The sequence below is a fragment of the Schistocerca piceifrons genome, chromosome 4 (genome assembly GCF_021461385.2).
Source record: "Schistocerca piceifrons isolate TAMUIC-IGC-003096 chromosome 4, iqSchPice1.1, whole genome shotgun sequence".
Taxonomy (NCBI): Eukaryota; Metazoa; Arthropoda; class Insecta; order Orthoptera; family Acrididae; genus Schistocerca; species Schistocerca piceifrons.
In genome coordinates, this window is record NC_060141.1 from 478,558,172 (window position 1) to 478,630,260 (window position 72,089).

A 72,089-nucleotide genomic window follows, 5' to 3' on the forward strand; every position below is an offset into this window, starting at 1 on the left:
CTGTGAGGATTATAACTGGATGTATATACTAGCTCCCAAAACACAGCCTTATAGCACTACCTTTCTTGCAGAGACAGGAAACTTTGATGACCGAACATACGAAAGTAATGGATAATACTCTCTATCCCCGAAGATACCCTAACTTTGGAAACAACTCGATTTCGCTCTACGAAATCCCCTCTGAGAGTCGCGCAACAACTGATAGCTACCAATTTCAGCAGGGATACTAAACAGCTCGAGAGCTGGAATGATGGGGCCTCAACCAAGAACCGCGACCGTATGAATCCAGTAGAAAAACCTAAGGGCTTTGAACATCCACGAAGGATATGGGAAAACCTAACAGACTCTGAACAGCGCATGGAATATGTGCACACAATCTCCGTACGTGGGTAAAGCTACCCAGCCCTAGCTGTGACAATCAAATTGCCCAAACTGTACAAAGAGCCCATCATCCTGCCTCTAATGGGGCGCCATTCTGGACGCCACAATATGAAGATACAAATTAATTTATCTGCTGCGATGTTCTGTTTTGTTAATCATCTTATTATATTCTATATCCTAACTCATTTTATTCTGTCTTATTCTGTATCCTTTACTGATGTATTTTGTGTTGTATTTTATTATAGATCATATAACCAGCGGAAACCATGTATGCAGACCCTTATGCTAAGTAAATAGATAGATAAATGTGTATGATATCTTACATGGAACACAACACCAAGGTCACTCTGAGACAGAATTTCAAAAGCTCGCTCTCTAATTAAGTGAAAAATTATCTTATTGAGATTGTACATACTTAGAGTATCCATGACGTATATTTTGAAGTGTACAACCACTGAAACAAAGCTTTTTTTTCTGTACAGTTTTTCGTGATCATGAATAAAATTTGCAAACAAGAAGCAGTGACTAAGTGAAATGTAGTATAAATGTGTGGTGCTTCACTTCATTTACCTCCATTTGTATCATATCCTAACACAGATTTGCTGTAAATGAGGCTGTATTAAGGGCGTGGTGAAATAGGACCCCGTTATGGGTGTAGACGTAGAGGGGGTGCAAAACTGACCGATAAAAAAATAGAAAGAGAAAGATAAAAAGAATTATCTGGAGAGGTGAGTGCTCTTACCCCTAGGCGAAGAAGCCTTTCCCTCAGACCGCACGCTTTAGGCACAATGTAATTTCTATTGTGTCCTAGATATGTAATTTACTTTCTCCTCCGGCCAGTACTTTTCCTGCTTCCAAATTTCGACTGGTACGATCTGCTGTGTAAATAAGAAAGAACTCACTTGTAACCCTTCTGCGACAGGTTAAAAATATTACGGGAATTGTTAGTTGTTGAGCTTGTACAGTAGAGAGCTATACTCTGTTCATCTCACTATAAGTCGAATCCTCATGTAAACAAACGTATGTTCTGCCACTGGTTTTCGGCCACACTGCCCAAGCTTCTGGTGTCATGGAACCAATGGGAGTACACTTTACTTACGTGTTACGTTGATCTAACGCGAAGAGAACTCTGACATTCCGCTAAACCAATGAGAGTCTTAAGTGTCTTTGCTACAGTTGTGCTAAAAGATAAAACAACGTAGTTCTCGTATCAAATCTCACAGAACAGTCGTTTCCGCTGTGTCTGCCAGTCGTGCCCACATAGACGTATTGTTAGTATGCGTGCTCCGGGCGTAGGAAAAAAAAAAAAATCGCAGAAAGTTAGCATTACACTAGGCGGGTACAGCGTGGGAGTAGTTTTGAATTTGCTATCAGAGGTGTTGCTCTATGTCATGTGTATGGTCCAGTCACATATACGTGACTACCGCTTGTGTTCGACGCCAACGTGCAATAATCACTCGCAGACGGCAGGACTAGAGGTGGAGGCTATATAAAGAATATCGGGGGACGCGGAAAGCAGTGCATTGTCGTAATGCGAGACAGAGCGATGTATCAGGCATTGAAAACGGCGTGATTACTGGCTTTCGGGCCAAGAGTGCAAGCATTTCCCAAACGGCTAAATTTGCAAACTGTTTGCCTGCCGCCGTGGTTCATTTATACCGTATGTGGCAAAATGACGGTACCCAAAACCGGAACTGGTGCAACTGCGGTACACCACGCGCCATAGATGACGAGGGTGAAAGTCGGCTGCGGAGATGTGTACGGGAGAATAGACGCGCAACTGTCGAACAACTGACCATACAGATGAACCAAGGGCTACCAACAAAGGCTCCTGATTGACCGTTCAGCGAACGTTGCTGCTCATCGGCGACGAAAGCTGAAATTTGCACACCGCTGGACATCCACTGAGTCGCGACAGGTGGCCTTTTCAGATTAATCACGTTTTATGCTCCATCGGATGGATAACCGGTGAAACGTCTGAAAGCAAACACCCTGCAAGGGTGAATGGGGTCAGGCGGGAGGGGGGAGCGTTATGGTCTGTGGAATGATTCCGTGACATTTTCTGAGTGATTTCGTCACAACGGATCATCACAAGTATGCATCTGTCCGTGAGTACCACTTTTACCCCTAGACGCAATTGGTTTTTCCTAGAGCGCGATATCTACCAGCAAGACAATGGAACATGCCACGTAGCTCGCAGTGTACGTGCATGGTTCGAAGAGCACAAGAACGAGTTAACCGTACTCCCCTGGCCGCCAGGCTCCCCGGATTCAAACCTAATCGAGGGTCTGTCGGACGACCTCTACTGCGTACTTCGCGCCATCAACACTCAGCAAAGAAACCTAGCACAGCTGGCCACAGCACTGGAGTCGCCATGGCTCCACAACCCTGCTGGTACCTTCCAGAACTTCACTGACTCCTTCCCTGCACGTCTCGAAGCGGTCCGTGCTTCAAAAGGTGGTTATTCAGGCATTTTACAGGTTGTCAAAGCAGTGTGACTCAAAGCAGTGTGACTGGGCAATATAGTTGTAGCACAACTTACGTAGGTTGCAAATCAAGGCTTGCTGTTAAGAATCATTTTTTAGGTTTTAGAAGTTGAGCAATTTCGCAGAGAGCTATATTTTCTTTTTGCGCATGGAAGTCGTTTACTGTAATTATGTGTTACAGCCTGTAGGAAAGAAGGCCAGCATCTAATTCCTTTCGCCCGTTTGCATCATTAAAAACTACTCGCTTGGTTTGGACTAGTAACGAAGGGGTGATGGGGGTGGGGGTGCGGCTGCGGGAAGAGTGGGGGTATGAAAACATACGCCTGTTGCGCTGCTGAAGCAGCCATCTCAGAATTTCCTTAAAACTATGTAGGGAATCAATGGGATACCCAAACATGGACGAATTGCGGTTGCACCCATTGCCTCTGAGGCGCCAGTACGCCCACCACCGTGCCATCTGATTCTGTAGTGACGTTGACAGTCGTAATACGAATACACCTGCAGAAGTCTTACAGAAGAAGTACTCCAAATAAAATTTAATAAATTTGGTAGAGGAAAGTTACTGATGTGCTTTCTTTGTGTCCGTGTTGGTAGACAAATCATTTCATCTAATAACTGGTCTGAGTCACAAGCTCACAACCGGTGTACAGTCGGAAATGACAAGTTACAAAACGCAGTGGTTACATTTTACTATCTGTTAGCGAAACAAATGAAAGTTGCTAAGCCAGGCGCTGTGGCCGAGCGGTTCTATGCACTTCAGTCCGGAACCGCGCTGCTGCAACGGTCGCAGGTTCGAATCCTGCCTCGGGCATGGTTGTGTGTGATGTCCTTAGGTTACTTAGGTGTAAGTAGTTCTAAGTCAAGGGGACTGATGACCTCAGATGTTAAGTCCCATAGTGCTCAGAGCCACTTGAACCATTTGAAAGTTGGTAAGCAATGAAGATAGGCAGAAAATACTGGTTTACAATTCGGCTTCTGCAGCGACTCGAAAACGGTATTTTTTATATTATAATATTAGACTGGGAGATTGCATATGACCAAAGCTACTCTTAGCAGTCGCAGAGGATGTTTTTTATGCTGAGAAAACGGAGAAAGAGTATGCATTATCCTTTCACTACCAGTTTTATCCAAAGACTTTAATGTATGGCTATTTTAATTAAGTTCGTAGTCATAAATAACGATATCGAAGAAATATTCCCAGCCGTTTCGTTTTTCAACACGGGGAACTGTGGCATATACATGGTGACAATTATTGAACTATATTTTGTAAAAAAATGTAAATTAGTTTCAAAATATGGCTTGTACACACTTTATTCAACACTTAAACGTCACTACCGATATTCTGATATAGGTTATGATATGTTCGATATGCCTGCCATCCTTGGCGATGATGCGGCGTGTACCATTATCGAAATTGTGCATGACTCGCTGAAGTGTCGGGACATCGATGCTGTCGATGACCTCCTGAATAGCTGTTTTCAGCTCAGCAATGGTTTTAGAGCTATTGCCGTACACTTTGTCTTTAATACAGACCCACAAAAAGGAGCTCCATGTCTTTAAATACGGAGAATATGGCGGCCAACCGAGGCCCATGCTAGTGGCCTCCGGTTACCCTAGAGCCAGAATGCGGTCCCCAACGTGCTCCACCAGGACATCAAACACTCTCCTTCTTCGATGGGGTCGAGCTCCATCTTGCATGAAACACATCTTTTCGAAATCACATCTTCACGTACCATTCGGTAGTCACCGTGCCATCAATGAATACCGCACCGATTATTGCGTGACTGGACATTGCACACCATTCCCATCATGCCCCGCGGCCAACCGTGCATTTCTAACGTCCTAACACAAACCATTCAGAACTTATGATGACTTTACTTCATATAGTTCAGTAACTGTCACCCTGTACGTGGTTATTTGTAAGTACCTCCAGGGTTTCGGAAGACGATGCGCAAAAGCTACAAGACACACATAAGGGGATAGAGCAGATCTCCAAGTTTTTAACTCACACTGAAGGAATTCAGTATGGACGGACACCGTTTGTGACGCGGCAAACATTAGTATATGCGTGCCATTTATTGAGACTAATTGTCTGGACAGGCACGACAGAAGGCCGCTTTGCAAATCTGTGCACTGAGTTGCCTATTTGCGGAAATTTTGGTACAGCGATGCATCTAGCGTGTAGAGGGTTAACAATGAAATTTGAAGATAACACAACCCACAGGTGCAATATATAACTATAGGAATTCTGCATACAATTAGTAAGCTTGCCTTTACCAGTTGGACATCGATAACATAGCAATAACAAGCAGCAAATCCCCGCTTGTTCTCTGATAACCTAACATTGGACACACAAGTTCCAGTGATGAAGCGTTAATGGATCATATCTTCGTTTTGATGATAAGACTGTGCAGCTTGGTTCTAGAGCAGAAGACCTTCAACGGCGAGTTGAAGAATTTAAAGTAACAAGTTTAAAAGTAGGCTTGAAAAACAATTACAGAACGACTAGAATAAGGTAAATCAGCACACCGAATTGTACAAATTAACACATTAACAATGAAACCAACCAGTTGCTGACTTTTTGTACTCACGGCTGTTGAAAACAACTAGTTATAAGACACCAGGAATGAACGCAAGGCGTAGCCCGCGCTGTGCCATACAATTCGTTGTCATAAGGTCGCCCTACTGACGGTTCCCCGCGGGACACTCTCGTTCCTATTGGGACGATACAATACGCGATGCGACCTGCGTTACATCAAACAAGACAGGACGAATTATGTTTATGGCACAATTGCAATCATAAGCGCTTGTGAAGAGGATGTTGTTGTGGCTTATCAATGTTTAAAGCTCAAACGACTGGAAAAGGAAGTACTGGGTGCACCCGTACAATGCTGCTAATATGGAAACATGGTTCGGCTGTGGTTTCTCGTGAGTCCTCTCAACAGAAATTCCACGAATTTTTCAGAATGAGTTCAGACAGATTCCACTTTGTAGAGCATGTAGTATAAGCTACTCTGACAAAGCATAACACAAGTTTTTGACTTGCCATTTCTCTTGCTGAGAAGCTACTCATTACAATAAGATAAGTTAGTAAGAGTGTATGAATTACGTTACAAATGTCACGATGAAAAGTTTATTTTTCATGAGACCATGGAGTGTGGTTCTTCATTCAGTGAAGCACATGTATAAATAATTGATATAATTTGTAAAGCTGCAACTGTTCAGTATATTACGGTAGCAGATGAAAGCCGAGTGCGGCGCTTCGCAGCTCATCTCGGCTAAACGCCAAAATGTATTACGTATTTATTTGAGACTGGAAAGATGTACGGCTTTCCTTCCAGCATTAAAAACAATTTACATTACGCAGCAACATGTGCCGTAAAATGCACCAAACGTGAACTATCCAGTGAAAACATTTTTCATCGGCAACTTTTTAAAATATGTGCGTGCTTTACTTTGCTGCTTGGTCCCCGCAGAGGGTGGGCTTACTGGTAGTTGGGAGCTCCAACGTCAGGCGCGTAATGGGGCCCCTTAGGGAAATGGCAGCAAGAGAGGGGAAGAAAACCAATGTGCACTCCGTGTGCATACCGGGGGGAGTCATTCCAGATGTGGAAAGGGTCCTTCCGGATGCCATGAAGGGTACAGGGTGCACCCATCTGCAGGTGGTCGCTCATGTCGGCACCAATGATGTGTGTCGCTATGGATCGGAGGAAATCCTCTCTGGCTTCCGGCGGCTATCTGATTTGGTGAAGACTGCCAGTCTCGCTAGCGGGATGAAAGCAGAGCTCACCATCTGCAGCATCGTCGACAGGACTGACTGCGGACCTTTGGTACAGAGCCGAGTGGAGGGTCTGAATCAGAGGCTGAGACGGTTCTGCGACCGTGTGGGCTGCAGATTCCTCGACTTGCGCCATAGGGTGGTGGGGTTTCGGGTTCCGCTGGATAGGTCAGGAGTCCACTACACGCAACAAGCGGCTACACGGGTAGCAGGGGTTGTGTGGCGTGGGCTGGGCGGTTTTTTAGGTTAGATGGCCTTGGGCAAGTACAGAAAGGGCAACAGCCTCAACGGGTGCGGGGCAATGTCAGGACATGCGGGGACCAAGCAGCAATCGGTATTGTAATTGTCAACTGTCGAAGCTGCGTTGGTAAAGTACCGGAACTTCAAGCGCTGATAGAAAGCACCGAAGCTGAAATCGTTATAGGTACAGAAAGCTGGCTTAAGCCAGAGATAAATTCTGCCGAAATTTTTACAAAGGTACAGACGGTGTTTAGAAAGGATAGATTGCATGCAACCGGTGGTGGAGTGTTCATCGCTGTTAGTAGTAGTTTATCCTGTAGTGAAGTAGAAGTGGATAATTCCTGTGAATTATTATGGGTGGAGGTTACACTAAACAACCGAACTAGGTTAATAATTGGCTCCTTTTACCGACCTCCCGACTCAGCAGCATTAGTGGCAGAACAACTGAGAGAAAATTTGGAATACATTTCACATAAATTTTCTCAGCATGTTATAGTCTTAGGTGGAGATTTCAATTTACCAGATATAGACTGGGACACTCAGATGTTTAGGACGGGTGGTAGGGACAGAGCATCGAGTGACATTATACTGAGTGCACTATCCGAAAATTACCTCGAGCAATTAAACAGAGAACCGACTCGTGGAGATAACATATTGGACCTACTGATAACAAACAGACCCGAACTTTTCGAATCTGTATGTACAGAACAGGGAATCAGTGATCATAAGGCCGTTGCAGCATCCCTGAATATGGAAGTTAATAGGAATATAAAAAAAGGGAGGAAGGTTTATCTGTTTAGCAAGAGTAATAGAAGGCAGATTTCAGACTACCTAACAGATCAAAACGAAAATTTCTGTTCCGACACTGACAATGTTGAGTGTTTATGGAAAAAGTTCAAGGCAATCGTAAAATGCGTTTTAGACAGGTACGTGCCGAGTAAAACTGTGAGGGACGGGAAAAACCCACCGTGGTACAACAACAAAGTTAGGAAACTACTGCGAAAGCAAAGAGAGCTCCACTCCAAGTTTAAACGCAGCCAAAACCTCTCAGACAAACAGAAGCTAAACGATGTCAAAGTTAGCGTAAGGAGGGCTATGCGTGAAGCGTTCATTGAATTCGAAAGTAAAATTCTATGTACCGACTTGACAGAAAATCCTAGGAAGTTCTGGTCTTACGTTAAATCAGTAAGTGGCTCGAAACAGCATATTCAGACACTACGGGATGATGATGGCATTGAAACAGAGGATGACACGCGTAAAGCTGAAATACTAAACACCTTTTTCCAAAGCTGTTTCACAGAGGAAGACCGCACTGCAGTTCCTTCTCTAAATTCTCGCACAAACGAAAAAATGGCTGACATCGAAATAAGTGTCCAAGGAATAGAGAAGCAACTGGAATCACTCAATAGAGGAAAGTCCACTGGACCTGACGGGATACCAATTCGATTCTACACAGAGTACGCGAAAGAACTTGCCCCCCTTCTAACAGCCGTGTACCGCAAGTCTCTAGAGGAACGGAGGGTTCCAAATGATTGGAAAAGAGCACAGATAGTCCCAGTCTTCAAGAAGGGTCGTCGAGCAGATGCGCAAAACTATAGACCTATATCTCTGACGTCGATCTCTTGTAGAATTTTAGAACATGTTTTTTGCTCGCGTATCATGTCATTTCTGGAAACCCAGAATCTACTATGTAGGAATCAACATGGATTCCGGAAACAGCGATCGTGTGAGACCCAACTCGCCTTATTTGTTCATGAGACCCAGAAAATATTAGATACAGGCTCCCAGGTAGATGCTATTTTTCTTGACTTCCGGAAGGCGTTCGATACAGTTCCGCACTGTCGCCTGATAAACAAAGTAAGAGCCTACGGAATATCAGACCAGCTGTGTGGCTGGATTGAAGAGTTTTTAGCAAACAGAACACAGCATGTTGTTATCAATGGAGAGACGTCTACAGACGTTAAAGTAACCTCTGGCGTGCCACAGGGGAGTGTTATGGGACCATTGCTTTTCACAATATATATAAATGACTTAGTAGATAGTGTCGGAAGTTCCATGCGGCTTTTCGCGGATGATGCTGTAGTATACAGAGAAGTTGCTGCATTAGAAAATTGTAGCGAAATACAGGAAGATCTGCAGCGGATAGGCACTTGGTGCAGGGAGTGGCAACTGACCCTTAACATAGACAAATGTAATGTATTGCGAATACATAGAAAGAAGGATCCTTTATTGTATGATTATATGATAGCGGAACAAACACTGGTAGCAGTTACTTCTGTAAAATATCTGGGAGTATGCGTACGGAACGATTTGAAGTGGAATGATCATATAAAACTAATTGTTGGTAAGGCGGGTACCAGGTTGAGATTCATTGGGAGAGTGCTTAGAAAATGTAGTCCATCAACAAAGGAGGTGGCTTACAAAACACTCGTTCGACCTATACTTGAGTATTGCTCATCAGTGTGGGATCCGTACCAGGTCGGGTTGACGGAGGAGATAGAGAAGATCCAAAGAAGAGCGGCGCGTTTCGTCACTGGGTTATTTGGTAACCGTGATAGCGTTACGGAGATGTTTAATAAACTCAAGTGGCAGACTCTGCAAGAGAGGCGCTCTGCATCGCGGTGTAGCTTGCTCGCCAGGTTTCGAGAGGGTGCGTTTCTGGATGAGGTATCGAATATATTGCTTCCCCCTACTTATACTTCCCGAGGAGATCACGAATGTAAAATTAGAGAGATTAGAGCGCGCACGGAGGCTTTCAGACAGTCGTTCTTCCCGCGAACCATACGCGACTGGAACAGGAAAGGGAGGTAATGACAGTGGCACGTAAAGTGCCCTCCGCCACACACCGTTGGGTGGCTTGCGGAGTATCGATGTAGATGTAGAAGAAAACTAGTTCATTGTCAAACTGAGATGCGTGAAGACGCCTTTTTTTTTTTTTTTTTTTTTTTTTGCCGAATAGTTTCCTCAAAATTGAATTAGAAAGACTGTGTAACGGAGAACACCCGCGAATCCGAAAACAGCGGTTTTTATTTTATTTTATTTTTTTTGCGCGAAAGGTAAAAGCTTTACTGAGAAACTATCTACAGTGACGAATTTAGCTTTAATTCATCCACATAAATCAATCTGATTGAATTTTCTCATTATGAGAGTACTGAAGGGCGATCTGTATGATTGTTAAAAACCATTCAGAACCCTAGATCGCACAAAATACTTTTTTTTAATTCAAGGCAATCGGTTTGGACAGTCTTAGCTGTCATCATCAGGTCTGTAAGAAAATGCAATACATGGAATGTGTCTCATAATTTAAGCTGTAACGTTTGATGTAAAGATTTTAGTTTGCCATTATAAAAAAAACGTAAGTGGACCTGTACATTTACATACTTTAAACTTTTTTTTGTAGTAAAACATGTTTTTGTAGTAAAACATTTTCATATTACACTGAAGGTATGTAAATGTAAAGGTCTACTTTAGTTTTTTTTATAATACCAAACGAAAACTTTTATGTCAGATGTTACAACTTAAGTTATGAGACGTATTCCAAGTACTATATTTTCTTACACACCTGAAGATGACAGGTAAGACTGTTGAAACCGAATGTCTTGAATAAAAAATATTTTTGTGATCTTGGGTTCCGAATGGTTTTTAACAAATAAAACAATTTTTTGAGGCAAATCCGATGACTTGAAATTTCGCTCCCCGAATATCGTACTATACGAGTTGCGTGGAGCGACCTGTTGCGCCGGATGATGCGATAGAGATGTGTATCGGTTCAAATGGCTCTGAGCACTATGGGACTCAACTGCTGTGGTCATTAGTCCCCTAGAACTTAGAACTACTTAAACCTAACTAACCTAAGGACATCACAAACATCCATGCCCGAGGCAGGATTCGAACCTGCGACCGTAGCAGTCGCACGGTTCCGGACTGCGCGCCTAGAACCGCGAGACCACCGCGGCCGGCTGTGTATCGGTGTGGTATCGCTGTCGTCCCAGTACGAACCAGTTAATTCGCTTCCACTATGTTTCTGAGCGCTTCGCCGATGCGCGTTGTTTCTGCATCATATCGCGTAACGTAGAGCTTATCGTATCGTCTCAGTGTGAACCGCGCCTATTTCAGTGAGCAACCGAGAGATGCTCGTTTGGAGTAACTAGGAGAGATGGGAAAACAGACAAATGTATCGAGGAACAGATCCAAGATAAAGATAAAGATAAAAACGTACTTATGACTGCAATGAAAACAAAACATAGTCGAGCGGGACATTTAGCCGGTAAAATGATGGTAGACGCGCCAAGGAAGTTCCAAGAGGTAAAAAAAAGGTCGAGATGAAGTATTTATAGAGGAGGGGCAGATCAAATTACATAAGGCTAGCGACCTGCCCCGCCTTCGTACATGTAGCGCTAAGTATCTACGGGCGGGCGACTTGTGTGGTGTAGCGGTAATAAATTCTGTAGGGTGGTCAGAAAACAGTCTGAAACGCTTGTAAGTGTGTTGCAGGGCAGTCTGCACTGAGAAATAATTGTTAAGAAAAAAATTCGATCCGTTGCGCCATTTCTCAGTTGACTGACGTTGAAGTTAGCCAATCAGGCAGTTGCTCGCACAATTGGTGTCAGTTGTTCTCATAGCGTAGACGATAGCGCACGAGACTGCTTAACCTTCGATGCTTACTAACGTCCCGTGACCAATTTTTGTTTCGCTCTCTTGTTCCGTTCTAGGAAACCAAACGAAGAACACATTTGGCGACACCATCTCTGGCTGGCAACTTAAATATGCACGCGCAACAGCCTGATTGGCTAACTTAAAAACTAATTAACTCGGGAACGGCGCAACGTATCGCCTTTTTCTCTTAATAAATATTTTTCAGCATAACATACCCTGCAGCACACTTATCAAGTTTTCATACTGTTTCTGACCACCCTGTATACAGGTTCACGCAGCTAAGACTAGCCATCCCAAATATATCCAGAATTAATATATATATTGAGGAGCAGGTTTCGACAAGTCAGTATGGCGAATTTCCTGACGTTCATAAGTAATCTGAATCATTTGTAGTCGTCAATTACGACACCGACTTTGTTTTTCCCTAATGGAACATTACACGGTTTTCTGTGGCACTTGAAAGAAACTTCTAATTGTAAGAGAACTTCAGCGACGTAATATGTATTGGACTTGATTAAATAGTATTGAGACAACAGTGCTGCAAATCCCTGTCCCGCTGTCAGGAGAAGAGGTTACACAAACGTCTGTCCTGTAATCAAGCACGTCACTAACGTACGTTTCGTATGTTTACTATCTCGGCTGTCATACCAAGTGCTCAAAATGTTGACTTCGGCACTGCTACACGCTATAAAGTGACTGTGGAGAAACAATACTGTACAATGAATATCATTCGGAGTTAACGACAGCAAAAGTCCGTCTTAGAAAGCATTTCAGCCTTCGGGAGTCGTCGCCGTTTCCTGATAGACTTCTTGTTTTGATTTTCGCTATAGAGGTATGGAAATGTTATGTTTGGTGAATGTGCACACCTTTTGCGTTTCCTTAACGACAGTTCCGCTCTCCAAACGTTCTCTTAACAGGGTCTGTCACATGTGCGGCATGGTGAGGACATCCATCATGTTGCATTATGTCCAGTGGGATGTCCTTCAATAGCTGCGGCAGCGGCGTATCTTACGAACTCGAGGTATTTTGAGCATATTTAGATGCACATAAAAGAAAAGGGGAACAACGATGCGGGTCCTGAAAAACACGCACCGTCCGTTGATACCCATAAACCAGGAGCGTTGTTTTCATCCACTTCTTTGAGTCGTCGTGGATTTCCAGTTGACGACTAGTGTATATTCCGAAGATTGACTTACCCATGATTTGTAAACGGAGCTTCTTCCTTAAACAAATGTTTGCGTAGCTATGTCGCATCATTTCGCACTTTTTGTAGCTTATGTTTAGGGAACTGCAACCAATTTTCGAAGTTATGAAGTTGTAGATGCAGCGAAATGCGCAGAGGATAAAATGCGATGGAATGTAGTGCTCGCAGAACTCTCTTTGGATGATTCCTCTCGTACTTCCGAGATAACTCCACTGACATTTACGTTATGCATTGCTGCTGCTAGAATGTTAGCTTCAAAATGGTTCAAATGGCTCTGAGCACTATGGGACTTAAATTCTGAGGTCATCAGTCACCTAGAACTTAGAACTACTTAAACCTAACTTACCTAAGGCCATCACAGACATCCATGCCCGAGGCAGGATTCGAACCTGCGACCGTAGCGGTCGCTCGGTTCCAGACTGTAGCGCCTAGAACCGCTCGGTCACTCCGGCCGGCTGTTAGCTTCATTCCTTTCATCAGTTACTCATCTCTTTCCTTGGCATGTTTTATTCTCCACACTTACCGTTGCTAACACTCCTTTTTATAATGTCTGCAAAGGCAGATCGTCAGTGCTTGTCACGATTTGGATAGTCTTCAGCATACAGCCGCACCGCTGCTCTCATAGTTGGGCGACTCTCGCCATAAACGATATTCACTTATTCGACTTGTATATCCGACTGTTGTATACATTCTGAATGCCTCAGTAGCTTTACGAGCAAATTATGTGATTGCTACAACAGCAGAATACAGACTACCGGGCCTCAAGCGCACAGGTCAACACAAGAACCAAACATGACTTGTGTGCTTGCTTGCATTTGGTATAATAGGGCGGACGTTTGTGAAACTTCTCCTGACGGTGGAACAGTGATCTGCGGCGGTGTTTATGTTGAAACTACGTGATCAGGTCCCACAAATGTTTCGTCGTTGGAGTTCTCATTGAAGCTTCTTTCAAATGTCAAAGAACAAATGTAAAGAAAAAAGTCGGTGATGTAATTCGATGACTATAACGATAAAAATTGCTTGCGAACATCAGGAAATTCGCCATATTGTTCGCTATAACTTGGCAAAAACCGCACCTCGATATATACAGGGTGATCAACAAGTCAATATAAATTTGAAAACTTAATAAACCACGGAATAATGTAGATAGAGAGGTAAAAATTGACACACATGCTTGGAATGACATGTGGTTTCATTAGAACAAAAAAAAGTATTGCTAGACGCGTGAAAGATCACTTGCGCGCGTCGTTTGGTGACGATCGTGTCCTCAGCCGCCACTTTCGTCATGCTTAGCCTCCCAGGACCTCAGACCTCAGTCCGTGCGATTATTGGCTTTGGGATTACCTGAAGTCGCAAGTGTATCGTGATCGACCGACATCTCTAGGGATGCTGAAAGACAACATCCGACGCCAGTGCCTCACCATAACTCCGGACATGCTTTACAGTGCTGTTCACAACATTATTCCTCGACTACAGCTGTTGTTGAGGAATGATGGTGGACATATTGAGCATTTCCTGTAAAGAACATCATCTTTGCTTTGTCTTACTTTGTTATGCTAATTATTGCTATTCTGATCAGATGAAGTGCCATCTGTCGGACATTTTTCGAACGATTGTATTTTTGTGGTTCTAATAAAACCCCATGTCATTCCAAGCATGTGTGTCAATTTGTACCCCTCTATCTACATTATTCCGTGACTTATTCAGTTTTCAAATTTATACTGACTTTTTGATCACCCGGTACATTCATTCTGGATAGATTTGGGGTGACCTGTTTTAGCTGCGTTCAGCCTGTAGACAAATCGTGAATCAGTCTGTCTGTTAGTGAAAACCGTGTCAAAATCCCTACAGTAGTTTCTGAGATTAACCTTCAAATACAGACAGAAAAGTGCGGTGGGAGACTTTAACTGAGTAATATACGTAAAGGTAAGAGTAACAAGAGTGCGTATTGCTGAAGGCCATGAAGCGTGAAGAATGAATTCATCCACGAGTGGATGTCAGATGATTGATGGGCGAAGCAAGAAAGGGCGGAAGAAGATTGTCGTAGCTCAAGAAAGCTTTCTTCAGCAGAAGTGTCTTCGGAGCAAAGCTTTGCAAAGCGGGTGACCGTATTCGTCGGAAAATCCAGGGAAGAAGAAGCTGGGACCGTCTGAAATGAGGCGCTATGAAAGAATAGATAAATTATAAAACGAAAAATGAATTGCACAAATAGGTGAAGTAAAGATGGGTATGGAAAATCCTCACCTAAAGGATGGGTATATTAGAGGGGCATCTGATGCGGTATCCAGAAACAAAAAACCTTAGCACTGGTAGCAGCAGCGGAGATAAAAACGGTGGGGGCAGTCAAAAATTTCGATATAAAAAAAAGAACAGAGTGTGACGGATTGTGGGAGTAGATAAGATCGGTCAACAGCTTGGTCACAGCGCATCCGATCTTCGTCAGTTTTTTGGAGGGGTAAAGGAGATTAGATTAGGTTAGAATCTATTCTATCAGGGAAGTAAGAATCTATTTTACTTCCTTGGGCGGGATGAGTGCCCCGACATCTCTATGCTTGGAGACGAGGGCTACATTGTGATTACTGCTATTAAAAAGACACCGAATACATGCGAATGAGCTCAAAAAGAATGTGACAAAAACCTACGCTCTTTCCTCAGTCATTGGAATAACGAGATAATTTTTACGAGTACATGAGATGAAGAGAGAACCATTCTATTACGCACAGGTTATAGAGATGATTCGTGGTGACACTGAAAAGCAAGATTACAAAAAATGGCTCTGAGCACTATGCGACTTAACATCTTAGGTCATCAGTCGCCTAGAACTTAGAACTAATTAAACCTAACTAACCTAAGGACATCACACACATCCATGCCCGAGGCAGGATTCGAACCTGGGACCGTAGCGGTCGCTCGGCTCCAGACTGTAGCGCCTAGACCCGCACGGCCACTCCGGCCGGCAGCAAGATTACAGACACACTGCACAACATCAGCTACGTTCAGGAAACAGACTTTCGGGAAATATACGTATGTCAGTTAGCCTTCGATGACAGTCATTCAGCATACGTGTAAAAGACAAACATGAATGTTAGTATAAGGTAGTCTGAACACTTAAACAACTGTGAAGTGGAAACATATACGCCATATCTGTAAATCAACGCAGCTGACGGCATCATCACCCTCCTGGCATAAAAGGCTAGTAAGCAGTAATAATAAATCGTAAACATCTAACGCTCCTCTACCACAACGGGAAGAAGATCCGATACATTAGCTTTAAGCACGAAATACACCACCCTTCTCACTTGAATAAATTATTGTTTGAAGTTATAATTTATGACTGAAATATTCGATAAAGATTTGGCCTGCTTATGGTTTCCAATAAAACTGCGATTTCAGTCCATAGATTCCGAGCTATATCCGGATTACTATATTTTTCATCCTCAGAATGACACAAACTCCTTCTTTCTTGGACAAAATTTGTAATTTCTCACTGTCCATATCTCATGTACGAGAAAGTCGGCCGATTCGACTGAAGAAAACAAAAATCGGCTACATTGTGACCGCGCACCTAATAGCGTACTGATTTGAAAAATCGGCGAATATCCGGTGGAAATGACCGGGGGGGGGGGGGGGGGGGCGAGAGGGCATTCTCTGTGACATATCCGCAAGTCGAATAACAGTACCAATATTTTCTAAAGCTCAGCTGGTTTAATAGAATTAAATGTTTAGTAACTGTCGACTGGGTTTGTATTGTCCATGATGAGAAAATAAACGAATATTTGACGACGATGTTGTTGACTATTTGGTTTCATCTAGTCCGAAAGTTGAAGAGCTACCGTTCCTCAGCGAATGCGCAGCAAATCTCAAACATAGTGAATCACTAAAATTTCATTTGAAGTTTCTGAGAAACAGTCATTTTCTGCTGTTCCATTTTTTTCTTCTGCGTGTTAATTAGAACCAAACTGAGGCGTGATCAGTTTAGCAACAAATGAGAACGCACAGAGAAGTAACATTCACGATGTTTACTTAGTTCCCAACACAAACCGCGGGTAAAAGGCAGCAGGTTTTACTACTCGTAATTGAAATAATCTCGCAGAAAAAACGAACAGTGTCGGTATGTGGGCGAAAGTTTGCGTGGTGACGCTTTACGTGTGAAATAGCCACGAAGCTTCCATTGCCTCTATTTGAAATGCAAAGAAAAATAATGTGAGCGAGATTAGATAATAAAAAATTTAAATCCTCTCGCGCCGTACTGTTAAATTATTAGCGCGTGTAATTAACTTGAAAAACGACACAACAAAACACTGCCACTGTTCCACGTTTCCTGGCCGTCGTCTTGGAGAGCATCAACAATACACATACATACGTAGTGGATGCTTACAGGTACGTATTCCAATATTTACTCTACACTCTCAGAACTAACGCGCAATGTGGAAAAAATGCATTTGAGATATTATCAAAACCGTTAAATGTCCTCGTTTCGCATACGAATTCAGTATCGGAAGAACGTTATAGTTTGTACGTCGTACTAGTACACTTTCGCGAGTGTGTTGTCAGACAACTCACAGGGACAGACTCTTCGCCTTTTCTTTCCTTTCTTTTATTTAAGTTATTACAGGGTAAAAACACCTTTTCTCATGCGCCTTCAAATTTAAACTTCCCAACATTATTATAAGTCATTAGCGTGATCTTTTCTACTTTTTCTTCCCGCGGTGTATAACCATTGTCAAACAAGTCTGCCAAGATCACGCTTCCTCGGACAGTATTCGATGACAAGTTGCCTGAATTTTCGTAAGGAGGTTTAAAGGCGTATATATATAACGAAAAATATCAGTTTGTTGCTGCAAGTGCTAACCGAGTAATTATTGTAATGCAAAGATTTCATTGTGTTTGAAAATATCTACTTGTTGACATCCAGGGTGAATTATCAGTCATGTGTTCAGCACTCTAATTATCTTTCTCTGTGTTAGTTAAAAGTATTTCATTAGGAAAGCAAAGAGTAAATTTTGCGCAATTTAAATATTGTGCATAAAAGTAATTTTTATTGTGTGTTACTATGTTATGTAAAGATCATAGTTCATGCCAGTCCGAATCATATTTAATTCATTAAAAGGACTTTAATGTAATTCAAAATACCCTGTTATTAATTTACAAACATTTAATTGAAGCTAATCCTCACTGTTAAATGAAAATTAAATATGGTTAATTTACACTGTCACGCCTTGCTGTATTGCGCGGACAGTGAGCTGTGTTGTTTGGAAATATAACAAGAGTTTAATTTATGAAAGCAACTTCAAATGAAACAAGATAATGCAGCATGCCGCGCAGTATTTATTTCAGGGCCACGCAGTTCAGTATTTCATATCCCTGCAGTACGCAGTAGAGCAGAGTTATCCGTTGCGAAGGTACGAATCCGTTGTAGGGTCTAAACGAACATTTCGATAGAAAATTAGGAACAGTATTCATCTGCAAAATTTTCATATCAGTTCAGTAGATTTTTTATTCTGACAGGGCAAAGTTTCCAATACGTAATAGTTAATCTTTGTGTGTGTTTGTTTCACTTGTAAGCCGATCTGAGCACTGTTCATAGATTCATAACAATTCTTTGTGTTCAATCTCGTTCACAGATAGTCAGAAGCAGTTTACTTTAATTAGTATCACACACATCAATAAGTAACTTGCACCAATACGTTCGTGACCAAAAGTAGGCTAACTAAGGCTGTTCTAGATCAGAATACATAATCGAAATTTAAAGCACGCATTTTCAGATTGCTAGCAATGGTTTGGACGCACACAGTTTGCAATTACTGTGTTTAAGGTTTAAAAATTCCAAGGTTCGTTCGAGACGATGCACACTTTTCCAGCATCCCTACGAGGAATCAATGAAAATTATATCAATTTTTTAGCAAACATATATATATTGTAGCCCTGCTGTGCTACTGTGAGTCATTCGTTCCACAGTAGATGACCACCAAGTTGTCGTCTTTGAAACATATGACTTCCTATCTTTGTCCGCTATTGTAGTCACCTAGGCCAGTATCTAGCTGCAGGGCGAAGGGTCTATTTTCTTAAACCTGGAGCTTGTGGGTCGGTCTTTCCCAAATATGGTTTGTGGTCGGAGCATACAGGGCGGGCTTACAAGAAGCGTAATTTTCCCATGACGGCCAGTTTTTTCGGGATTCGTTTGCAGACAAGGTTTTTAAAGTCCTGTCAGGAGGCAGCACCTCACAGTAGCACTGTAAACAGGACCAGGAAAAGGCCAATGAGAATGTCTACATTCTGCTTCTGACTCTGGCTGAATCTCTGGAGTGGTCTGAAGCTGGCGAAGTCGAGAAGTCACACGAAGGCGGTCATATGGTCTACGAGTTGTGTGCCCTCTGGGATGGGGCTGGCGTTTTCGTTCTGTATATCAGAGGTCGGGAGCAGGTGAGCCTTTGTGACCAACTATATTACCTGCTGCAGTACGGAAGATTGAGAGAATCCGACGTGAATTTCCCGGTGCGAGTGTGGGTTTCTGCTGTTTTTTTTAGCTAAATCAGAAGCAATAGCTTCTTGTTTTTGCATTAATTCATTAACCATCCCTTCATTTTCTCTCTCTAATTTTCGTAATAAAAGAGTAAACAGAACTAGCTTCTAACCAGCCGCTTGGCTTGGACTTGTTATAAAAAGAGATGTTGTTGTTGGGTTGTTTTTTGGGAAGGAAACCAGACGGCGAGGTCATCGGTCTCATCGGATTACGGAAGGACGGGGAAGAAAGTCGGCCGCGCACTTTCAAAGGAAACATCCTGGCATTTGCCTGGAGCGATTTAGGGAAATCACGGAAAACCTAAATCAGGATGGCCGGACGCGGTGATTGAACCGTCGTGCTCCCGAATGCGGTCCAGTGTGCTAGCCACTGCACCACCTCGCTCGGTGGACCTCAAAATAAAGGGTGGAGCAATTAGCTAGCTGGAGGTGGTACCGGCTGAAAGTGACGGATTTGGATAGAGTTAATTCGTGCCAATAAAATTCATTTGTTTTCGTGAAAATTTGAGTGTGTTTTTGTGTGACTTTCTCTGCTGACTTAGAACCGTATTCCTGTTTTGTTGTGCTGATTGTCGGCGAGAGTTGCTATTGGCTATTTGGAGGCGCTGCACAGAACTGTCAGTGGGGTGCATACACCAGTCAAGTGATCGGATATCGGAATCTTCCCTGAAAGCACACTGCTGTACCAAACTTAAGTACATAGGTTACTTTCGAATGATGTTTCACTGACAAGGAAACTTGGACCGTGCATGGGAAGAACTGCTACACGATGGTATAGAACTGAAAAAAATAATACGCATTGAGGCGAAGAGGAATGACACTTTCATTCAAAGACAACATTTAGACCGAAGTTACCGCAGTTCATGATGATGCTCTGGACATTACAAAAGGCGGGACATGGTTCTTAATACGGTGCATAATCACCATGTTGCATGTTGTGCAATGTGCATTCGTGCTGGCGGAAAGGTTGGTGAGAGGGTACTGTTGTATTGTCGTTACTGCAGGTGGACGCGCGGCAACACGTCTCCCTAACATGTCCCACATGTGGTCGATGGGATTTAAGTCAGGGGAATGGGAACGCCAGTTCATTCAACAAATATTCTCTTGTTCCAAGAGCTCCTCGACCTACGGTGTTCCATCCGGTGGCGCATTGTCGTCCTTTAAAAAGGTCGTCAGGTGTGAGTAGGACTAGAACTTTGAGGGTTCCGCACAAACTTAATTACGTATATACGCAGTTCATCCATCCCGGGAAATGAGAACCTCGGCGGCTTTTGCCTCTTATCGACATTAATACTGGTAAGATTTGGCCCCTGGAATTCGAAGACTTCCGAGAATGTTTCAGTTTTAAGATCGAAGTGGGTTAACGAACAGCAAAAGAAATCCAGATTGAGGTTTTCACTCTGCAGCGGAATGTGCCCTGATATGAAACGTCACTGGCAGAACCCGAAGGTTCGCAGGACAGCTTCTGTAAAGTTTGGAAGGTAGGAGACGAGGTACTGGCAGAAGTAAAGCTGCGAGGACGGGCCGTGAGTCGTGCTTGGGTAGCTCAGACGGTAGAGCACCCTAAAAATGAAGTCAGAGCCGAATCCACCACTGAAAACACGCACATGAGGAAGTAGAAAAGTATCAGAGTAGCGTTGACCGGTGATTGTACCGTGTTCAAAGATCTGGAGGTCATTATGCGCATACAACATTATGCCTCCCTACACCGTAACACCTGCGCCAACAAGGAGATTGTGTTAGACCGTGTTCGTGAATGCATTACGTATTCCCATATCTCCCCATATAAGCCGATCTAATGATCCAGTAGGGTAAGAAGAAAAAAGGGGGATCGATTTTTATAGTTCTGTCGGCATTAGGTACGATACAAAAATCTTGATCAATTATCTCAAAACATACGTGCACACAGCTCGTGTTGGTTACTTACAACCTTTTGCGCACGCTGATCGTTATGCAGGATCATAATGTCATCTCGAGTGACCTTGCATTCATCGACAAACAGCATTAAACTAGGGAGTTGTGGCTGGAGTATGCAGCGCTATAAATATCATTGCGCAAACTGCTCTCGATGTGGATAGTCCTCCACTAATATTGCCTGGACTTTCTGCAGGTGGTACGGATGGAGGTCTACTTCAGAGAAACATTCCATATGTTAGCATGAGATGGACACAATGTTTGCGCCAGCTGGCGAGTGCTGGTGGACGGTTGCCCAAAGTGTGCACTTCAAAGGCTACAGTTCAACCGACCACGGGCAGCCAGCATCCGTTTATTTCATACACAGAACACATATACAGAATAGCTGATGCGATATTCCAAAGAGATCCTGTGCGTACAGTAAATTTATCAGTACGGCACAGTACTACTGTATGTAGTGGAAAATGGCGCTCTAGAAACGCACTTTACTGTATGTACAGTCGTGCTCAAAAGTATCCGAACGACCTGAATTGCATTTCGCCTGATTCGAATGCAACCCACATACCGCAGCTGTCTAGCAGGTCCTCTAATAGCTCCTTGGTACAGTCGTTTGACTATTGAAAATGGTTCCAACAAGTCACCACTAGAAAACACTGCTTTGTATCGCAATAACTCAAGATGTAAAGTAATACCACGATACTACAAATATCAGGGAACACCTTATCACAGATAAGACTGTCCTTAAGGCTTGTAAGCTCACATTTATTACAATAAATTACATACCTGAAATGTTACCACTCTCATTATTACGTCAGATAGGTAATGCACGTAGTAAGTTCGTCATATTCATGATTTCCTCTTCAAAGTAACATACCGAACTTATTATTTAACACAAAATGACATTAAAAATTTCAGTTATTCAGAAGCAGCTAGTTGAGAATATGTATGAAATTCAAATGACACGACGAACCGTCTCGTTCTGCATATGGATTCAAACCCAGGTCGTGCAGACAAAGCAAAGATTCCGTGACTGACGGAAACTGTCATTCCTGATTATGCATACAGAGACGCAGACATTTTTAACGGACGCGAATTCCAAGCTCAACACCTATTGTCCCTGTTAGCGGACTACGAGAGATGTTAAATATTGCTTCTTCACAACTAGCTTACTTGAAACGCCGTGAGGTAAAGCTTTGTGTTGTGTTGAAGTTAGCCGTTTTTCCACATGCGACTATTTTGGGTTGAGAAGTGAAGGGAGTTATGTTACAAGTTCCATTACGTTGATAACTTCAGAAGACAGAATTGCTTTTTAAAATATGTAGCAAAGAATGTACGAGGTGCATTCAAGTTCTAAGGCCTCCGATTTTTTTTCTCCAGACTGGAAAGAGGTAGAAACATGCGCATTGTTTTAAAATGAGGCCGCATTCATTGTCAACACGTCCCAGAGATGGCAGCACTGTACGGCAAATGGAACTTTATCGCCAGCGGCGAGAATGAGAACTGTTTTAAATACCTAAAATGGCGACGTTTTCCTTACTTGAACAGTGTGCAATCATTCGTTTTCTGAATTTGCGTGGTGTGAAACCAATTGAAATTCATCGACAGTTGAAGGATACATGTGGTGATGGGGTTATGGATGTGTCGAAAGTGCGTTCGTGGGTGCGACAGTTTAATGAAGGCAGAACATTGTGTGACAACAAACCGAAACAACCTCAGGCTCACACAAGCCGGTCTGACGACATGATCGACAAAGTGGAGAGAATTGTTTTGGGGGATCGTCGAATGACTGTTGAACAGATCGCCTCCAGAGTTGGCATTTCTGTGGGTTCTGTGCACACAATCCGGCATGACGACCTGAAAATGCGAAAAGTGTCATCCAGGTGGCTGCCACGAATGCTGACGGACGACCACGTGGCTGCCTGGGTGGCATGTTGCCAAGCAATGTTGACGCGCAACGACAGCATGAATGGGACTTTCTTTTCGTCGGTTGTGACAATGGATGAGACGTGGATGCCATTTTTCAATCCAGAAACAAAGCGCCAGTCAGCTCAATGGAAGCACACAGATTCACCGCCACCAAAAAAATTTCAGGTAACTGCCAGTGCTGAGAAAATGATGGTGTCCATGTTCTGGGACAGCAAGGGCGTAATCCTTACCCATTGCGTTCCAAAGGGCACTACGGTAACAGGTGCATCCTACGAAAATGTTTTGAAGAACAAATTCCTTCCTGCACTGCAACAAAAACGTCCGGGAAGGGCTGCGCGTGTGCTGTTTCACCAAGACAACGCACCCGCACATCGGGCTAACGTTACGCAACAGTTTCTTCGTGATAACAACTTTGAAGTGATTCCTCATACTCCCTACTCACCTGACCTGGCTCCTAGTGACTTTTGGCTTTTTCCAACGATGAAAGACACTCTCCGTGGCCGCACATTCACCAGCCGTGTTGCTATTGCCTCAGCGATTTTCCAGTGGTCAAAACAGACTCCTAAAGAAGCCTTCGCCGCTGCCATGGTATCATGACGTCAACGTTGTGAAAAATGTGTACGTCTGCAGGGCGATTACGTCGAGAAGTAACGCCAGTTTCATCGATTTCGGGTGAGTAGTTAATTAGAAAAAAATCGGAGACACATACCATTACGCTACTAGCTGGCACATGGCTACTACAACTCCAGAACTCAAAAACAATTCCTCCAGAACTTCTGCATTCGACAGCGCTGTGACATATTGCACATGGCCAGGTCTATAATTGTGAGAGATAAGCAGTTATACCTTTTCTTTTGCACTGCAGGACGTTTTCAACAAACAGATAGCGCAATAGAGTAGCTCAAGTGGAAATGAACACTTCCTATTTAAATTTCTGCATCCTACGCTGTTGGCAGTTCCGTGTAGGTGGCAGTTACGTGATTTTATTTCGGTGATTACAAAATAGAGTCGAATGTATGCACTGGGTAGCCGAGGCAGCTAGTTCATGGTGATTCGGTCAACCAAGTAAATGAATTTACTGAACATGCTGCAAATTACTACAGAGAGCCTGTGTGTCAGAATTCTCAACCAGTGTGACGCAACGGCGTTATGATAGAAAAATAATCGACAGAGAAAAGGATTTGGTGGTCTGTTGGACTGATGATAGGTTCATATATGGTCTGGATTCGATTCCAGCTTCTGTCAATAATTTTAGATAGGGAGATACAGATTCCATTCTCTTCTGGCTACACCAAGTGTAGAAGATATAATGGCATTGTGGTCTGAAATTCACATTAAAAATGATATTCCTTCTCTACCAAGTAGACGTTAGGTTGAACCACAATAAAGTCTGGAGTGGCGACACGTAGAAACTCTATCACCAGTAACCTTTCTTGTACTAGTTATTTATTTCTAGTGACGAAACAAACGCTATGTAGGCTCACAGGACACTTATTCCATCTTTTATCTGAGCTTCTGTATGTGGATAAAATTGATTCTGAACTGGGAATGCAACTCAACCGCCCTTAAAGCGGAATTTGATCCTTTTGTGACAATACATCTCGGCTACAATTTGTTATTTGTTCAAAACTGCAGATTCATCAACATCTCCACATATTGCGCGTGAATGGGTTCGAATCATGGCCCAGCACTAAAGATTTCATTATGTATTATCAAGCTCTAGCATGAGAACACCTATCTGATGGTGGATAATAATTTTGATTTTTAATGTATTTTCATTCGTTGTCAGCACTTTCGATATGTGACGTTTTTGGCTCCCAGTGAGACACAGAACTATTTGCGAGATCACTGGAAGTCCAAGATGTTATTCCGAGCTCCTGGTGGAGAAAAATTCGGTGGCTGACGTCTCTTTGTGTGGGGCTCTATTCCCAGACAGCACTGAACTCTTTGTCACATTATTTCTAGTTCAAACATGCTCACATGTAGCTGCTGGTGCAACAAACCCATATTTAACGTTCTTTTTCTCTAGAATATAACAGCGATAGGTGCCGGGTTGGAGTCCTGTGAAGGAAAAACTTAATGTTTCTTCTCGTCATTTCAGTTAAAAAATCTAGCTATTGCCTAGAAAATCCGATATGTCACAGTTGATTGTGCTTCTATATCAATCCGATTAGGTTCTGGGTTCGAATCCCTGTCCAACACAAAGCTTTACCTCACGGCATTTCAAGTAAGCTAGTTGTGAAGAAGCAATATTTAACATCTCTCGTAGTTCGTTAACAGGGACAATAGGTGCTGGGTAGGAATTTGCGTACGTTAAAAATGTCTGCGTTATGTAATTTAAAGTTGATATTTGCTAGCTTATACCGTCTAAAATCGAGGTATATCACTCTCTGTATGCCTAATCAGAAATGACAGTTTCCGTCAGTCACGGAATCTTTGTTTTGTCTGCATGACCTGAGTTTGAATCCATATGCAGAACGAGAGGGTTCGTCGTGTCATTTGAATTTCATACATATTCTCAACTAGCTGTTTCTGAATAACTGAAATTTTTAATGTCATTTTGTGTTAAATAATAAGTTCGGTATGTTACTTTGAAGAGGAAATCATGAATATGACGAACTTACTACGTGCATTACCTATCTGACGTAATAATGAGAGTGGTAACATTTCAGGTATGTAATTTATTGTAATAAATGTGAGCTTACAAGCCTTAAGGACAGTCTTATCTGTGATAAGGTGTTCCCTGATATTTGTAGTATCATAGTATTACTCTACATCTTGAGTTATTGCGATACAGAGCAGTGTTTTCTAGTGATGACTTGTTGGAACCATTTTCAATAGTCAAACGACTGTACCAAGGAGCTATTAGAGGACCTGCTAGACAGCTGCGGTATGTGGGTTGCATGCGAATCAGGCGAAATGCAATTCAGGTCGTTCTGATAGAGCATGACTGTACATGATACAATGTTAGAAAATTTCAGGCGGAAAATAGGATACCTGCTTGAAATAAGGCAGTATCTCATAGTCTTCTCTCGAACGCAGCTAACGTCGAATGACGTAGACTAGAGTATAGGTTGTTTCAAAAATATTCATTCGATTTCACTATACTATATCTTCTGCATGAATGAAGAGAAAGAAAAACTTGGAGTAATTTTTAACTTTATTTTCAACCATTCAATTTTTTAAGGATGTATTGTCTAAATTCATGCTTATACGCTGATGAGCCAAAAAATTATGACCATCTGCTTAATAGCTTGTTTGTTCGTCTTTGGAATGAAATACAGCACTGATTCTGCATCACGGATCCGACTGTTTGTTGGTGGCTTTGTGGAGTTATATGACTGAGCCGTGGCGGCTCATATCGATAGTGCCACTCTGGTGGTTTATCTTTCCTGCCACGGTCAGGGCGGTAAGCAGCACCCTCTGGGGCCTACGCGAGGAGTCGAGGAGTAACGAGGCGAGGTTCTTTGCGCGCGGGGGGGGGGGGGGGGTGCTCCGGGACGTCGTGGTGTTGTCGGGCTGACGCAGCGAGTGTGGGACCGGGCCTATCTCATGGAGATATACAAGTTGGCTTTGAACGGAGAGCGTCCTGTAATTTGTGTGAAGGAGTAACGATTTTTGCATTGGATGTCCCAGTGGTTCCCGAGAGTTGCAGTGGCTGCTTTCGGAGAAGAGAATTGGTAAGAGCGTGTGTCTACACTCTTTTCCGTACGATGTTGCTGCCTGCCGTTAGAAACGGGTGAAAATCAGGCGCTTGTATTGGCTATACGGGAACTGGTGATGTAAAATTACATTTGTGATTGAGTCTCACTTGTATTGTGACAATTTAGAGGCGAAAACTGTGGTGGTTTCATTAGGTCTGGTTCTTTGCTGTGCAACTAAGGGAGTCAGTTATTTGGGGTAACTGAGGGAGCACCATTATGTTGGTCTAAGTGATACGTTCTCCATGTTTTGTCTATGGCTTTGCGAATCGAAATCGTGGGGGAGTACACACGTGTGAGTAATTTGCTACGAGTATTGTATTGATGGTTATGTTGTAAAAACTGTTCTCTGGTGTGTTAAATCACGCGCTGATTTGTAGCCAATCTAAGCAGAAGTTACCATTGCTACTTGCTTATGTGCTACTGTCCTTATGATTGGCGTTGTTTGTCTTTTGATTGTGGGTGTGCTCACATTAAAAAAAATTACGGCTACTATTCATAAGGGTTGTCTAGTAAGGAAATTGCTTAAGCGTTCATATGCTGGTCTGTTTGCCTATCACATTGGCTTTGTATGCAGTAACTGAAGGAATGTGTATGGTGGTTCAAGATTGTAGGCTGACTAGTATTTGAGCTGGTGTTGAAGTTAAGGGCGAGATCAGCATCCCGCAAACCCGCACGCTGCGCGTGGTTAAATGTTCCACTATTGGGGAGCCGGATCTCTGTTCTTGGATTTTATAAGGATACGTGATGAGTGCATCGCTGTAGTTTTTCGCGTGCTAAATTGCGGGGTGTCGATGCCGTCCTAGGGCTAGACTTATGATGTATGTTATGTTGAAAGGGAATTAACTGTACCAAACTTAAGAGAGCTTTTAGTTTGTTTTAGGTCTGTACATGGAATGATGTTGATATTTTGTCGATTGCGGCAATAACTTCGTGTGTGGGGAGATCCTCTGAGGGACTTGTATTGTACTGTTGCAGTGCAGTCCATCTGAAACGTGCTGCTTAAAACTTGGGACTGCAGCTCTCTGATGTTATATATTACTGTTTAATCTTAAATGTCTTGGATGTAATATGGTTGTTGAGGATTATGTAATTAATTTTGATCGCTGGTTCCTTAAAGGAAGTATTTCGTTTTAAAATATGTGCTCGGTCAGAGCCTATTTAAATATGATCAAAATATCCACGGGTGTACTGTCGGTCTACAGTGCCCGTTGGACGCTGTAGACCGGCAGTATACCCGTGGATATTTTGACTATCAAATACGCCGGGAGAAACTCAAGAATCATATTTAAATTTGATTTTAACTCATCATTCAAATTTTCTAGTCTTGCTTTCTTAAAAGACTTTCAGTTTAGTGATTGCTATTTGCCTGATTAAATGTTTGAGTGAATTAAGGGAAAAGAATATTATTTTGTAATTTGTACTGATTGTTCCTTTTGGGTAATACCTGACTTATGTGTTCAATAAATGAGTGTCTAGTCAATGGTGATGCACTGTTCTATTGCTAGCCTACCCCTTCCACTCCACAGCCTATTGAGCTGCTTTGTGTCGAAATTGTGTTCAGAACACCGCTCTGACCTGACACCTCAGTGACATTAGATGTCTATGCACAGGTCATGTAATTCGCACAAATAACGGGCCGCTGATATGCGTACGCGGAGATGGCGCCCGATAGCAACCCAGATGGGTTCCGTAGGATTTACATCAGGCGAATCTGGTCCTCGAGACATCAACGTGAGTTCAACAAAATGCTCCTCAACCAACTGTACTATGGTTCTGGCTCCGAGACACGGACGATTATACTTCTGAAAGACGATGTCAAGCATGAAGGAATGCAGGCGGTTCGCAGCTGTCAGCGTCTCTTCGATTACTACCACAGGTCTCCTATAGACAACTACTGCTCCCACCAGCCTGCGTCCGTGATGCGCTGCACATTCCGTGCCGCTGTTCACCTCAATGACGGTGTTTATGGAGACAACCATGGACCTAGTGCGGCAAAAATGTGATTCACCCTAACAGCAGACACGTTTCCATTGATCGATGGTCGAATCCTGATAGTCCTGTGCCCATTGCAATCGGAATTGACGACGTTTTTGGGTCAACATGTGAAAACGTAGGGGTGGTCTGCTGCGGAGCTCCATGTTCATCAATGTATTCAACAATATACGACGACCGGTGTGCTCCCAAACACTTCTTCATGCACCATCGTTGTGCTCTTTCAGCACAGATGACACAGATCGTCTTAAAAGCCTCCGAACCTCACGTCCTTTGAAGTGCCGTGGACGCCCACCCATTTAGCGTGTGGTGGTGGTTTCACTATTTTTCTACCTCTTTTCGTGGATGTTAATGAAGGTGGCACGTGAAATTCGACCAGTTTCGCCGTTTTCGAGACGTTCGCAGGCTCCGCGTAATACTAACCTACCCTATGCCAAGGTCGCCTATCTCAATGGATATCCCCTTTTGCAACCCGTATCTTTGCTAAGGTCATCCCTCTTCCGCGTCTGCTCCGCTTACATGCTTTTGTTACCGCATCACGTGCCCGTAACGCCACCAGGCGGCATCCAACGTCACGGTGGGCAGTTGTCTTAATGATTGACTTAACAGTGTATAGATTGCTTATACGAGGGTCGTTCCGGAAGTAATGGCCTCCTATAGTTTTTGCAGTGACTTTGGATGTCCGCGTCAGATGTCGTTGGTGTAGTGCAAATGCTTGAACATTCCTCTTTCATTTGAAGGTGGTTCCATTGTTCTGCGGTGGTTGACGCCAGCAGGGGAGTGTTCCAAAACGGAGTGTGATATGGTCCCGCGTATAAAATAGCGATTGTGATTGAATTCCCCACTGCTGAAGAAACTGCGTCGATTGAAATCCATCGATGTTAGCTAAAAGTATACGGAGACGACACAATAGACGTGAGCAATGTGAAGCGATGGGTACGGCATTTTCAACGTGGTTAAAAAGCCACGGTCCGGTCGACCCTGCAGAGCTGTCGTCCCTCGTAATGAAGAGCGCCTTGATCAACTCATCCGAGCTGATCGACCGATAACGACCAGAGAATTGTGTGGAAAGCTGAATGTCGGCTGCAATGCCTTGGAAACAGTGCTGGAACACCTTGTTTATTGGAAAGTCTGTGTGGGATGGGTCCCACGGATGCTTACAGAAGAACAAAAATCTCAACAAATGGAAATTTGTTAGGACCTGCTGGGCCAGTATGAAGCTGAAGATGACAATTTTCTGAATACCATCGCCACCGGATATGAGACGTGGTGTCATCACTACGAGCTGCAATCCAAAGACAGTCCATGGAATGGCGACATGCGATTCTTCGTCACAGAAGAAATTCAAGACACAGTCGTCTGTAGGCAAAGTTATGTGCACAGTCTTCTAGGATAGCCAGGGTGTGGTTCTTTTGGATGCCATGGAGACTGGAGAATCTATCAATTCAGCACGTTACAAGGCGCCATTGACTAAGCTGAAAGCCCCAATTTCCAGGGTAAGGCCAGAAAAGAGGACCAACTTTCACCTGCAACATGATAACGGCAACCCCCTCACCAGTATTGCGACCACATAACTCATTTCAGAATTCGGCTGGAATCTCTTACCATATCTACCATATTGTCTCGATTCAGCGCCATCAGAATTCTATGTGGGCCTCTGATAGACATATTACGCGGCGAACGTTTTCAAGACTAGGATGCTGATGTCAAACGTGTAAGGAAGCGGTTAAACTTCAGCTGATTCTGCTTTTTACAAGTGCGGTATTCAGATCTGGTTCATCGTTTGCAAAAGTGCGTAAGGCATGGTGGTGACTGTGTCGAAACATGACTGCCCGTAGCTGAAATATTGCTCTATTTACACTATGTGATCAAAAATATCCGGACACCTGCCTGAAAATGACTTAAAAGTTCGTGGCGTCCTCCACTGGTAATGCTGGAATTCAATATGGTGTTGGCCCACCCTTAGCCTTGATGACAGCTTCCACTCTCGTATATATACGTTCGTCAAGTGCTGGAAGGTTTCTTGGGGAATGGCAGCCAGTTCTTCACGGGGTGTTGCACTGAGGAGAGGTATCGATGTCGATTGGTGAGACCACGAAGTCGGCGTTCCAAAACATCCCAGAAGTGTTCTATAGGACTCACGTCAGGACTCTGTGCAGACCAATCCATTACAGAGATGTTATTGTGTAACCACTCCGCCACAGGCCGTGCATTATGAACAGGGCTCTATCGTGTTGAAAGATGCAATCGCCATCCCCGAATTGCTCTTCAACGGGAGCGAGAAGGTGCTTAAAACATCAATGTAGGCCTGTGCTGTGATACTGCACGAAAAACAACAAGGGGTGCAAGCCCCCTCCATGAAAAACACGACCACACCATAACACCACCGCCTCCGAATTTAACTGTTGGCATTACACACGCTGGTAGATGACGTTCACCGGTCATTCGCCATATCCACACTCTGCCGTCGGATCGCCGCATTGTGTACCGTGATTCGTCACTCCACACAACTGTTCAATCGTCCAATGTTTATGCTCCTTACACCAACCGAGGCGTCGTTTGGCATTTACCGGCGTGATGCGTGGCTTATGAGCAGCTGCTCGACCATGAAATCCAAGTTTTCTCAACTCCCGCTAACTGTCATAGTACTTACAGTGGATCTTGATGCAGTTTGGAATTCCTGTGTGATGGTCTGGATAGATGTCTGCTTATTACATACTACGACTCTCTTCAACTGTCGGCGGTCGCTGTCAGTCTACAGACGACGTCGGCCTGTACGCTTTCGTGCTGTACGTGTCCCTTTATGTTTCCACTTCACTAGGAAGTGAAGTGTGTGAATCCCGCGTACAGTCGTATGAAACAAGTGACATCCAATCACGTTTGAAGTACGTGAGTTCCGGGGAGCGCCCCATTCTGCTCTCTCACGATGCCTATTGACTATTGAGGTCGCTGATATGGGGTACCTGGCAGTAGGTGGCGAACCCCCACGAAAAAAGAAGTGATAGTGACAATGAAACTTTGCAGAGACGTTTGTAAACACATTCAGAAGAGAAATAACACATAAACCATTGATACTCGATACTCGCGATGAGCAGCAGCAATAATGCTGTTATTTTGGTAAAACAACTTTCCGAGTAAAACTCTGCTCACCTTGTCCAGACCCATGTTGACTCTATGGAGCTGAGCTTTTTGCAATTAAGTCTAGGATCAAAGTTTTCATTTACGTTTCACGTAAGATCGGTGTCCCACCCGCCGAACGCACAACAGACATCCAACTCAGGCAACGGTTAAGTTTGCCCCATCCTTTTGTGAGCGTGCCTGGAGTTCAAATGGTTCTTAGTACTATGGGACTTAACAGCTATGGTCATCAGTCCCCTAGAACTTAGAACTACCTAAACCTAACTAACCTAAGGACATCACACAACACCCAGGCATCACGAGGCAGAGAAAATCTCTGACTCCGCCGGGAATCGAACCCGGGAACCCGGGCGTGGGAAGCGAGAACGCTACCGCACGACCACGAGCTGCGGCCCGTGCCTGGAGTAACTGAATTCAGTGTCGTTACTATGCAGCACCACATTTGACCCAAAGTTGGAAGAGGAGGCACACAGATGGAGTCCTTCAAAAGAACCACAAAAAGTCTCCAGTACTGTGAGTTCAGGCGACCTTGGAAACCAATGATGCTGTCTTCGAATACTTTGAGCTGTAAGAGGTACATTGATGACAACCAAGCCACACTGTCGTAATTGAATTACACCCGTTGAGTCTTGTATTTCTTCTGGGAAATCTTTCTAGATGTATTGTCTGTAGCTAGTGGCCAAGTGGTTAGCCTCGCTGCCTCTTGGTTGGTTGGCTGATTCGGAGGAGGGGCTCAAACAGCGAGGTCATCGGTCCCAACAGATTAAGGACTAGATCGCAGTTCAGAGATATTCTTAGCTCGGGGTCTATGTATGGCGCTTATCGCTGAAACAGCCCGTTTTCGGTTATCGGTTTCCTTCCGTATTTTAACCTTACTATTAAAACCGCTGAAAATAACTTCTGGAATAAGTGATTTTCGGTTTTTTATTCCTGTTATTTACGTAATTATCGTAGAAATCAAACAAAGGTCGAAAAATGTTGACTCAGTTTCATGATAGAATAAAAAATAAATAAATAACTAAATAAACTGACAAGGCAAATAAAACAAAACTTGATCCGTCTACTGTTCTCGAAAAGTGATAAGTGGTTGAATACAAAAAAAAAATCACCAATATTATCCAACTGATTCCAGTTTTTCGAAACTTTGCTCAAAGCGCACTTCGCAATCGGGGATCTTATCACTATTTGGACATTATAAATAGTCCGTGCGAAAGGGTGAAAACCGAGGTTGAAGAACTCTGTTTTGCGTGTTAATTTTTACAATTTCATGGACTACAAGCAGATAAAGGCATATTATGCAGCCGCAGGCAACGGATCAGTCTCCTTCTGTTTTTATTGTGTGCTATGATGAGTTGTCGTATTCTTAATTTATAATTGTTACCATAATTTCCTTCCTCTTTTATTATTGTGGCTAAAAAACGGGCTGTTCAAACTATATGTGGTGTAAGTTCGAGAACCTCTTGTCGACCCCTATTCAATAGTCTGGGAATTCTGCCATTGCCCTCACAGTATATATTTTCTTTTATGTCGTTTGTTGTTAGCAATATTAGCTTATTCCCAAGAGTTAGCAGCTTTCACTCAGTTAATACTAGGCAGAAATCAAATCTGCATATGGAATGCACTTCCTTGACTCTTGTGCAGAAAGGAGTGCACTATTCTGCTGCATCCATTTTCAATAAGCTACCACAAGAACTCAAAAATCTTAGCAGTAGCCCAAACGCTTTTAAGTCGAACCTGAAGAGTTTCCTCATGGCTCACTCCTTCTATTCTGTCGAGGAGCTTCTGGAAGAGCTGAAAAATTAAGCAAATTCCAGTGTTACATTGTTGATTTTCTTTATTTAAACTTACTAATTGCCGCCTGAATACGTTTCTTGTATTTCATTTTATCTGTTTCTACTATCGTGTTATAATTTCATGTATTGACTCGCTCCATGACCCTGGAAACTTCTCAGTAATTTGGTCCCATGGAACAATAAATAAATAAAATTCATAGGAATGGCAGAGAAATCTTTAACCTTTTATAGTAAGTGAAGCATTGTACTTAACTGCTATGTCACTTCGTAAAAATATTTCCAGCGTAGGGTTGGTGCCATTCTGCAGTACAACGAATTTCCGACGATGACAGCGAGAAACGGCTGTATAGACCAGATGGGGCACGCATACTTCACACACTCGGCAGCAGGGGCATTACTGGCTCACCTATGCTGTAACAATTATTATGTCATGTGTTTGTCGCTCATGTCTGTTGGCATTGTTATTGTTTAAAAAAGATTTATTTAAAAGCGGAAAGTTTTAGCACTGCTGCTGTGGCTAATTGATATTTTGGTTTTTTTACTCGGTTATTAGTAAAACATAAAAAAACACCCGTTATAACCGAGACAAAACAAATACCGAGGACTACCGATTATTCAGAACTAAAATACCGGCATCCGTCTGGGTGTTTGTGTTGTCCTAATCATTTATTTCGTATCCTCTTCGCCGAAGTGCACTTCGGCGAAGTAGCGTCAAATAGAGAGACCTGCACCAGACGGTCGAACAGCCCCAGAGACAACTACATAACTCGAAAACGACGCATCGTGTGAAAAACACATTCAATGTGAAAACTTGATATTAGTAAAGTGGACATCTGTCTATGCTAAAACTGCACACTTCCTGACCATCCCTCCTCCGTGGGTGGGTCAGTTTTGTGTTTTCACATTAGTGTTGCAAATTTTGTTGTACAGTACAATTGATTGGTTTTTCTGTATCTGGTTACCAATACGTTAAGCGCTATCAGGAACAACGACGTTGTTGTAATAGTTTTCTGTCCCCATCGAGGTGCCTGATATCGGTGAGTGCTATTGCCTGTCATCACTGGGGTGCTTGATTTCGTCGAGCCCCTTGCCTGCCAATGGCAGGCGCGCCTGTCACCATCACTTGATGGACATTTTATCTTGTTGCAATGGTTGTGGTTTGTATTCCGCCGGTAGCCTCATAGCGGCCAGCGCGTGAGTTATCGGTGGTTGGATGGAAGCACACACCGGAATCAGTCACCCTGATGGCGGGGTTTGAGGGCAACCACCGAAATCAAGTGTTCCGCCGGTTTGGGGACCCACCACAATTAACGCCGTAGGGAAGAGGAAACTACGTTACCACAAAAGTAGCTTATCTGGCAGAATTTTCAATGTGCAGAAATATTATTTATAGTGTACAATCACATTTACAACACTCAAGTAACGTTTGAACATCAATATCAATCATTAGAACACATAGGTTTACATTTACGTAGTAAATGCATCGGTTCTTAACTACAGAAACAGGCACATTCTATGTTTGTCGATTACAGCATCATTTACCACGAATGGAAAACAAGTTTCAGTAAATCGTACGTACTTTTTGGCGTAGAATCCTAATATGCAATAAAATCGGGGTTTCCGTCTGAAAATACAAAGTTGACTCCGCGCATGCGGACGAGTGCTTAGGAGGTGGCCACTTGTAGCACAGACAAATGTCCCCTTTATGCGTCGTTTACGAGATAGTTAACTGTCTCAAGTTAAAACAAACGCCCTGTATATAATGTAATGCCACATGAACATTTCATTTTATTCCTAGGTGCAATAGAGCAGAGTCCGCCACGAGAACTGAGTAGTCAGCGCGGCGGTCTGTCACGCCAAGGGGCCCGGGTTCGATTCCCGGCTGGGTAGGAGATTTTCTCCGCTCGGGGACTGGGTGTTGTGTTGTTCTCACTATCATTTCATCATCAGTGGAATGCAACGGGAAACCACCTCTGGAATCACTTCCCTAGACGTTCATGCGGTGGGCCTCTCTTACGAAGCTTCCCCCATGGCAGAACACAAAGGAAGTAAAAGTAAGTAATGGAGCAGAAACTCTTCTATAGCCATCAGCTTTACCATATGGAAGCAGCACATCAGTTGATTCATTAGTTGCGCAATGGCATGTCTCGTAATGCTGTTAACAGCGTTACTGCGCTTGTACATAACTCTTCTACGTACATATAACGAAAACAAAGGATTACGGGAACATGAAGTGCATACAGAAGAAAGCTACTAAACGCTGTCTGTGAATTCAACTTACAATGATGGTCAGTAGGTTCCTTTAGGCTAGCAGACAATCCGAAGACACATCGACACCACTGTACTCAAACTTTGAACTCCACAACGCCGAAATTAGACACTTCCAGTCAGGTGTTACCCATTCAAAAATGATCATTTTACCTCCCGGCACAGCATACTGAGTGTTGTCACAGATATTTATATATGACCTAGAAAAACTCTATGTAAAATGATCTGATGGATAGCTTTAATAAAGAACGTCTTTGTGAATTATACTTCTGTGTACAGCGTGTCCCAGGACGAATGGCAATATTCAGGGCTGTGAGAGGAACCATCATTCGAAGCAAAATAGTCGAGTAAACATGGGATCTCAAGTGCATACCTTAAGCGCAATTGCAGCTTCTTCTTTTCGATACTGTGAAACAAGTCTCTTCCACTGCAGATTTTTGCCTTCCATATTTTCGGAGCAGGAGGAATGGACTAAAGCAAGAAAAAATGTGCTGCGAATATTGGCTCTAAAGTTAACACTTTAAGAGCTATGAGCCGTTGTTCAGTAGAAGAGATGTATGCACTTCAGAGCCCATGTTTACTGGACATTGTTTTCTTGTTTTACTCCATACTACCACCTCTCAAAAATCTGGAAAGCAAAGACCTTGCAGAAGAACAGGTTTGTTTCACAATATCGAAGATGACGAGATGCTCGTAGATCTTAAGGTACGCATTTATGGCCCATGTTTATTAGGCTATTCTTCTTAGAATGATCATTCCTGTCATACCTCTTAATATTGTGTATTACCCCTGGAATACACTGTACCCGTACATCGTACAGTACGAAAATTTGTAGCTACATGCGGGAAGACCCGTAAGGAATCGATACTTGGTACGCAGTTGATGCTGCACATGAACGAGCACAACGTTTTGTGCGTGTATAGGAGAAAGATCATTATTGTTGGCGTACTCATTTGACTATCAGCCGATGGAAGCAGTTACATTGTTTGTAGGAGTATATATCCAATACGATTTAAAGCGGAAAGGACACCTTCATGATGATGATGATGATGCTGATGAGCCGATCTAACCGTCGACTCTCCCGTTCGGGATTAACTTCGGGGTTTGGTGAAGATCGTTTAGACGCATTAATACACAATGATCCACGCCAGTTTACTCGAGAACTGACAAATGTGATGAACTTCGATCATTCCAGCATCGTGCGACATTTGCATGCAATGAGGAGGGTTAACAAATCAGGTTATGGGCGCTCTAAGCCAAAATCACAAAAATCAGCGCGTGCCAGGGTGCCATATGTGCATCTCTGCTTGATCGTCGTCAACTGCCCTGTGAACAACATCGACCTTTCCTATCCTGTATTGTTACTGGTGACAAGAAATGGTGTCTTCATGCGAACAAAAGATAATGTTATGCATCTGGTGGAACAGCGACGCTGTGGTGTACTACGAATAGCTTCCTCGAGGTGTGATCACCACTGTTAAAACTGACTGTCAACAACTGAGACGTCCTGCAGACATTCCAAGAACAGTCACAAGGAAGACAGCGTGACGTTATGTGACTCCACGATAGTGCCCGCCCGCACTTTCATAGACTGACAAAAAAAACTATACTGGTGTTGTTTTGGGAAGTCATTCCGCACCCACCTTATTCAAATGATCTTGTTCCCTCAGCTTTACACCTTGTCCGTTCTCTATCTAACAACCGTAGAGGAATTTCGTTTCCGGATGAAAATACGCTCCGAACGTGATTCGACGAGTTCCTCAAACCCAGGTGATTTCTGCAGTCGTGGAATCAAAAAGTTATCTCAGCGTTGGTAGGCTGTTGCAAAGACTGAAGGAGAATCTAAGAACATCAAAAAAAGTTTGGCATCTCCTCGGTTCCGAGGATTGCTGTACACATTGGTACCTCTAATACCCAGAAGCACGTCCTCTTGCATTGATGTATGCCTGTATTCGTCGTGGCATACTGTCCATAAGTTCATCAAGACACTGTTGGTCCAGATTGTCCCACTCCTCAACTGCGATTCGGCGTAGATCCTTCAGAGTTATTGGTGGGTCATGTCGTCCATAAACAGCCCTTTTCAATGTGCCAGGCATGTTCGATAGGATTCAAGTCTGGAGAACATGCTGGCCTCTATAGTCGAGTGATGTCGTTATCCTGAAGGAAGTCATTCACAAGATGTGCACGATAGGGGCGCGAATTGTCGTCCATAAAGACAAATGCTTCGCCAATACGCTGCCAATATGGCTGCACTATCGGTCGGAGGATGGCATTTATGTATGGTACAGCTGTTACGGTGTCTCCCATGATCGCCAGCGTCGCACGTCGGCCTCAAATAATGTCACACCAAAACAGCAGGGAACCTCTACCTTGTTGCACTCCCTGACCAGGTTGCCTCCAAATACGTGTCCGACGATTGTCTGGTTGAATGCATGTGCGACACTCATCGGCGAAGAGAAGATGATGACAATCCTGAAGGTCCATTCGGCATGTTGTTGGGCCCATCTGTACCGCCCTGTGTGGTGTCGTGGTTGCAAAGATGGACCTCACCATGGACGTCGGGAGTGAAGTTGCGTGTCATGCAGCCTATTGCTCACAGTTTGAGTCGTAACACGACGCCCTGTGGCTGCACTGAAAGCATTATTCAACATGGTGGCGTTGCTGTCTGGGTTCCTCCGAGCCATAATCCGTAGGCAGCGGTCGTCCACTGCAGTAGTAGCCCTTAGGTGGCCTGAGCGAGGCTTGTCATTGACAGTTCCTGTCTCTCTGTATCTCCTCCGTGTCCGAACAACATGGCTTTGGTTCACTCCGAGATGCCTGGACACTTCCCTTGCTGAGAGCCATACCTGACACGGAGTAACAATGCGGACGCGATCTGTAATAGGCGCTGCTCATGCATGGTCGTTTACGTCTTTGGGCGGGTTTAGTGACAACTTTGAACAGTCAAAGCGACTGTGTGTGGGATACAGTATCCCCAGTCAACGTCTATCTTCAGGAGTTGTGGGACCGGGATGATGCAAGACCTTTTTTGATGTGTGTATAATTGATTACTCAAGTCTCAAAAGTGTTCAAATGTGTGTGAAATCTTATGGGACTTAACTGCTAAGGTCATCAGTCCCTAAGCTTACACACTACTTAACCTAAATTATCCTAAGGACAAACACACACACACACACACACACACACACACACACACACACACACATGCCCGAGGGAGGACTCGAACCTTCGCCGGGACCAGCCTTACAGTCTATGACTGCAGCGCCTTAAACCGCTCGGCACTCAAGTCTCTGTTATGTACATCTGTTGCGTAATTTAAGGAAAAATGCTACCAACTGATGCACCAACCTAATGATAACTGATGCGTGTACATCGACCTAGCGGTTATCGATCCCGTCTGGCGTAATGTTTGTGTTTTAGAAGCTTGTCTTGTTACCTTGTGTTCCCTCCCGTGTACAATGACCTGGCTGAGGGGACGGCCTGTTGATTGTTGGAGAGTAAAATGGCTCGTACCCAGAGTGGCAGTTCATGTGTAATGAAAGGAAAGCTGTGTAATCATGCTCTAAGTATACGCCTCCAATTACAACCATTATCTCTTGATGCATTTGTAGTTTGAAACCACGAGTTTGTTTAATGTTGTTTACTGATCCTGTGTTGAACTATTGCAGAAATTAACTCTAAAGTCATTTTCTTGTCTGCGTGAATTTGTTTTAGAGATTCCTATAATTAATTAGAATAATGGTTTTATGAGAAATTTTGTCTTAAAATTTTATGCTCTGTGTTTTTTTTATTTTTTATTTTTTTAACCGTGATCTCATTGGTAGAGGCCGGCTTAGAGTAAGATCAAAGGTCTGGCCTAGTTATTTCTCTAGTTGAAGTACCAGGCTTATTGGATTCTGATTGCTTTGGTAGTGGTTGTTTAAATATTACTGCTTGTAAAATATATTTTTGTCTTTCGTTATTTTAATAGCTTGCCTGAAAGTTTAATGCTAAATGAGCTGATTATATATATATATATATATTAGTGCCAAGGAATGAACTTGCTCAAGAGTTACATTGCAATAAAGTCAATCATGTTTGAGAATTGTGGTCTAGTCATTTCATTAACTGAACCTTTCCTGTGCTAATGTAAAGTTGCGCTGCAAAACTGATAACAGAGCGTGGTTACTCTGGTTAAATTACATTCCTTGTTACTGTGTGATTTATGTTCAAATTAGAATTAGCATTACCTTGAGGCCTTTGTTTAAAATTCCTTGTGTGTTTTCAGTTACTTTACCATGGCGGTTCGAAATGCGTTGGGTATGAAATATTTGCGGAAGGAGCCGCTGCTGTATGAGTTACGTATTCGCGGCGAAGGGGACGAGAGCAACGTGGCCGAGTTGAGTCAACGGCTACGGAGTGTGTTGGAGAAGCCGGTAAACGTCATAGCAAGCGCGGTGGTGGAGGTGAGTACCGCGTCCAACGCATACCTTTCGTTGCCTGGTGTTGTGAAAGAGGGTGTCGATTTCTTAGAGGGTTCCATCCAGTTCCAAGCTCAGTCATTCCGTCTACACACTCTGGTAGATCATGTTGTCAATCGTGTTAACGATATCCAGGTTCTTTGTAAAGATACTAAACATCTGCATGATATACAGCTATTGCAACAGGAACTTATTTCAGTAGAGGACTTTGTTATCTCTTAAATGGCAGGAAAGTGAAGGGAAGGAAAGTGTAGATATTACTAGAGGTGGGAGCGCAAGTGCAGCAGTTCGTATATCTGAACAATTTAGTGAACTTTCGAACCCTTTGTTACCACTACTTCAAGGAGTGCGTAGGTTGCCAGTTAAAGATGTGAATCATGTTGAAGAGCTTCTGTGGTTCATTGTCAAATTGCAGAACCAGGATCGTGTACTGCAAATTCAGGAAGAATTGATATGTCAGATAATTTTTTCAGCCGTCCGAGCAGTTCTAGGCGCTTCAGTCCGGAGCCGCGCTGCTGATACGGCGCAGGTTCGAATCCTGCCTAGGGCATGGATGTGTGTGATGTCCTTAGGTTAGTTAGATTTAAGTAGTTCTAAGTGTAGGGGACTGATGACCTCAGATGTTAAGTCCCATAGTGTTCAGAGCCATTTGAGCCATAATTTTTCCGCTAGCCGAAGGACAACTGAGTCGGTTGATAATTGATGTGCTAAGCAAGGGTGGCTCCTTGACTTGTCTCCGTCAGAAGATTTTAAGAGATTGTTTGAGCGAGCGTAGGTGTAAGGATCTTGCTGATGACTATTTTTATCGGGTTCAGGCCAATGATGAGACATTATCCGATTATGTAGATAGAAGTAAGAACGGCTATGGTAGCCTTGTATATCGAAATATCTGAGGTAGAAGCCGTGGGTAGCATTGTGGACAGTATTTTTAGAAAGGCCGCAGTCGTTTTCCGAGTTAGAGAAGTTGGTAGAAAATGTGAAGTATTGTGATGGTAAACGTGAGAAAGAGCGGATGCTCAAAGAAAACAACAAAGGTGCTGAGTTCCAGGCCAATTTCAGGAGACGTCAAGGTGAGGGCCCGCGGTACTTAAGATGTCGTGGTGCAATGCATTTTGTGCATGGCTGCCCCAAACCGCATGTGAGTTCCATAAACAGCTGCCGCCAGAAGAAAATTCAGGGGAGCCCGACCTCCTCGGGTTTGTCGTAAAATATGTGCGGTTGATACCTGTCGCCTGCCTTGGTATCGGTTGGTTCTGAACCTGTGTGTAGTTTGCTTGATTCAGAAAATAGTATATCGTCACTCGATTACAAATGGTATATTAATAATATAGTTTTTGCAGGTTTACCTCTCTTACAAGTAACAGAAAGTGACTGTCGGTCCGTGGGTAGTAAAAAATTAGATGTTGTAGATTGCATAAAGTGTAAACTCAGAATAAGTGTGTTAACTTGACAGTATCCGTATAGCTGGGCCATTATTTTCTCGCACGAATTGGTTGTGTTTTAGATTATGCACGGAAAGATTTTTTTTTTTAATTCCGTCCTGAGGAAAAATTACAGTTGTGTGACCGTAAAGATAAGAATAGTGTGTACCACGTTGTTCCATTTGTGACGTTAGACATTTGTCTCGCGATCAGGCCAGGAAACTGTTAGACGTTCTTTACCAGTTCCCTGATGTCTTTTCAGAAAAGTTAGGGGTAACACATGAGGTGTTCTGTAAGATAAGGGTGCGCGATTCTACGCCAGTCAGACAACGACTTTATCGGCTCTCTCCACCCAAGACAAAGGTATTACGTAAGATCGTAAGCAAGTTGTTGGAAGCTGGTGTTATTAGACCATCAGTGTCACCTTATGCTTCTCCAATTTTTTTGGTACCAAAGCCTAACGATGCGGGGTTTAAGCCGGTGGCAAACTGCCGTTTGCTTAACCAGAAGGTGGTGTTAGAATCTGCGCCTCTCCCAGATTTACACACTTGTTTTACGTGGTTTTCAGGTGCACGTGTGTTATCCGTGTTAGATTTAAATCAAGCATACTATCAGATCCCTCCTGGCTGAGGAATCTAAACCGTTAACGGCTTTCTGTACTGGTTACAATTTGTATGAATTCAACCATGTACCTTTTGTGTTGGCTACTAGGGCGGCAGTCTTGTCCCACCTTTTAGACTCTGTGTTCGGCGAGTTTAAATTTAAATTTGTGTACAATTACCTTGATGATGAGCTGGTCTGTAGTAAGAATTTTGAGGAGCATATTGAACATCTGAAACAAGTGGTCACACGGTTAAGGGAAGCAGGTCTTACGATGTAACCAGGCACAGTAACGCTAGCTAAAAGCGAAATTTCCTTTCTGGGACACATTGTGTCGGAAAAGGATATGAGGATTGATCAATCAAGAACCAGTGCTATTCATAAGTTCCCATTACCATATGGTTCGATTGGCTCTAAGCACTATTGGACTAACAGCTGAGGTCATCAGTCCACTAAACTGTCAACTACTTAAACGTAACTAACCTAAGGACATCACACACATCCATTCCCGAGGCAGGATTCGAACCTGCGACCGTAGCAGCCGCGTGGTTCCTCACTGAAACGCCTAGAACCGCTCGGACACCGCGGCGGCTCTCATTACCCCGTAATAAGAAGGAAGCTGCCTAATATATAGGAATGTGCAATTTCTTTCGTAAATTTGTGCAAAATTTTGCTGGGTTGGCTGCTCCCCTTAATCAGTTGAGAAAGAAAGGGAATAAATTTCACTGGGGTGACAGCCAGCAGGCTGCCTTTGAAGTGTTTAAAAGATCTATTAGCAGTGCGCCAGTATTAGGAATTCCCGATTTTAATTTTCCATTTATTGGCTAGAGCGATGCATCAAATGCCGGCATTCAGCCGTTTTGTTACAACAGCAGGAAGGCTCATCAGTATTGCTCATCAGTGTAGGATCCGTACCAGATCGGGTTGACGGAGGAGATAGAGAAGATCCAAAGAAGAGCGGCGCGTTTCGTCACAGGGTTATTTGGTAACCGCGATAGCGTTACGGAGATGTTTAGCAAACTCAAGTGGCAGACTCTGCAAGAGAGGCGCTCTGCATCGCGGTGTAGCTTGCTCGCCAGGTTTTCAGAGGGTGCTTTTCTGGATGAGGTATCGAATATATTGCTTCCCCCTACTTATACCTCCCGAGGAGATCACGAATGTAAAATTAGAGAGATTAGAGCGCGCACGGAGGCTTTCAGACAGTTGTTCTTCCCGCGAACCATACGCGACTGGAACAGGAAAGGGAGGTAATGACAGTGGCACGCAAAGTGCCCTCCGCCACACACCGTTGGGTGGCTTGCGGAGTATAAATGTAGATGTAGATGTAGAAGGCGAACACAGAACAATAGCATTTGCTTCAAGGACACTTTCAGGTCCTGAACGCAATTACTCTGTTGTTTGCTATCGAGAAATTCAAATTCTATCTTGAGCATCGGCGATATCAGCTTGAGACTGATAATCAAGCACTGAATTGGGTTTTGGCACGCCCGCGAAAAACGAGTAGAATAGCACGCTGGGCTATTAGCATTTCGGCATTCCAGTTTGATGTGGTGCACATTCGAGGGTCGCAAAATCTGGTTGCTGATGCGCTTAGCCGCATGTTTGAGCAAGGCGGAGAAGATTTCAACAACGAAATTTCTCAGGTGTCGTTGTCTGCGGATTTGGCGGAGGTGCCGGAACCGTGCTGGCAACGCGCAGAACTGAGACTGTTGGTACTGGCGTTGGTGATTCTGTCGTTCATTGGTTGACGGGACTCTTGAGTACACAGCCTTGTTTCTGCTCACGACGGCATTGAAACCATGGATAGTTTTTATGTTTTTGTTTTTGTTTGGTGAGAAAAATTTCAGCCCATGGACTATGGTAACAACGTGATTTAGTGTATTGCTGCCTCTTGTTGCCTCATTCGAAATTCTCGTCAGCTACTTCAATCTGTGCTATGGGTATTGCCAACCGCCAGTCCTGAACGATTTCCTTAGTAGTGAAAATGCCCGTGTTTTGATGGTTTATCAAGTGTGGTTAAAATTTTTGTAATTTTACTTACTAGACCACTTGGTTGCTTGAAGTTTTTCAGGTCATAGTTTAAATTGTCGTTATTGTCTGGTCTGCATTCTCTGAAGCGCGTATGAACTTGTTTTTGAGACTTGTTGAAGTAACGCCTTGTGTTCGTGTGTTTTAGAAGCTTGTCTTGTTACCTTGTGTTCTCTCCCGTGTGTACAATGACCTGCTTGAGGAGACGGGCCGAGCTGGGCCTGTTGATTGTTGGAGAGTAAAAGGGCTCGTACCAAGAGCAGCGGTTCATGTGTAATGAAAGGAAAGCTGTGTAATCCTGCTCTAAGCATACGCCTCCAATTACAACCATTATCTCTTGAGGCATTTGTAGCCGCGTGAGTGGTGGCTTAATTTTAAAACTACGAGTTTGATTAATGTTGTTTAATAATCCTGTGTTGAACTATTGCAGAAGTTAACTCTAAAGTCATTTACTTGTCAGCTTGAATTTGTTTTAGAGATTTATATATTTAGTTAGAATAATGTTTTTATGAGAAACTTTGTCTTAAAATTTTATGCTCTGTGTGTGTGTGTTTTTTTTTTAATCGTGAGCTCATTGGTAGATGCCGGCTTAGACTAAGACCAAAGGTTATATTCTGGCCTAGTTATTTTTCTAGTTGAAGTACCAGGCTTATTGGATTCTGATTGCTTTGGTAGTGGTTGTATAAACATTACTGCTTGTAGACTATATTTTAGTCTTTTATTATTTTAATAGCTTGCCTAAAAGTTTAATGCTAAATAAGACGATGTTTGTCTACCCCTGCTTAAGATCAAGTCTGGAAGTGCATTGTGGTCTAGTCCTTTCATTAACTGAACCTTTCCTGTGCTAGTGTAAAGTTGTGCTGCAATAATAACTTTGTCAGAGCAATACGAGAAGCTTTTTTTACTGATTTTTGGGTCATTGGTATTTTGGCTTCTTTGATGTGACCCTTCACAATTGTCTGTCGTTTGTGAATCTCTTGGTCTTGTTGTCAGACTAGCACTTACACTCAGCGTTTTCAGCTAATCCAGCCTCTCCCTTTCTCCACAGTTTTTTTCCTCTTCTACCCCTTTATAGCTTTACAAATGTCATTCATCTTTTCCTTTTCTCCAATTAGTGTTTCTCCTACATTCCTGTCCCCTGGTTCTGCTGACAGTATTCTCATTTCTTTTCTTATCAATCAACTTACAGAGTTACAACTTTTTGTTCCGTACAAGTATTTCAGTACCACTATCTTCGTAGTAGTGATTACATTCGCCTTAAAAAAAATGGTTCTGAGCACTATGGGACTTAACTTCTGAGGTCATAAGTCCCCTAGAACTTAGAACTACTTAAACCTAACTAACCTAAGGATATCACACACATCCATGCCCGAGGCAGGATTCGGACCTGCGACCGTAGCGGTCGCGCGGTTCCAGACTGAAGCGCCTAGAACCGCTCGGCCACACCAGCCGGGTACATTCGCCTTAAAACGCGGTAAACGCAACTGAATAATGTTTAGGCAATGTTTTTCAATGCGCGAGTGAGTAAAATCTTATAAAGGAGGAAGTGAGTAAATCTTACTTTTATTCGCGGTTATTCGTCAGTACAGCACGTTTTTAGGATAATAATGCCCTATCTTCGTATTAGCTTACGAGAACTAGAAAGTGAAAGAAAAGAAGGTAAGTGTAGCCTGAAAGACGTACGAAACAGCCGCCTTTTTGTAGATGCAGTTGACTTAAGTTTTTATCGCACGGTGATTTTTACCATTACAAGACGTATACAACTTATCCAGTGTCCACTTTTTAATAGTTTATGTCGCCATCTGAAGGTCTCCAGATCCTCGTTCAAACGTCCACGCAACCTTGCGCTTCGAGAAAGCCCCTCACGAATGTTTCGAAGCTTAGAACAAATCTAAAGACGGTTGCCAGAAACAACAACTCCAAAAATTCTGAGAAATCCACGCGTTTATGTACACAACACCAGTGGAAATCATACGGACCGTTTTCACATGCTCCTTTTATGAATGACGTAGAAAATGGGCAGTATGATATTGTGCTTGTGTTTTCTATTGCACGATGCTACAAGTGTAAAAGAAAGATTGACGGAAAGTCATAGAGTAAAACAGAAATGATTTCTGGTGTTCCCCAAGGTAGTGTTATAGGCCCGTTGCTGTTCCTTATCTATATAAACGGTTTGGGAGACAATCTGAGCAGCCGTCTTCGGTTGTTTGCAAATGACGCTGTCGTTTATCGACTAATAAAGTCATCAGAAGACCAAAACAAACTGCAAAAAGATTTAGAAAAGATATCTGAATGTTGCGAAAAGTGGCAGTTGACCCTAAATAACGAAAAGTGTGAGGTCATCCACACGAGTGCAAAAAGGAAATGGTTAAACTTTGGTTACACGATAAATCAGTCTAATCTAAGCGCCGTAAATTCAACTAAATAGCTAGGTATTACAATAACGAACAACTTAAATTGGAAGGAGCACATAGTAAATGTTGTGGGGAAGGCTAACCAAAGATTGCGTTTTAATGGCAGAACACTTAGAAAATGTAACAGACTTACTAAGGAGACTGCCTACACTACACTTGTCCGTCCTCTTTTAGAATACAGCTGCGCGATGTGGGATCCTTACCAGATAGGACTGATGGAGTACATCGAAAAAGTTCAAAGAAAGGCAACATGTTTTGTATTATCGCAAAATATGGGAGAGAATGTCACAGAAATGATACAGGATTTGGGCTGGAAATCATTAAAAAACGCGTTTTTCGTTGCGACGGAATCTTCTCACGAAATTCCAATCACCAACTTTCTCCTCCGAATGCGAAAATATTTTGACACTGACCTACATAGGGAGGAACGATCACCACGATAAAATAAGGGAAATCAGAGCTCGTACGGAAAGATATAGGTGTTCATCTTTCCGCACGCTATACGCGATTGGAATAATAGAATTGTGAAGTTGGTTCGATGAACCCTATGCCAGGCACTTAAATGTGATTTGTAGAGTATCCATGTAGATATAGATGCAGATGTAGAAGATACAGCGTCGACAGCGTCATGCTTAGATTAAGGATAATTTAGCTATTTAAATGGCGCACGATTGAAAATTCTCTGCAGCCACCAACTTTCGTCTCAATTGTGATATAGTGGTGAAGCTTCTGCTCTGCTAGTTTAATACATAGTGCGCTACGCTATAGCAAGGTGAAATTGTGTCCTGCAGATGCAGACATATAACGCACCGTAAGGCGGTGGTTTGGAGGATGTTTACACGCCGGCTTCATCTAGGCGCAGAGTGCCGTTGACAACTGCATTGCCGGCCGTTTGTCGCCGTACGATAACATTGCGGGCGCCTTGCCTTGTTTGCTAAAAAGGCCTTAGCTGCTGACAAGTATGAGGCCGTCCCACGCGTAAAACCGCACTCTGCACCTGTTCCTGGAAACAATCCAACTGTTCTCCCGTACGAGGAGTCATAATCGTATTTCAACACTACGCACGTGGTATTTTCCTTCGCCGGCCGGAGTGGCCGAGCTGTTCTAGGCGCTATAGTCTGGAACCGCGCGACCGCTACGGTCGCAGGTTCGAATCCTGCCTTGGGCATGGATGTGTGTGATGTCGTTAGGTTAGTTGGATTTAAGTAGTTCTAAGTTCTAGGGAACTGATGACCTCAGAAATTGAGTCCCATAGTGCTCAGAGCCATTCGAATCATTTCTTTTATTTTCCTTCGCTCGTAGAACGGATGGCTAAAATCGTTGCTTTAATAACAAAATCTACCGGAAATTTTCTTGTCCTTCTAAGACTACAATATTAATCTTTCCTTAGTTTCTGCTTCTGAAGATGAGGCTCTTAAATGTTATGTAATTTGTTTTATTAGATTTTAACGTTCTATTGAAGTAGGAATTTGATAAAAAAAAAGTAACAAAAGTGTTACACGATACTTTCGCACTATAATGTATTTCTTTTCTAGAAAAGCTTACTCCTAAAGCTCTGCAATGTATGATATACTAAAATCTTTCCTCTTTCTGAGCTTAACATCTCATTCATTATGGAGGGATACTAAACCAGTTTTTTCAAGTAGGCAGGATCCTGGTGTCAGCTGATAGTGTGTTTAGTGTCAATTTATGAAGTAATATGTGTACAGTGTATGTGCTGACGGACAATGAGCAATGAATGAGCACTATACTGCCAGCTGTTAATGTTATTAAATAACTTCTTTGCCAAACAGTATTACATCCTAGGGATAAACCGAATAAGGTTCTGCAGTCTTAAACATTCTGGCCTGATACGAGAGGCGTTTGAAAAATCCGTGCAAAAATAAAAACTACTTATGTGTTTGGGATGAACCTTTTTTTATTTTTCTGACATAGTCTCCTTTTTCACTTATACACTTCGTCCAACGCTGTTCTAATTTGTTGATTCCTTCTGAATATTAGGAATCGTCCAAGTCTGCAACATAGCTATTAGTTGCTGCAATCACCTCCTCGTTTGAATAACATCTTCGTCCCGCCAGCCATTTCTTCAAATTGGGGAACAAATAGTAGTCCGAGGGAGCCAACTCCGGAGATTAGGGGGCATGTGAAACCAGTTGGAATTCTACTGCTATTAATTTTGCTACCACAACTGCTGAGGTGTGTGCTGGTGCATTGTCGTGATGGAAAAGGACTTTTTTGCGATCCAATCGCCGGCGTTTTTCTTGCAGCTCGGTTTTCAAACAGTCCAATAACGGTGAATAATATGCACCTGGAATAGCTTTACCCTTTTCCAGGTAGTCGATGAGGATTATCCCTTGCGAATCCCAAAATACAGTCGTCATAACCTTTCTGGCCGAAGGATGATCTTCGCCTTTTTTGGTGCAGGTTCTCCCTTGGTAAGCCATTGCTTAGATTGTTCTTTGGTCTCAGGAGTATAGTAATGTATCCATGTTTCATCCACAGTGACGAAACGGTGCTTAAAGTCCTGCGGATTCTTCCTGAACAGCTGCAAACCATCCTAGCAACACTTCACGCGATTCCGTTTTTGGTCAAGCGTGAGCAATCGCGGAACACATCTTGCGGATAGCTTTCTTATGTCCAAATGTTTATGCAAAATATTATGTTCCCGTTCATTCGAGATGCCCGAAGCACTAGCAATCTCACGCACCTTAACTCTTCTGTCATCCATCACCATATCATGGATTTTGTCAATTATTTCTGGAGTCGTAACCTCCACAGGGCGTCCGGAACGTTCAGCATCACTTGTGCCCATATGGCCACTCCAAAAATTTTGAAACCACTTACAAACTGTTCTAATCGAAGGTGCAGAGTCACCGTAATGTTTATCAAGCTTCTCCTTAGGGCTCCTGAGGTGTTTTGCCTTTCATAAAGTAATGTTTAATGAACACACGAAATTCTTTTTTGTCCATTTTTTGACAATCACTCGACTTTCTTGATTCACACGAATGCCAAACACAAAGAAATAGACCAATATGGCTGACACCAGCTGTGCGTTCTTTCCAAAGATACTGCTAACTAAACACGACCTCGATATACGCTCTGGTAGTGTCATCTCTCGGACTTTGCACGGACTTTCCAAACGCCCCTTGTATTCTGGAGAACTGACGCTCCTATCTCCTTATGGGTATCCCGTTGTAGGAATTCCATTGTTTACCTGTTGTAAGACTAGGGCCCTCTACGTGTTCCGTCCCCGTCAGACTAGACGAGGAAATATGTAAGTCCCTGAATACATGATTTTTTGTTCTGAAACTGTAATTCCTTGACACGTGTAATGTGAAACTTCCTTGCAGTTTGAAACTTTGCCCGAACCTGGGAGCTATACATATTGCACCAAGCGCTATGCAACTGAGCTGTAGAAGCACGTCTCAGATCACACGCTCATCTCATTTCGTACCTTCCAAACTGTAAACAGTTCCGCAGACTGCGGCTAAGCCAAGTATCCTCAATATGCCTTTTCCAAGGGGTGCTAGTCCCGCAAGGTATGCGGAGGAATGTCTGTGAAGTTCAGAAGTTAGGGCTGAAGTACAGACGGAAGCACAGCTGTGAGGGCGGATCGTCAGTTGTGCTTGGATGCCTCAGACGGTAGACCATTTGCTCACGGAAGTCAAAGGTCACAGGTTCGAGTCGGAGTCCAGCACACGGTTTTAATCTACCAGGATATTTCAAATTCCGCTGCAGAATGAAATTTCTTTCTGGGTACTTAATATTTTTGTAACAGGTATCAAAAGTAGAACAGCTGCTACTACGCTGTGCAGTCACATTAATGTGATCACCTGTCAAAATCCTTTTGCAGCGCGGACCATTGTAAGACGTGCAGGGAAAGAGTCGATGAGTATCTGGAAGGTACCAACAGGGATATGGACCCATTCTGATTCCAGTGCCGTGGCCAGCTGCGAGAGTTTTCTCGATTGAGCATCCATGATGCGATCAGCTCGATCGATATCGTCCCATAGATTCTCGATTTGGTTTAAATCCGGCGAGTTCGTGGGTCATGGGAATACAGAAAACTCATCGTAGTGCTCTTCGAACCACGCACGTACACTGCCAGGTGTGTGACAAGTTGCATTGTCCTGCTGGCAGATGTCATCGTGGCGGGAAAAACAAACTGCTTGTGGGCGCGGACTTGTATTGGTTCATCGTGCCTTTCAAAATGACGAGAACACCCAGGGAACGCCCTCGGGCTGGGCCCTTCTGACTAATGTTGCAGGGTTTTTCCTTTGAGACGTTTCACGCCGCACAAGCAAACAGCCATCTGTCCGATGGAGCGCGAAACTTGATTCGTCTATGAAGACCACCTGTCTCCACTCAGTGGAAGTTCAGTACCGGCATGCAACTGCCAGCCTTCGTCGAAGATGAACAGCAGTCAGCATGGGTGCACGAACCAGACCCTTGCTGAGAGGCCGAGACGCAGCTGCGTTCGCTGAACGCTCGTTGAGAAGACTCTGTACTAGCCCTTAGGTTCATATGGGTGGTCAATAGCTTAACAGTTGCACGTCTGTACGCCCGTACACACTATCTCAGCCGTTGTTCAAATCTGTTATCTATGACCTGTGGTGTACCGCAGTTGGATAGGGCTGTTTTTCCATGCACTGTGTACTTCAACCATGGTACTAAAACAGTTAACAAATGAAATCTGGTGGTTTCGCAGGACAGAGCGGATCAGGTTGTGCAAAGGGGCCAAGGTAAAAAAAAATGGCTCTGAGCACTATGGGACTTAACATCTGTGGTCATCAGTCCCCTAGAACTTAGATCTACTTAAACCTAACGACATCACACACATCTATGCCCGAGGCAGGATTCGAATCTGCGACCGTAGCGCCCAGAACCGCTCGGCCACACCGGCCGGCGGGGGCCAAGGTCAGTTACTGTTAGTTATACCAGAACGCACACAACTTTATTGCTCAAACCAATGCACAGTTTTATCTTTAAAACAACAAAGGTCAATTCACGGCCGAGGGCCAAGTAAGTTCTCCAGAATAAGTTGGAATAATTGCCTTTCAAACACCACAATTTAAAGTGACGGCTGAAGGCTTTACTTAAGCAAAATCATAATATCTTCTCGGCTAAAGGCCGAAATAATATTTCAGATCAGCTAAGGAAATTCTTTAAAATCCAAGCATTTACAAATTCCGGCTAAAGGTCATATTAAGGAAAATTCAAGTTAATTCTTCGGCTGAAGGCCCAATAAAAATTTTTTCTTTACATAATAGAAGAGACGCTCCAACATAAGCTTTTATACAGTACAACAGAAAAACATCTTAAGAAAACTTGAAGTATCTTGTCGGTTGAAGGCCCAAATAATTACTCAAGAATATGGTTCAAATGGCTCTGAGCACTATGGGACTTAACATATGTGGTCATCAGTCCCCTAGAACTTAGAACTACTTAAACCTAACTAACCTAAGGACATCACACACATCCATGCCCGAGGTAGGATTCGAACCTGCGACCGTAGCGGTCACGCGGTTCCAGACTGAAGCACCTAGAACCGCACGGCCACCTTAAGATAAACATTTGCAGAACACGGCTGAAGGCCGTTTCAAGAATAATTAAAGAGAAATCTTACGGGCAAGGATTTACATACTAAAGCCACGGATTCTGAAACAAACGCGGCTGAAGACCTAAACACAGAGCAACAAGAATTTTAAATGAAACACGGATGAAGGCCAAATCTTAAAGTTGTTATGAAGTTCGGCTGAAGGCCAAACACTAAACATAAAACAGAAAATATTAATACACGGCTGGAGACCTGGCACAGTACCTGCGACCAAATAAAATGACAATCAAAAACAACAAACAGTGGTGCTCCGAAGTGTTCCAAGGGTCGGCCTGGGAAGGAAACTCTAACTACAGTTTAGGTGAGAGACAGCCAATCGTAACACTAAACAATCGGGTTGCAGCACGACCTACGGACGGCTGACGAACCAACCAACCGCCTAATCAATTCCCTTCCACCCGACCAACAGCACGACAACCAAAAGTATCAGCGAAGACGAGGATTGCAGCAGGATTATGTCTTAATAATTGGCGTATAAACACAGTCAAGGCACAATAAACACTCAAAGAAAAACAAAAGAGAACTACACCAAGCTGTCGAACTACACGCCGTGCCGGACAGCATCAACATGGCGAGCAAAACGCACTGTCGCAAAACTACGCTAACGACCAGGGCAGGTAACCGGAACGTTAACGGCCACAAGGCAGAAGATACCGTTGGTGCACTTCACTAATAAATTATAATCATTTCAAAGGTTAAACACCATACAAGGAGACGGCTGCAAAATTTTGCCGACTCCAACACACCGTCACGTTGCTGCTTGCAGGGACAGCCCAGGATGCAACAATCAGCAATCAACGAAGAGACGTCACAACGGTTGAGCTTTGATGACAGGTTCACTGATTGCTCAACTCCAGTACGCAGGTGCGGTGGGCGACGAACTTAGCAGTTCTCGCAGCTAGTGCCACACAACTCTGACAGCGCGTGCACGCCGCCAACGGCCCCGGTCTGGTCACACGCCGCAGACTTCCTCGCTGCTCTGCCGCAACCGATCAACTGCCTACACCCGGAAACGGTCAAAAGTCCAAATACACGTTGGCTGATGACACGACCAACCAACGGTCGTTCCCGCTCCAGTCTTCTTCAGTCGGACAGTCCCTGGGTGTCGGCAGCAGTCGGCAAGTACTGACTGTCCACACCTCACTGGCGCTCCGGCCCGACGCTCCTTCGTCCTCGACCGCCGCTCCGTTCCCAACTGCTGCTCCGTGCCCGCCTGACTTCCAGGCACACGACTACCCGGAAATACTATCGGTCGCTCCAGAGATAGTACGACAGAGCACTTATCGATAAGCGCTGCTGCTGCCACTCACGGGCAGGTAAGTCAGGAATTTAGTGATGCTAGTAAATGGAATAAGGAAACGAGGCGGCAGTACGGTAAGAGAAGGTGACAAACAATAAACGCAATGAACACGAGCCGCACACGGCTCAACAGAATTAGCCTTTTAGGGAATGTTTCCTCTCTCGGCTCGAAAGCCTATGATCTTGTCCTCTTGGAGATCAGATAAATCATTCCGTTTCTGCGTTTTGAGAGCAACTGCACTGTTCTCCACGTCCCACCCCACACACCCTACATTCCAGCCACTCCTATTGCTGGTACTTGCGTCCGCACTTGATTATTGCACATTGACGTCATAGTCGGTGGTCACATTTATGTGATTGGGCCGTATATGATCCCTTAAGTTACTCGTACAAGCTTAGGGAAGACGAAATGGCCACAAATTATAAATTTATTGTGCAATTACAACCTAAACACCTATGAGTGTAATTCGGAAAGGATTGCTAAACCAGGTTAGCAAACTAGTCTTTCAGGGCTATAAGGTTGTTGAAAGTATTTCTGTGTGACCTATGTCGGTTTAAAATGGTTACTGCCAACAGTTGCTCTTACGTGACGGCGACCAGCCAATGGGGAATAATTGTCTGTAGTTCGTGGGGTCGCGAAGGGAATGGGCAGTCAGCGGCGAACGTGACCTACGAGAAAGACAGACCGCGTCGCTTACCTCACGAAGGTCGGCCAAGCTCGCACAACTTAGCTGACAAATTGTGTTTCTAAACCTGTTAACTAGTAACTAGGTGTGCATGTACAAAAGAGAATTGCATCCTCTGCTGGAATCCGCTAGTATGGAATCTTATTGTTATTAGTCCTACAATAATAGGAAGACTATAGGCCTACTAATAATTTGTTACGGTTGTACTGGGGTACAATACAATTAAAATCATGCCAAAATGGTTAACAGTAGCATAAGGCACCACATCGTCTATAAAATGAGGACTGTTACGCAGAAGAGACTAAATGATATAATTAAGTCGTTATCCATTTATGTCGAGAATTGATTTTAAATTTTGTTGTATGACTAGTAAGACTTCATAATGGCAGACGTCTGCCCCTGGTAGATGAATGGTCAGCGCGACAGAATGTCAATCCTCAGGGCCCGGGTTGGATTCCCGGCTGGGTCGGAGATTTTCTCTTCTCAGGGACTGGGTGTAGTGTTGTTCTAATCATCATCATTTCATCCCCATCAACGCGCAAGTCGCCAAGGGGGCGTCAAATCGAGACTTGCACCCGGCGAACGGTCTACCCGACGGTAGGCCCTACTCACACGACATTTATTTAATAGCAGATTCCAGTAGAAGATGCAATTCTCGTTAGTACGTACACAGCCAGTTGCGAGTTAACTGGTTTAGAAACGCATTTTGCCCTCCGCGTTAAGCGAGCGAGCGAGCTCACGCCTGCCTTCGGGACGTACGCGCCGCGGCCTGTCTTTCTCGTGGGCCTCGGCGGCGAGTCAGTATTGACATCACAAAATCACGGATCGTGTGTCTGAAGGAATAAGATGAGTAGTTGTTAACGTGGATATTATCAGGATGAGAAAATCCTGCCATGAGATGATATGAAGAAACTGTTCGCGTGCCGCTATGGTTAAAGCTTACCGTGTACGGCAAAATGGCGCTATATACACCGAAGCGCCAAAGAAACTGGTATAGGCATGCGTATTCAAATACAGAGGTATGTAAACCGGGAGAATAAGGCGCTGCGGTCGGTAACGCCTACATAATACAAGTGTGGCGCAGTTTTTAGGTCGGTTACTGCTGCTATAATGGCAGGTTATCAAGATTAAAGAGAGTTTGAACGTGGTGTTATAGTCGGCTCACGAGAGATAGGACACAGAATCTCCGAGGTAGCTATGAAGTGGGGATTTTCCCGTACGACAATTTCACGAGTGTGCCGTGAATATCAGGAATCCGCTCAAACATCGAATCTCCGACATCTCTGCGGTCGGAAAAAAAGGCCATGCAAGAACGGGATCGAAGAAGACTGAAGAAAATTGAACTTGACAGAAGTGGAACCCTTCCGCAAATTGCTGCAGATTTCAATGCTGGGCCATCAACAAGTGTCAGCATGCTAACCATTCAACGAAACATCATCGATATTGCCTTTCGGAGCCGAAGGTCCACTCGTGTACCCTTGATGACTGCACGACACAAAGCTTTGCGCCTCGCCTGGGCCCGTCAACACAGACATTGGACCGTTGATGACTGGAAACATGGTCGGATGAGTCTCGTTTCAAATTGTATCGAGCGGATGGACGTGTACGGGTTTGGAGACAGCCTCAAGAATCCATGGATCCTGCATGCAAGCAGCGGACCGTTCAAGCTGGTGGAGTCTCTGTAATGGTATGGGGCAATTGCATTGGAGTGATATGGGACTCTTGATACACCTAGATACAACTTTGAAAGGTGACACGTAAGTAAGCATCCTGTCTGATTGCCCGCATCAATTCATATTCATTGTGTATTCCGACGGACTTGGGCAATTCCAGCAGCACAGTGCGACACCCCACATGTCCAGAATGGCTCCAGGAACACTCTTCTGAATTTAAACACTTCCAGACATGAACATTATTGAGCAAATCTGGGATACCTTGCAATATGCTGTTCAGAAGATATCTACGTCCCCTCGTGCTCTTAATGATTTATGGACAGCCCTGCAGGATTAATGGTGTCCAGCACTACTTCAGATATTAATTGAGTCGATGTCATGTCGTGTTGCGGCACTTCTTCGTGCTCACAAGGGCCCTACACGGTATTAGGCAGGTGTACAAGTTTTTTTGCCTCTTCAGTGAACTTTTTCTATGATTGCTCCCGGTGATAAATATACACAGGTAAGTCAGGTGTGAGGTAGACAGTGTTACGCTTTTTGGTCTGTCTTTCGCAGATTACACCTCAGTTGCCTCTGTTAACTGGCCGACCTATGTCCCTGGGTTTGTATTATTAGGCCTTGTTTGGAATCCCTGTTTCTAACAGTCGTTCCAGATGTTCCTTATAGTTTTATTTATATTCCTCTATTTTGACATTTAACGCAAATATTAGTTCTTGTTTAATGTTTTCGTTAAGAATCCTATGCATCTTAGTGCACCCTCTGACTGCTCATAAAAATTTCATTACAGCCACCTTTCTTCATAAACCATGATTCACCGCCATTCAGTAGAATCATCCTATAAAATTTCAGTAATGTGTCTTTTCGTGAGTTTTTAATATTCTGCTTATAGTGCCTCTTATATTCTGATATCTCTGTAATTTAATATGTACATTCTTATCTTCGTTTAAAGTAATATCGCTGATTAGGTGATTGAAGTGCTGAACTTGTTCTAAAATCGGATGTTCGATTACAGTTTTGTATCGTAGTGAGTGTTCTGCTATGGGACGCCATTGTCTTTGTTTATTTTCCGTTATTGTAAAATTAATAATCCTTTCCAGTCCAGAGGATGCCACTGAGTCATCCCACAAGAAAATGGTGGATGAAATCAGCCTTGTTGAAAGAAAGACGTAATTTAAGCACATGACAACAATGTAACGAAATTACAGGAAACTCTGAATAAAGAGACTGTGGTTCACTGTTAGTAAAATGTAGTAAAAGTCTGTAATTCAGGAAATGGTGAAAGGAAACAATCGTAGGGGGCAGGCTGAGATACGTGTATGCAGAGAAGAGAATCGAAACATTTGATAGAAGGATGATGAAAATGAGATCGACTGATAAGAGAGGAAATCGGCGAGGATAGAAATATATGGAAAACATGTAGAAGAAGAAGGGACAAGATGATAGGACATACGTTAAGATTTCACGAAATAACTTTCATGGTAACAGTGGCAGCTGTAAAGGGTTAAAATTGTAGGGGAAGATCGAGATTGGAATATGTCCAACAATTAATTGAGGACATTGGGTAGAAGTGCTACTATGAGATGAAGAGGTTGTCATAGAAGAGATAGTCATAGTGAACAGGAAAAACGTTAGGTTAGGTCTTTATCCAGAGCCTATGTTAATAGCTAATGATCATAGAGAAAATTTACTCGAACTTTTCAATACACTATACATTAAAATAAGTTACGCTTCACTAAACAACAGTGCCTGTTTCACACAACAATTTTAAGCGAGTAGGAATGTCAGTGGTGCTGAGATGTTTGGTTTGTCTTTCGTTTGTGGGGCGCTCAACTGCCCGATTATCAGCACCCGTACAATGTCCCAATTTTCACACAGTTCAATGTTTACAAAGTCCAATCTAGCCACTGTCACGGATGACGATGATGATGAAATGATGAAGACAACACAGACACCCAGTCCCCGGGCATAGAAGATCCGCAACCCGGCCGGGAATCGAACCCGAGACCCCGTTATCCAGAGGCAGCAACACTAGCCAATAGACCACGAGCCGCGTACTTAATGGTGCTGTATTGAACATTAGCAAGAGAGTGTCCACCACGTGACACATTAGCAAAATGTGTCATTCTGCTACCTCAATCTGCCACGTGTGCATTGGGATGTTGAACATTTAGCAGTCATATTCTTATTAATTCTTGTGTGGTGACAGCTATTTTGCTGTTGAAGTATGTTGGGAACCTTGCTGTTGACGCTGCCTGTCAATAACCTGTCAGAAAACATTAATAGTGGCCTCAGACTTTTTTCAGACGATCATGTCAGCTGCAGCGAAGTACTGTTTGTTAATATCCAGACATATATTGGTAAGATATAAAATTGTACAGAGATTGGATACTTGCTTTAAACGATAAATGGTGTAGAATTTTGCAGTTCAGAAAACGCAAAAATCTAGTGTCTTATGAGTGCCATATCAACGAATGAAAATCGGAACCGTCAACGTAAGCAAATACCTTGGTGTAAAATTTGTAGCCATGTGTAATGGAAGAATGACATGGTTTATTCTTAGTTAAAAGAGATGGTAGACTTCGCTTTCTGGTAGGATACAAGGAAAATGCAGTCATTCCACAAAAAAATTGCTTAACCAACCTAGAATATTGTTCTAGCGCGTGGTGCTGATACAAAGCAGCGCATACAATGAAGGTCAACACGGAGCGTCTCAAGTTTTACGGAATAGCGCCAGGTAAATGTTGGAAAACAGGCAGACGTTTCTAATAGACGTGATGAAAGCCTCCCAACCAAGTTTCAAAAAGCTGCTCCCCTGTAGTGATTAACTACAGAGTGCACAGACGTACAGATGCAACAAAGCAGTCACTCCTCTAGCGTTCCTTAGCAAATGAAACGGAGAGGAATCCTAAAACGTGGTAAGATGGTAAGCACTCTCTGCCATGCACTTCACAGTGGTTTGCAGAGTATGGGCGTAGACATAGATGTAGACGCAGATGGAGTTAGAAGACAATCAGACGGCGTTGTATTGAAAAACAGAAAAGACATAAGGCATGAACTACTACGGAGTTGCAATCATGTAACGTATATCATCGTCTTCGTTGCTATTCGTCCTTGCTAAATATACTGCAGATAAATACAGAAATGTTGTGAAGACATTAACGCCGTCACAAATAAAAGACTAAATAAACCAGCTGAGTAGTCGGCGTTGCCCAGGTATTTCTTTCTTCCAGTGTTCTATTATTCCATTTCCTCCTTCCCCCTCTCTGTGTTCACCTCCTCCAGCCCCTGCTCTCTGTACATCCCCTCCTGCCCCTCTCTATATCCATTTGCTATCCTCCTCTCTCTTTGTCCATGTTCTCCTATTTTCTTTCCTCCTCTCTTTCACTTTCCACATTACCATCCCTACCCCAAAAGGAATTGCTGGTTCTTACTCCTACAGTATTCCTTTCCAGATAGTAACTAATATGTGTACCAAGTTCGGCTGACATCGATAGCGGTAGGAAGAGCGTTTTACCTGTGGTATCGCCCGTGTACATGCATGTCACATGTATTTCACACATATCTGTACACATATTTCACCTTTATCTAGCTAATTTCGCCCTGCAGTTTCGTTTTACGCTGATGAATGTTTACGACGTCATATTACCTGAACTAAGTGTTTTATACTGACATAATTTTGCATTTACATCCATTGGTACAAATGTATACTGTCTGCAAAATGGGTTGGGAACAGAGTGAGCTGTAAAGAAGTAATAAATGAAAATGTCATGCATGATGTGGAAGTTTTGCACGCGTCTTAAATGTTACATCCACTTTTATAGTACGATGGTCGTTTCAAAAATTCTGTACACTGTCAGACAGATCTGAAGAAAATAATTTATTTTACAAAGACATTTATAGGACTTCAGTGTAACACCCATACTTGCTTATGACAGCTTCCCAACATTCTGTATTCCGGATAGGGCACCTTCATTGTTGTTCTGTCTGATTACTCGGATCATCTCACTGGAAACTTCATCAGTTCTATCAAAATGTTTTTCAGGGAGTTTTTCCTTCAGTTTGTGAAACAAATCGAAGTCTGGTGGGCTCATATCAGTAATGGGATGGGGAAGTATTTCCCACTCATATTTGTTTGAGTGTTTCTCTCACTGGTAGGGCAATATGTGGTCTTGCATTATCGTGCAAAATGAGAACACCAGCATTTCAGGCCTTCTTTGACGAATTTTCAGACGCAAAACGTTTTGCAGAAACAGATTGTAGTACTCCCCTCTTACAGGCATCCCTAAGGCACTATATTTGTGGCTATGACTCTATTCATTTCATGGGCAAAGATCATCATCAGTTTCATCGGAATTTTTTCGGCCGTGGAGATTCATAATTTTTCCACTGAGACTTCAGTTACGGTTTCAAATGTCGTATGCAGGCTTCATCAAGTGTAACAGTCCTTTCCAGAAACTGTTCTCCCTCCGTTCGATAACGATGAAGCAATTCCTCTGCGATTCTTTTGCGACTTGCTTACTGCTCTTCACTCAGATCATGCGGAACCAACCCATCTAGCAGCAGCTTTTTTCATCTTTTACTTTTCAGTTATTATTCTGAAGCGACAGACATTCTGGCATCACATGCAATTTCCTCACGTTTTTCGTCCATCCTTTCTCAAAATGCCATTAACAGTAACCTGAGAGGCGCAGTCTGTTGCAGTCGATGGCCTTCCATTTCTTGGGTTGTCCTAAGTGCTAACTCAACCTTTACGGAAACGATGTCTGTAAATGGTTTTCTTAAGTGGCTGTTTGAAGTAAAGGACAATATCTGGTATCCTACACGGGATCACTGAGAGCAGATTGGGGTTGTTTGGGGAAGGAGACCAGACAGCAAGGTCATCGGTCTCATCGGATCAGGGAAGGACAGAGAAGGAAGTCGGCCGTGCCCTTTCAAAGGAACCATCCCGGCATTTGCCTGGATCGATTTAGGGAACTCACGGAAAACCTAAATCAGGATGGCCGGACGCGGGATTGAACCGTTGTCCTCCCGAATGCGAGTCCAGTGTGCTGACCACTGTGCCACCTCACTCTGTCACTGAGAACAGACCATCGTGATACTGTGCTGCGATCCACTATACTATTTCCACACACCTCTCTCAAAGCGTTGTAAATTTCAGTTGGGTTCTTTCCTCGTATGGACTCAGTTTTAATGTAGTAAAGCTACCCACTACGTGTAACCTGACCTGAGTCACCTTCAGCTTCCACTTTAAAACTGAATTAACCCTTTCAAACCCTCTGCCTACAACTGCGTTCATTAACCTTCACTGTGTCTTAGCTGTAACAGAAGTATTTTTGTCCAATGGAAACATGAGGTTCACATTTGTGCATGTTCAAACTTTTCATCACGTGCAAGCATTGCCAACTGTTGGGCATCACTATGAAAATATCAGCAAGTGAATGTAGCAGTGCGTAACAACTCGTGACCACCAGAATACACAGATGTGGTTGGTTCCCTATATTCCATTGTATGATTGATTATTGTTATCGTTATTGTGCATGATAGTTATTGAATGATCACTTTACTACTTATTACAATAGAAAATATATCGTAATTAGTTATTCTAGTCCATAAAATGAAGGCAAGTTTAAAAATTATGTTTTGAAAACATTTTTGGACAAATCTTGCACCTAAAACCATTAAAAATCACCTAAGAACATTACAACATAAAGAAAGATTTCCCTTCCTCCAGAAAAAGTCTAAAAGGGATATCAGGACAGAGCCAAGGGAACCAGCAAACACGTATACGAAAGATGCTCCTAAAGTCTAGCTGACAGCTGACATGAATTTCAGGTTTATTACGTCACCATGACGGTCGCGCATGCGCAGTGTGCAGGACTTAAGAAATGACCCTCGTTCATACGGATTATGCATAGATACCACTTAAACAACCATCGTCATCCAGGAGCTTTTTTATTTATATTTACATTTGTACCCTTTATATGCTACCCAACGATGACAGGAGTTTGGCAGATCTAAGTCCATTTCAGCCATTTTCCATGCACGCAGGAGTCGAGCAGGAGCAATCTCCGAATGTAAACGACATTGATGAGGATTTCCTTTCGAGGATTCCATGCGATACTAGTGTCTTTACAACAGCGCCATCTCGCTGGTAGAAAATCTTGAGTTTCCTTTCGATGTAACGTAAATGGCCGGCCGCTGTGACCGAGCGGTTCTAGGCCCTTTAGTCCGGAACCACACAGCTGCTACGGTCGGAGGTTCGAATCCTGCCTCGGGAATGGATGTGTGTAATGTCCTTAGGTTAGTTAGGTTTAAGTAATTCTAAGCCTAGGGGACTGATGACCTCAGATGTTAAGTCCCATAGTGCTTAGAGCCATTTGAACCATTTTTAATGTAAATGGTTTTCTTAAATGGATGTTTGAAGTAAAGAACATGCTATGTTCTACATGCTATCACTGAGAGGGTGCCACACTTGTGAAGCCGATGTAGAATGTACAGTGGGAAAGGCGAGTGCTGGAGGACGAGTAGAAAAATAGAGAAAGGAAAGAAGGAAAAAACAATCTAACATATTTCTAGCTCTCAATAACCAGCCGAGAGCCATACTTAGCTTGTGGGTTCTTTAGTTGTTCCCCTACTGCAGTCGCCATCTCCGTATTCAAGTTCCTTACCTGCAAAAAAAAAAAATACATCATGAATCTTTCATTTGTTACTGTGTTTACAAGTGTAATTACAAGAAAACACAGGACTGTCATGTACAGAAACAGTAAACTATAAATGCAAGTCCTTCTACATTGAAGATAAAAACTTCGAATTGAAGGAAACAGGTGGAATTGAAGGAAACAGGTGGCAGAGCAACTGCCGTCTGCAGAGGAATTGTTTTTGCTAATGAAGTTTCAGAAGACGAATAATTAACTATTGTGTCACACATGACGGAAACCTTTCAAGCCGAGATGGATTCCAACAAAAAACGACGCACCACGAACGAATTATCCGAATCCGAGGATTTCAATTTCAAAAAAATTGGATGATTTATTCAAGAGCAAGAGCTTCACAAATTAAGTAAGTCAATAGCGTGTTGGTCCACCTCTGGCCCTTATGCAAGCAGTTATTCGGCTTGTCATTGATTAACAGAGTTGTTGGATGTCTTCCTGAGTGATTTTGTGCCAGTTTCTGTCTAACAGGCTCGTTAGATCTTCAAAATCCCGTGTGGGTTGGAGGGCTCTTCCCACAACGCTCCAGGCATTCTCAATTCGGGAGAGATCTGCGACCTCTCTGACCAAGATAGGGTTTGGGAAGCTCAAAGACAAGCAGCAGAAACTCGCCGCGTCCGGGTGGGCATGATGTTGGAGAAATGTAAGCCCAGGATATCTTGGCATGAAAGGTAACGAAACGGCCTTGAATATCGTCGACGTATAGCTGCGGCTGACAACCAAAGAGATCCTGCTGTGAAATGGCATCCCACGCAGTCCAGGGTGTCTCCTTACTCGTCTTCGGCCTGGAATCTCATCGACTGGAGTAGAATTGTATTCAGTGATGAGTCCCGCATCCAATTGTGCCCCGATGACCAGTGGCGACGTATCTGGAGACGCCCCAGACTGCGGTGGTATACTAACCAGACTGTCGCCTTCCATACGGCCTGACAGTTAGAATGATGGTCTGGCGAGATAATGGCTGCCCGCACACGGCGAGAGTTTCTACTGGTTGCCTTCTTGCCTGGCAAATCCTACCTTGGCCAGCAAGGTCGTCGGATATCTGCCCAATTGAGAACGTTTAGCTTCTTAAGGGCAGCGGCCTGCAACCTGCTCGGGATATGTACACCACAACTATCAATTTCCATCCCATTCGAATAATCCCTTCGTTTGCGTCTTTTTGTGTCTTACAGGATATATATCAAGTGGTCAAACCACTTGACGTTAGTGCTGTTAAGATGTAACGCAAAGAACGGTAAACTTATTATAAATCCCTGGTATCGTAGCAACGTCTGCCTGCAAAGACTGATAGCACGTTCTACGCCACTTTCTTTTACTAGATTTTTAATCTCTGCTTCAGCGAAACGTTGCTATTTCTCATAGAGCTTACAATACGATTTCGATACCTTTATTTCTTTCAAAGATTCTTTTGTGCAGGTGAACAGAGTAAGTCAGCTTAAAAATACACTCCTGGAAATTGAAATAAGAACACCGTGAATTCATTGTCTCAGGAAGGGGAAACTTTATTGACACATTCCTGGGGTCAGATACATCACATGATCACACTGACAGAACCAGAGGCACATAGACACAGGCAACAGAGCATGCACAATGTCGGCACTAGTACAGTGTATATCCACCTTTCGCAGCAATGCAGGCTGCTATTCTCCCATGGAGACGATCGTAGAGATGCTGGATGTAGTCCTGTGGAACGGCTTGCCATGCCATTTCCACCTGGCGCCTGAGTTGGACCAGCGTTCGTGCTGGACGTGCAGACCGCGTGAGACGACGCTTCATCCAGTCCCAAACATGCTCAATGGGGGACAGATCCGGAGATCTTGCTGGCCAGGGTAGTTGACTTACACCTTCTAGAGCACGTTGGGTGGCACGGGATACATGCGGACGTGCATTGTCCTGTTGGAACAGCAAGTACCCTTGCCGGTCTAGGAATGGTAGAACGATGGGTTCGATGACGGTTTGGATGTACCGTGCACTATTCAGTGTCCCCTCGACGATCACCAGTGGTGTACGGCCAGTGTAGGAGATCGCTCCCCACACCATGATGCCGGGTGTTGGCCCTGTGTGCCTCGGTCGTATGCAGTCCTGATTGTGGCGCTCACCTGCACGGGGCCAAACACGCATACGACCATCATTGGCACCGAGGTAGAAGCGACTCTCATCGCTGAAGACGACACGTCTCCATTCGTCCCTCCATTCACGCGTGTCGCGACACCACTGGAGGCGGGCTGCACGATGTTGGGGCGTGAGCGGAAGACGGCCTAACGGTGTGCGGGACCGTAGCCCAGCTTCATGGAGACGGTTGCGAATGGTCCTCGCCGATACCCCAGGAGCAACAGTGTCCCTAATTTGCTGGGAAGTGGCGGTGCGGTCCCCTACGGCACTGCGTAGGATCCTACGGTCTTGGCGTGCATTCGTGCGTCGCTGCGGTCCGGTCCCAGGTCGACGGGCACGTGCACCTTCCGCCGACCACTGGCGACAACATCGATGTACTGTGGAGACCTCACGCCCCACGTGTCGATCAATTCGGCGGTACGTCCACCCGGCCTCCCGCATGCCCACTATACGCCCTCGCTCAAAGTCCGTCAACTGCACATACGGTTCACGTCCACGCTGTCGTGGCATGCTACCAGTGTTAAAGACTGCGATGGAGCTCCGTATGCCACGGCAAACTGGCTGACACTGACGGCGGCGGTGCACAAATGCTGCGCAGCTAGCGCCATTCGACGGCCAACACCGCGGTTCCTGGTGTGTCCGCTGTGCCGTGCGTGTGATCATTGCTTGTACAGCCCTCTCGCAGTGTCCGGAGCAAGTATGGTTGGTCTGACACACCGGTGTCAATGTGTTCTTTTTTCCATTTCCAGGAGTGTATTTAATAATTGCTTCTACATCATTTAGAGAATTTTCAGGAAGCAGCTCTCATCAAGAGAGATTTAATTTCTAGCATTCATTTGAATCTTGCACCTCTATATTATGCATTCTGTTCAGCAAGAAAGCTATTTTTTACGCTACAAGAGGCAGTTCGAAACGGAAAAAGCCCTGTTCAAAATAAAAAGTGGGATTAAGCGCATTCACCAGGCTGAGGCTAAGCAGTGTGTTCAGAAGACCCAGGAAGAATTTCGAAACGTACAGTCCCTCGATTAGAAGCCGTGTTTCATGAAAACCGTTGTGCTCTTGTCACTATTGCATCGTATGAGTCTTTGAAGGCGGGGCACAGCTCACTATTACCGACTTTCTTGGAAAATTTAGAAATGAGAGGAGAAGGTCCATATTTCTGCCACGTAGTAGATCTGAAACTAAATGAACCACTGCGCGCTGGAGACAAAAGAGCTCACCAATTAAGTCGAAATTCTGTGCGCAACTGCACAGAGGATGCTGTGACGGAGATTTTCTCCTCTGTAAGATCGGTTCGCGCAGTGTTCTTTGCCTTATTTATCATCTATGATTATGATGTAGATTCCATAAGCGTTTTACGTATTTTTCTCATAGAAATTCAATATACGTTTTACGTATTCTTCTCAAAGAAATCCTAAAATGGGACGTACATGTGAATGTATGTCATCTTATCTTTAAATGTTTGCTTTCGTTGTTGTACTTCTACATAATGTTAACGTAAATTTTGTGCTCTCTGTAAATGGAGTACGACGCCCAGCAGGATAAAAATTGATATCTCTGTAAATATGCTAACACGAAAACGGAATTGAGCAGGGAGAGTGAAATGATGGTGTATGTCCTGGAAGTCCGTTAACGAGTGATTGGTTCATGTATTGTGGGAAGATAATGTTTTTAACTATGACGTGTGAAGATGAAGGAGGGTAATGCGGAACGCATTGGCGAAGTCATAATCGAACATGGCGTATACGAAATATTTAGAAGCAGTGAAGATTCTATGCCAAGAAAAGAAGGGTAAGAGTCAAGAATCGTATAATGTCGGACGTAGGTGCGATGTGGATTTGAAGAACTGAGCTACAGACTGGACTCTGACTTGAATCTGTCTAGTAAAAGATGAACGAAACGTATTGACAGTGGACTTTATTGTTCAGCGAGCTGGAAAGCTTTCTTGGACTGTATGGTGCCGATTGGTAAAGAACTTACTAATTGTGTTTATTAGAATTTGTGAATGCTTTACCGGCTTTCGCTACTAGCAAAGTATTGAGAACTGGCTTAGTAAGAGTGTGTGAAGTTTTAAAGCTTTAAATAAAAGTGCACAGCGCTAGTCCAAATACTGCTGTCGTACGAATGCATTGTCACTGCACACAATGTGTTTTACCTACATTCCACATCTGAAATCCATCCTGTTTATAACATTTCATGTTACTGAGTTGAGTTTTGGAGTTGTGAGTTTGAGAAAAATACTTTTTTTCGGAAATTACAAAGTTTGAATCGTGATCAGGGGCCATGCTGTCGTATACTGGTCCAACGGGACCTTGCCAGCAATTACGACGACCGCAGGTCCGAAGAGCACAGAAGCACATCTTTGACCTTACAGCACACGAGTGAAACCCATGTAGGGACTTCCGGTAACATGAACTTGGTTCGCTGCCAGACCACTTGGAGCGCTGCAGTCCTTCCGCTCGCTCTCTTATTTGCTGATTTTTAGTATTCCCTTTTTGTTTTCGTTTCGTAGTTAACAGATGCTGGTTCCATCGCATTGCCCTTCTGATTACGACTTCTCGTGTGTTTTGCACTCTCTGAATTGCATTGTAAATATTTTGTTCGTATTCTGACTGAATTCTGCTCGCATGCCTGTTATTGGCTAAGGTAAATGATTCCATATTCGGTTTTGTTTCATACGAAAAAGAAGCTAGTTTCGTCATATGGTGTTCTGTGAACATTTGTGAATTTGTTACTGCTTACGAGTCTGTCCGTGAACTGCTCGATTTAAATGCATACTAAGTACATTGGTTTTATTTTATTTTTGTCTGCAACCCGTTTCCGTACTTTGTCACATTTAATGGAGAACTGTATGGTAGCTTGCTTCGAAAGTATCGGTCTTCAACTTTTCTTCGTCTTCACGAAATGAGTTCGTAATTCTGCTTTGATGTCGCTTTTTGCCACTGAGTGCCATGCATTTCACAGTGACTTGCAGAGTATGGATACAGATGTAAATGAGTATGCTTTGTAGTCTTGGCGACTAGAGCATTCTTCCTTGCAAATGCTAAAAGTACGGCAATGGTTACGGTAATCATGCAAATGTTTTTTCACAGTCACGAAAATTTTGATGGCCTCAGTCAAATTTGAGAATACGAAAAACGGATGGGAACTAAAACAACGTAAAATACCATCAGTATGTTTACAACGCATTTAAATCGAGCAGTTCACACAGATTCGTAAGCAGTAACAAATAGACATGAATTCACAGAATACCATGCGATGAATCAGCTTCTGTTTCACATGACACAAAAACAAATATTGAATCAAATCCAACCCAGTGTTATGGACAAGAGCAAAAATTATGCCGAATACTCACAAGAAGGTCGTAATCAGGAACATAATTTGCACTTGATAACAGCCATATGGTAGAAATTGCAATATTGGATTTTACAAATAAATACACTTTACTTCCGGGCTACCAGACCCATTCGTGAAGTAGAAATCATCATCTAATAGTCGTATTTCGCAAAGCAAGAACACAGATTATCGCACCATATTTTCCTGAATTCGAAGTTCATTTCCAGGCCATTCGGAACGCAACTGTCAGTCTCTGTTTCTGTTTCGGAACAAGGGCCTTGCACTTCTAATATTTTAGTGTTCTGTGTCTCACATCCAGCAGATCAACAGGAAGACATGAGTACCTTAGAATGCTTCAGTATTTAAGTTCAAGCTTAAAGTTTAAGCTTTAAAACATATTAGAAAAGTGTTGAACATCAATAAAGTATATAATAAAAGCTGACCTCTTTTGCGTTTCAGTAACTGTTCGAATAAATTCACGTTATCAGCACTTTGCATGCATGTAATTCTTTATACAGTAATAGTTAGCCTCTCGCAGTTATGGGACGTACAGCTTCAGTATAAATTCAACTTGTTACACATATGCTACAGGTTGAATTGTTAATGCAGCTGTAAAACCTTGGTTAACTTGATCTTAATTAAGTCGTAGTGTCGTTAAACTATCGTTTTGCTTGAAAGGATGCAAGAACGTGCAGTGTATACAATATTTTCAAAAATGTTCAAATGTGTTTGAAATCTTATGGGACTTAACTGCTAAGGTCAACAGTCCCTAAAGCCGTCGGCACACGGACCGTGCATCCGAACGTTGAGCGTTGAGCGTGCCGAGTTTCTGACGTCATAGCGTGGAATAGCACGCTCAGGAGTCTTTCCGAACTTGCAGGGCAATATCTGCCATGTCAGATATTCTGAGCGTGCGTATGAGCGTTGACCAATGAGATGGCACAACGCCACCTACGTCACAAGCACGCCGTCTTCCTTCACTATAGAGTTGTGAGGCACCATATTGGCATTTATTTCGGAGGATGCTAAGTTCACCGGACTTGGATACGATGTGACGTCATTATGACGTATACACGCTACATCGAAAACGATAGAAACCGTATATCAACTATTCGACTTTTGTGAACTTTCGAGAGGTTGTGACAGGGTAGCGCTGTGCTCTGCGTCATTCGTTTGTGAACAGTAGACTCTAAAGCTGAACTGAGTATATGATGACCTAACAAATTGGTTCTCCGAGTAAGAGACCTTTATTTACTGTTGCCATCTTCTGCAAGCTGCATCCAGCAAAAGTAACGAGACTTCTGCATAGTTTAAGGTATCCGCTCATGTTGTGATTCAATTCGTATTTTGCATAATCTTGTCTTAGCAAATTATACTGCTGACATAAACCACATTGATATGGCCAGGTACATGCTAAAACTATTGTGGTTGTATACATGACATAATAAACAGTACGTCTGGTTTATCATACAACCGTGGAATGCTTTGACACTGCATTCAATTACACTCCTGGAAATGGAAAAAAGAACACATTGACACCGGTGTGTCAGACCCACCATACTTGCTCCGGACACTGCGAGAGGGCTGTACAAGCAATGATCACACGCACGGCACAGCGGACACACCAGGAACCGCGGTGTTGGCCGTCGAATGGCGTTAGCTGCGCAGCATTTGTGCACCGCCGCCGTCAGTGTCAGCCAGTTTGCCGTGGCATACGGAGCTCCATCGCAGTCTTTAACACTGGTAGCATGCCGCGACAGCGTGGACGTGAACCGTATGTGCAGTTGACGGACTTTGAGCGAGGGCGTATAGTGGGCATGCGGGAGGCCGGGTGGACGTACCGCCGAATTGCTCAACACGTGGGGCATGAGGTCTCCACAGTACATCGATGTTGTCGCCAGCGGTCGGCGGAAGGTGCACGTGCCCGTCGACCTGGGACCGGACCGCAGCGACGCACGGATGCACGCCAAGACCGTAGGATCCTACGCAGTGCCGTAGGGGACCGCACCGCCACTTCCCAGCAAATTAGGGACACTGTTGCTCCTGGGGTATCGGCGAGGACCATTCGCAACCGTCTCCATGAAGCTGGGCTACGGTCCCGCACACCGTTAGGCCGTCTTCCGCTCACGCCCCAACATCGTGCAGCCCGCCTCCAGTGGTGTCGCGACAGGCGTGAATGGAGGGACGAATGGAGACGTGTCGTCTTCAGCGATGAGAGTCGCTTCTGCCTTGGTACCAATGATGGTCGTATGCGTGTTTGGCGCCGTGCAGGTGAGCGCCACAGTCAGGACTGCATACGACCGAGGCACACAGGGCCAACACCCGGCATCATGGTGTGGGGAGCGATCTCCTACACTGGCCGTACACCACTGGTGATCGTCGAGGGGACACTGAATAGTGCACGGTACATCCAAACCGTCATCGAACCCATCGTTCTACCATTCCTAGACCGGCAAGGGAACTTGCTGTTCCAACAGGACAATGCACGTCCGCATGTATCCCGTGCCACCCAACGTGCTCTAGAAGGTGTAAGTCAACTACCCTGGCCAGCAAGATCTCCGCATCTGTCCCCCATTGAGCATGTTTGGGACTGGATGAAGCGTCGCCTCACGCGGTCTGCACGTCCAGCACGAACGCTGGTCCAACTGAGGCGCCAGGTGGAAATGGCATGGCAAGCCGTTCCACAGGACTACATCCAGCATCTCTACGATCGTCTCCATGGGAGAATAGCAGCCTGCATTGCTGCGAAAGGTGGATATACACTGTACTAGTGCCGACATTGTGCATGCTCTGTTGCCTGTGTCTATGTGCCTGTGGTTCTGTCAGTGTGCTCATGTGATGTATCTGACCCCAGGAATGTGTCAATAAAGTTTCCCCTTCCTGGGACAATGAATTCACGGTGTTCTTATTTCAATTTCCAGGAGTGTATTTCATACGTCAATCAGTACTAGACACTAACCTTTGGTTGAGATTACATTGAGAAATCCACTTCCCCTCGTATTTCATCTCCGGTCGACGATTTTTCTTCAACAATGCCTCATATTTTTCTTTTTAAGTTCGAAATTCAATCATTCTAAACACCAGTCATTACTGGACACTAAGGTACCGGTCTCTGCGGTCCGAGTGTAAAATTACTTGGAATTATGGTTGATAAAGACTATCTTGGGATGGACATATAAATTACTTAGCTAACAAACGTGCACGAGTTCTCTTTCAGCTATATAAATTAAGAAAAAAAGTCAGCAAGAGTATGCTGCTACAATCTAATATGTACTGACAAGGCCAATTGTATGAAACCATACTAAAATGTTGACAGTAAATAAATATTATTTTCGGCGTAAGTATACAATACAACAATCACACAATCTAATCGGGTCGGGACATAAGAAGACTTCACTTTTTTACGAAACGTGTTGTCCGTGGTGTTTTCAAGGCCACGGCCAGGAATATTTCTACTAATATCCAGCTCTTTTACTTTTATTTTGGCGAAATACATATACGCTGCCACACTGAGCTGTTTTCAGAATCGCACATTTCAAAACAAACCACTAGCAGACGACAGTTTAGTATCTCGAACGTTCGTAAAAGTCGATAGGTGTGTTAATCGAATAAAGCGTATATACGTCATAATGACGTCACATCATATCCAGGTTGGGTGAACTTAGCATCCTCCATTTATTTCAAGCCTATATGTATGTATGCCGATTCTGAGCACCAGCAAATTGAGAATC